General features: G+C 41.6%; 4 protein-coding genes and 1 non-coding gene across 5 annotated transcripts; 3 read left to right on the top strand and 2 right to left on the bottom strand.

Moving 5' to 3' along the window:
- The first annotated feature begins 1181 nt into the window (after positions 1–1181).
- On the top strand, positions 1182–2671 carry SNRPF (small nuclear ribonucleoprotein polypeptide F). Its single transcript, XM_050323690.1, has 4 exons — positions 1182–1318; positions 1399–1524; positions 1916–1980; positions 2557–2671. The coding sequence occupies exons 1-4, from the start codon at positions 1316–1318 to the stop codon at positions 2621–2623; spliced, it is 261 nt and encodes an 86-aa protein (XP_050179647.1). The 5' UTR covers positions 1182–1315; the 3' UTR covers positions 2624–2671.
- Positions 2672–8951: 6280 nt separating this feature from the next.
- On the top strand, positions 8952–18477 carry AMDHD1 (amidohydrolase domain containing 1). Its single transcript, XM_050323689.1, has 9 exons — positions 8952–9117; positions 9763–9869; positions 11369–11433; positions 12033–12310; positions 15047–15272; positions 16245–16369; positions 17177–17270; positions 17654–17814; positions 18215–18477. Exons 1-9 carry the CDS (start codon positions 8975–8977, stop codon positions 18327–18329), a joined length of 1314 nt encoding a protein of 437 aa, XP_050179646.1. The 5' UTR covers positions 8952–8974; the 3' UTR covers positions 18330–18477.
- A 3072-nt stretch (positions 18478–21549) lies between these two features.
- Positions 21550–35093, bottom strand: HAL (histidine ammonia-lyase). Its single transcript, XM_050323687.1, has 20 exons — positions 34741–35093; positions 34290–34350; positions 34093–34120; positions 33721–33795; positions 33550–33622; positions 33401–33467; positions 33179–33216; positions 32973–33098; positions 31463–31602; positions 30018–30065; positions 29288–29435; positions 29108–29203; positions 28934–28992; positions 28082–28162; positions 27147–27212; positions 26882–27047; positions 24681–24815; positions 23585–23693; positions 23414–23483; positions 21550–22370 (listed from the first exon to the last, which is right to left on the bottom strand). Exons 1-20 carry the CDS (start codon positions 34985–34987, stop codon positions 22221–22223), a joined length of 1983 nt encoding a protein of 660 aa, XP_050179644.1. The 5' UTR covers positions 34988–35093; the 3' UTR covers positions 21550–22220.
- A 2878-nt stretch (positions 35094–37971) lies between these two features.
- Positions 37972–54043, bottom strand: LTA4H (leukotriene A4 hydrolase). Its single transcript, XM_050324817.1, has 19 exons — positions 53874–54043; positions 52796–52926; positions 50198–50318; positions 49646–49714; positions 48846–48950; positions 46516–46568; positions 45817–45889; positions 45366–45506; positions 45138–45161; positions 44198–44268; positions 43999–44110; positions 42956–43097; positions 42771–42874; positions 42296–42366; positions 41695–41749; positions 40762–40857; positions 40169–40251; positions 38812–38916; positions 37972–38499 (listed from the first exon to the last, which is right to left on the bottom strand). Exons 1-19 carry the CDS (start codon positions 54018–54020, stop codon positions 38379–38381), a joined length of 1824 nt encoding a protein of 607 aa, XP_050180774.1. The 5' UTR covers positions 54021–54043; the 3' UTR covers positions 37972–38378.
- A 10646-nt stretch (positions 54044–64689) lies between these two features.
- On the top strand, positions 64690–64761 carry TRNAM-CAU (transfer RNA methionine (anticodon CAU)). Its single transcript has one exon. It is a non-coding gene; the product is annotated as a tRNA-Met (tRNA).
- The last annotated feature ends 5792 nt before the right edge of the window (positions 64762–70553 follow it).

The raw sequence follows: 70553 nt of genomic DNA on the forward strand, positions 1-70553 counted from the left end.
TCTCCTGCTCCAGAGACATTCAAAACCCACCTCGACATGTTCCTGTGTCATCTGCTCCAAGTGACTCTGCCTTGGCAGGGGTGTTGGACTGGATGATCTCCAGAGGTCCCTTCCAAAACCCTAGCAATTCTGTGATTCTGTGAGTGCACTTTTGTTATGTGCTAGTTAACAGGAATTACAATTCCAGCTGTTTCACTTCTACTCATCCACAAGACATATGTGGTGCCACTATGCACGACCGCCTGGACCTGGGACAGATAGGCTGTTGAGTCAACAGCTTTAAACGTGCAGATTTAAGTAGATGATGATGGCTTTGGTTTCAACAGTGGTGCACTAGACCTTTGGAAGGTAAAACGCACAAAAAACTTAGTAGTTTTGTTACAGAAAGATTAGTTTCTCATTCAGCAACAAATACATTAAAGACTAAGGGAATAGGAATATTCCTGCTGTATGCAGGAATAGACATTGTGGCATTTGATGAATTTAGACACAGAGTAGCAGAAAACATTACTGTGGATGAGACAAATTAGTAAGCGGCATAGACGTTGGTTCAACGTGTTTGCCTGTCAAAAGTTAAGAGTCGCAAATTTTGCTAGTACAGGACTGGCGTTTCACGGGCGTGAACAGGCGTGATGACCTCCACAGCCAAGAAAAGCTATGGCAACCTCTTCGCCTGAGAGTGAAATTACACTGACAGAGGACTCTGGGTCTTATGTGCGTCTTATAAACCTCCGAGGGTTTCTATCCACGCGTGTGGAGTCACGCACACGTGCTGGTCCGCAGCTTCGCTCTCACACACGGGCGGACGCCACGACATTCCAGGGCACGCGGGTACCGCGGCAGGGTCTGTCAGAGCCCCCCGGCTGCGCCGCCGCCACCCCGTGGGGATCAGCCTGCGCAGAGCAGCAAGGGGGCTGGCTAAGCCCGCTGTGCCGAGGAGCCCCCGCCGAGCGGGACAGGGACACACACGGACGGGCAGACGGACACACACGGACGGACACACGCACCGAGGGCGGGCGCTGCCCCCTCACACACGGCGCCCGGCGTCTCGCGCCAAAGGCGATTGGCTGGGGCCGGGGGTAGCGCGGCGCCCTGACCAATGAGAGAGCCCCGCGGCAGCGCCGAGCCAATGGGCAGCGCCGCCTTTGCCTCGGCCCGTGCGAGGTCGGGGGAGGGAGAGCGGCGCCCCCGGAACTGGAAGCGGGCGCGGAGCTGCTTCCCTTCCCGTCCCTTCCTTTCCCATCCTATCGCATCCCCGGCCGTTCTCCCGCGGCGCGCACGAGGGGCTCCCGCGTGGGCCTGCGCTTCTCCCGCCATGGTAAGGGCCCGGGGGGGCGCGCGGCAGGGCGGCGGGAGGGGCGGGAGCCGGGAGGCGCTGACCGTGTGCTCCCCCTGCAGAGCCTGCCCCTGAACCCCAAGCCGTTCCTGAACGGGCTGACGGGAAAGCCGGTGATGGTGAAGCTGAAGTGGGGGATGGAGTACAAGGGCTACCTGGTCTCCGTGGACGGCTACATGAACATGCAGGTGAGCGCCGGGGGGTCCCCGGTGAGGTGCGTGGGGCGGGGGTGGCGCCGGGGCTCGGCTCTGGGGCGGCGAAGTGGGGCCAGCCAGAACAGGGTGCCCGGAGAAGTTGTGGATACCCCGTCCCTGGAAGTGGTTGGACGGGGCTTTGAGCAGCGCGGTCTAGTGAGAGGTGCCCGTGCCGCGGCAGGGCAGTGAACGCCGCGATCTCTGGGGTCCCCTCTCGCCCAGACGGCTCTGCGGTGCCGGGTCCGGCGGTGCCTCGGCGGGACTGCGGGGCCGCTCGGCTGCCCCGGCCGCTGTAGCGAGCACTGGGCTGGGGCAGGGCCCATGTGTGCTTTGTGAAACTGCGTTTAGTACGGTCGCTCTGATTTTTGCTCGTTTCCCTCTCAAGCTCGCAAACACAGAGGAATACATAGACGGCGCGTTGTCTGGACACCTGGGTGAAGTTTTGATAAGGTAATTGGGGTGGAGGCAGGCTCTTTCTAAATCTTCTTACCACTTGCATTAAAACTTGTACGGGTGGGTGTTGTATTTCTTGTGAACTAAGAGGCTAAGTGTAGGTCTTACAGGAGGGCTATGAATGTGTATCTTTTCTGTTGAGATCCCTTCTGAGGAGAGGGAAAATGGAACTTTTGAATATACTTCAAGAAGTATTCATTATCCCTTTTTGGGGGGTAAATGATTTAGTTTTCTATGTTATTGTGTATCTGTTAATCCTTCGGCCTTGTACGCTAGTGCATTGCACCTGAAAACATTTCACAGGCTTGGAAGTTGAACTTGACCATAACTGCTAACCCAGAAGTAAAGATTTTTTTTGTACAGCATTGTCAACCAGTTACAACTTTTATAAAGGTTCACATTTGTAATGAACTTTGTGGAAAAGCTGTACAAGGTCAACAGCAGCAATTTGTTATGCAGAATTTGGCTGCTGCCAGGCTACACACAAGCAGAAAAATGCTTAAAGCATCTTATGTGAGGAAAATTATAACATTTACAGCCAAGAACTAATAGAACTCTTGGTTCTATTTACAGGTGCAATAATGTTTTGTACATCAGAGGTGTGGAAGAAGAGGAAGAAGATGGAGAAATGAGAGAATAGATGTTTTGTATTTCTGGAAATAAACTTTTTTTCTTTCTGTTTTTCATACTTTTGTAATAAGGTGTTTACTTTTTTCCCCCTGTGTTTTAATATGGGGGAAGTTAACCCTTTAAAAGGTCTTAAGTCTTCTATTGGTGTTTGAAAAGCAAATGCTGGAGGAGCAACAGGTAATTATTTCAGTTTAAAGCTGAAAATATTAAAGTGAAAATCGAGTGTTTAAAAAAATACCAGTTATCTTCCATCTGAAACACAGGTAAACATGGAAGTTCCTATATTTTACAGTAAGTATGCAGTGACTGTTTAAATACACTTAATCTTTAAACCTGTTTATAAACCATTTGGAAATAGCTGGAAAGACTTCACTGCAGGTGAGATGTGGAGATCTGTTGTACCCCAGTGTCTCTCAGAAATATTCTGTTGCCTTGAATCACAAAGCTTGAAGTGTGGCTGTACAGTCATTAAGGAAGGACAAATTTGTATCAACTTAGTAGCCAGCAGCCACACAAACAAAACTCTTGGCAGCTTTAAAGGTCAATAGACTTCAAATTAATAGAGTTAAGACAACAGACTGCAAAACGGGAATGTTCTTTGTGAGTCTCTGCTGAAAAATGGAGGTGATACTGTCATCCCGGGGGGTTCTGAAGTAAGAGAAAACATTCTGTGTAAAAGCTACCCAGGTTGTAGAGAAGCTGCATGTGGAGTGCAGATCTCCAGGCCTGCCTACTGGAATTGCACATCCTTTGAGAGACAGCTGGAGGGAACAGTGCTGGATGCTTTGGGCTGCATTAGGGTATAATACTGGTTATGTGAACTGGGGGAAAAACACCAGCCTGTCAGGATAGATCCTGCAGAGAAATACTTCCCTGTTTATTTCTCATGTTGGAAGTCATTCCTTGTAGCTATGCACGTGTTCCTTTAATATTTACGTCTCTAAGTTGCCATAAAGAGTGAAAAATCATTTTGGATGTACTTGTGAAGGTCTTTCATTACATAAATCAGGCCCTTCTTTTTGGCAGCTTGAAGGCTTACTTCCCAGCTCTGCTGAAGTACCCTACAATAAGAGCTATTTAACTTAACATCAGTACCATCACAAGGCTAGATAAGTACTTTTAAACTGGCAATGAGCAACAACTAAATGTGTTCTTGGAACAGTTTTGGTGGCAGGAATGAGAGCCGAAAAAGTGTCATGTCTGATTTGTGATACAGCACATCCTGTTAATGACTGCGTGATGCAGAATAGTGTCCTTCCCGTGCTGCCATCGATAGTTACAGTGGTATCGGTATTGGAGGAGAAAAAGCTGTGACTGTTGTCTTAGTATGTAATCAGTTCCTTGTCAGGAATGGGCCGGCACTGACCTGAAAGCTACTCCTCCACATGAGGTGGAAGTGGGGCTGGAGGTGAGTTTGACATGTATGATCTTCGCACTGCATCAGCAGGAAGCACCATCACTGTGACAACTTACCAAGTGTTTTAGTCTTTCAGCTTTTCAGAATAACTGGGAAGGCTTAGCTCATGCTGAACCACTTCTGTGTGTGTAGATGAATGTGACTGGTTCCTCAGCAGAACAGAGGCATACCTGTAGAAAGGTGTCTGGAGTTGTGCTGTACAGCCAGAATGCTTAACTCCTGTCATGAGGGTAAAGAAAATGGTTTTGCCTTGCAGAGAGCTGAAGTTCTCCTGTGATTCATAGCACTGATTCCCTTCCTCTGGGGTGGGAATTCTTCAACTGCTGCTTGTTGGAGAAATGCTGGTTTTTGTGCTAGGAAAAATCTTCACACAAGGAAGGTCCAGTAGCAGTTTAAATGGGTAGAAACCTTTTTTAAAAACTGGCAGCACAAAAGGAAGAAAGGGAGCATTTTGTGCATGTCCTTAATGTGGCAGATACTTCCTAACTTAAAAACAGATTGCTGATATTCCAGGATGGACCTATACCCATCATCTGGAAAGTAGCCACATCTTTTCTCTTTGTTTTTGTGAGGGACTGTTGAGAAATGCATTAAAGTACTGAGACATTTATTATGACCTTTCAAAAGACATACCTGATGTATACTATATCTAGATGAAACCATGATCTAGAAGAAAAAAAGGTGAAAATCTACGTTAAGATTATTAAGAGGAAAGAAAAGACAAGTCAACTTACCTTTTGCAAAAGCAAGAACCCACTCAGAACTAAGAAAAAGACATATGTCTCCTGTAGTCTCTCTCCCTCTTTTAAAGACTGAGATCAGCTGCTTTATAGCCTTGAGTTTTCATTCTCAGTGAAACCATGCTCTTTTCCTGTAGTTTCAGATTCTTTGGGGATTTTTTGTTATGCATGTTTTTCTGATAGGTACATTCTTTAGACTTCAGACTCAGAAAGACCACTTTATTTTTGGTCCTAAATGGTGTGGAATGAATTTCAGTGCAGGTGAAGATAAGGGACTCTGAATATATTGAAGCAATTAAAGCTGGTCGTTAGTTGGTATGAAGTAAGCCCCACAAATACAAAACGTTTTTTCATTTCTTCTGGAGCAAGTCCAAAAGGGAAAAGAGTTGCAAACATTCACTTCTGTGTATATTAAAGACACAAATAAAAGAGCTTATGATTTTACTTTTTAAAAATAAGGTACCTAGAGTAACTGGAAAAAAAAATGCTTTCATGTGATTAAGTTGTTCAAATTGTTTATAAGATAAAAAAAGTTGGAGACAAAGTAGCAGGACACTCCATCAGCAAAAAATTATACCCTGCAAAACCACTTACTAGATATGTTAAAAAGTTACTTAATCAAAAAGAACCTAGAAAGACTTACAGTAAGATGGGACACCACATGTACTTTTGAGCTTATTTTTTGCGTTAATCATTTGAGTATAGGTTGCTTGCTGTTTATTTTTTTACTTGGAAACTTTCCCATTCCTAGGAGTACCCGAAAGGAGTACAAAACCTAGCAGAGAAGACCCTAGATCCTTATCATTGCTAAGAGACAAAATGCTGTGAACTCCAGTTGTGCAGGTCACTGACTGCAAAGAATGACAAGCTTTGGCCATAAGGCAAGATGCTGGAGTGGTACCAGTTCCTGTGTCTGTGACAGGACACAGGTGCACACAAGCTCTCCTTCCCTTAACTGCAGTCGTTGTGAAAAGGAAACCTAGGCACGTAAGCTGGCAAGGTTACACTGCTCAGGGAAAACCAAATTGGGTCCTCTGGGGCAGATTGCGGTGTTCCCCAAAAAGGTTGACCCTGTGTCACCAGGGGGTTATGGAATTTGCCAAAGACAGAATCTGGGAAGAGAGGGAAGATTCAGGAAGCTCATCTGGGCAAATGCAATGTTTCTATGGTTTGAGAGATGCAAGGTTTTTCTGCATAGAAAAAAATGAAATGCAGAGTTCACTTTTGCAAAACTGTGCAAAAAATATTTGTAAATGTGATGTTAAACTCAATCTGATATGAGGGAAGCCAAGTGTGCAGAACGAATTTGCAATTTAGTTTGGATCTATTCCACATTTACAAGTCAGTTTCATTCATGTGATGCAATTTCTCTGTTTGATCCTGAGAGTCTAATAACCTCTGCTGCTTCTGTAAACAGGGAAATAGCATTCAGTAAATTTCACTAGCAATAAACTTTGTTAAGGCATGCACAGTGTCTCCTTTCAGGACATTTCATGATACTATGTGTGTTATTGTAAAGGACTATTTAGCAGAAGAAAAAACTATCACAAATTTAAGGAAAATTTAGCTAATATTTGGTCTAAGACTCATATTTAACTTTGGCCCTTTTTAAAATTACATGTTGTTTACAAGAATAAACATTCTAATGTAACTGACAATGTATTTGAAAAGGTGTTCTTAAGGAATAAGTGCATCATACCATCACATAAAGCACCAGAGAGAAGAGATGAAATCTCTTAATAACCTGATGCTGAACTTTTTTATTTATCTCTGCTTCCACCAGGGTTTTTTACTTTCACTGGAACATTCAGGTGATTTAAAAGCTCTAAGTTTAGAAATTTAAGCAGGGTTCCTCTAGCACACTGCAGTCCTCTGTATACATCCAATGAATTCTGCCAACATTAAAAATATACAGCCCGGTACTTAGAATCTGTACTTCTTGAATAAAACGAGAATTTCCTGAGGATGCAACCTAGAAACCTCTCCTGCACTAACTTCTCTGAGCAATGCTCTTAAAAATAGATCAGGCACAGCATGTCAGAAAACACTGGTTGCAGTGGATTAACCTTTTTCTTCATAGGCTGATCTATAGCAGAGAAAAATCTTCACCAGAAAAGAAGCAGGGCATATAGAACTACACAAACCCAGCTGTAAGTTTTCTGCAAGCAGAATTTAAGTCTTAAAATGAAATACACTCCTATGTTACTAAGCATAAAATCTTCACCTATTCTAAGGATTTAAATTAGATCTACCCTTGGTTCTTGGAAAAGCCTAGAGCACAAAACTGAATTTTATCTTTAGAAGTGTAACAATACAGGCAGGTATAAAGCTTTACACAGAACTGATATTTCCTTTTTTCCCCTTTCACCAGAACTAGTGTTATGAGTGACTGGAGTCTGAGATTGGATCACCAGAAATAGAGCTGTGGATGTCACCTTTGCTCTTTGAAATTCTCTCTGGAACTGCTGAAAGAGACAAAAGGCAAAAAACATGTAGATGTGAGAAGCTTAAATTTAAGGAGCATTCAGGCTAGTTTCTGTTTGACTTGCAGCCCTTGCTCACAGAAGCACTGGATGGCCAGGCATGCAATTAAACATGGAGATGTGCATGTGGGAATTTAATGTTCACTGCCAGTCCTCAAGGGCAGGAAGAGCAGCTCATTGCATATCTACCCTCACATATTTGTAAATACAGGGAAGATGATTTTGCAGTAGACTGCCATAAGACAGTGCTACATCGTAAAGACCTTCGTTCTAGACCTCTGTTTTTGCCTGCCATCCCACTGTGCACAGAGCAGTGAGCTGCATGCAGGTGGGGAGTGCTTGCTTCTGCTCCAGCTGAATCATCTTCTCCCCACTGCTTTTGTTGTCAGAACTGATTCAGCAAGTACCAGGCTCCACCGCAGCATGTTGTTTCATTCCTGACACAACAGATCTCATCCCACCACTCCTGCTTAAGCACCCCCACCACCACCAATGAAGTGTCCTTTTGCCCTTGCTGTCATGCTATTGCAAGGTTCCTCTTTAATTTCTGCTTTCAAACATATTGTGGAACTGCTGGGGAAAATCAGCTGGAACTCCTGGAAGCCGTAAAGCACCCTCTACCAGCTCTGCTGTCAATCTTCTGCATGCCCAGTGAGAGTTTAGGAGGAAGACAAGGGTTGTGGTGCAGTATTGAGCTGGTGGAGAACCATCACAAGGTAACACCCAACACGAATGTAGTTTTACTCACTTTTCAGGTTTGATATTAAATACAAATTACTGTGCTTTAGCTGCATTTCTTGCCTCATTTGCGAGCAAGACTTCACCAGAAAGGTTCATTCAAAGAGCTAACATATACACCTTTTTTTCTGCTGGACAGAATGTATATGCACATAGATGTGTTACAAGCATTTTAAATCGATCCTCTTTCTAAAAGAAAAGAAGGTTTCTAAACAAGATTCCATCACCAGAAGGGTGTTTGAGGGACCACTTGTTTAGAAAGACACTTCACTTACCAGCTGGGAATTACTGGAGCCCTATAGACTCTATAAATATTTGAAGAGAGAAGAAAACAAAAAAAAAATCCATCTTGAGAGTAAATATTTGCTCCACGATTCTTCCATCCCTCATTCTGCAGGGGGCAGCAGAATCGCACAAGCCTTTTGATCTTGGAATCGGATAAAATAATAGATACCTGGATAAATTAATGTCTGCCTGAACATCTGGCATGGTGGGAGGTGTTATGGTTCCTCAGGAGCTGTTGCTGGAATGCAGGGAAGGTGGTGGGCGCTGGAAAGATGACGGATGCTGATGAGATGATGGATTCCGGGTAAGGAGCATGTGGGCAAACAAACGGTCCCAAATCAGAAGCTCCTATTTTTTTTTGCAAAGGGAAATCTCCGGGTGGTACTGTGAGAACTGAGAGCTCTGGGAGGCCCCAGCTGAAAAACCAGGTGCTTCGGAGCTGATCATGAACCAGAGCGATGCACGGATGTTGTCCCGTTATCCTGGACCGAATCAAGCAAGCATCCCTCCCTCGCCTGGAGCTGGCTGCTGCAGAGCTGGGACAGACCACGCCAGGCGGGGCCAAGGCCAGGTCCGGAGCCGGGGTCGGGCTGAGCGCGGCCCGAGGCGGGACAGGGCGGGGGGCAGGAGGGGCTCTGTCCCGCCCGCCCCGGCGGACTTTGAGCCGAGCGGCGGCCCCGCCAGTCGGTGCCTTGGCCATGGCGGGCCGGGGTCGGCAGCGGCTCCTGCTGGAGAACGCCGAGCAGCTGGTGCTGGTGTGCGGCCGCGGGGAGCGGTGCCTGAGGCGGGACGGCGCCGCCGGCCTGGCCGTGCTGCGGGGCGCCAGCCTGGTGGTGGGGCCGTGAGTGCGGGGCCGGGGCGGGGGCGGCAGGGGAGCTGCGGGAAGGGGTCAGTGCGAGCTGCCCTCGCCCCCAGCGCCGGCTGCTGCCCGGCTGTCGGCTCAGCCCTCCGCTGTGCGTGAGGAGAAGCTCCGTGCAAGGGTGGAAGGGATCCCCCAGGTGCGGCTCAGAGTTCTCGGTACCATCCTAAAACTCCACCAGCAGAACGTTGCTATTCAATCAAATATCAACCCCGAAGAGGCTGATGCCTATGGCTTCTCAGGGCACAGGGCACGATCCAGGTCTAGGTGATGACAGTTTGATTTCCGTGAGAGGAAGAGTACCCTGCAGATAGATACCTACTGGAGGAATGCTGTATGTTCGCTGACCCACAGGAGAAAACCAGTGTTATCTATCTGGAATTAGAGGAATAACAAGGTGTTGCCCAGAGGAATCTAAGCAGAGGACGTGACAAGCACTATGGCAAACAGCTTGGAACACATGGTGTTACCTCATTGTTTTCTATGCATCTGTAAAATGAGCAAACCATCTCCCCATGTGCATCTTCAGTCCTGCTGAAGGTCCTGTCCCTGTTGTTCCAGGAGCTCTGTCACTGAGCACTTGACTTTTCAACAGGCTCATACATTCTTTGTTGTCTCTGCTTGCAGGGATGGTTGTATCAAAGCTGTGGGCCAGGCAGATGTAATTCGCAATCAGTTTTCAGAAGCAACATTTGAAAGGATAATTGACTGCTCTGGGAAGTGCGTGTTACCAGGTAGGTGTATTTGCTCATAATGATACTAGGGAAGAGCACTGCCAGCAGGTCGAGGGAGGTGATCCTCCCCCTCCACTCACCCCTGGTGAGGCCACATCTGGAGTGCTGTGTCCAGTTCTGGGCTCTTCAGGACAAGAGAGACATGGAGCTTCTGGAGTGGATCCAGTGGAGGGCAACAAAGATGACTAAGGGACTGGAGCATCTCTCTTATGAGAAAAGGCTGAGGAAGCTGGGCCTGTTCAGCATCGAGAAGAGATGATTGAGAGGGGACCTCATCAATGCATATGAATATTGAAGTAAGGTTGTCAAAAAGATAGAGCAAGGCTCTCCTTGGTGATGCCGAGCAATAGGACAAAAGGCAACAGACAGAAACTGAAACATAGGAAATTCCACCTGAATATGAAGAAAAACCTCTTTACTGTGCAGGTGACTGTGCATTAGAACAGGTTGCCCAGAGAGGTTGTGGAGTCTCCTGTGGAGATGTTCAAGAACCATCTGTATGCAATCCTCTGCCATGTGCTCTAGGATGACCCTGATCGAGTGGGGTGTTTGGACCAGATGAGCTACTGTGGCCCCTTGCAACTTTACCCATTCTGTGATTCTATGAATGCCATGTGGTGACAAGTGCTTAGAGACAAAGTACATGTATGTTAAATGTTATTCCATCCTTTTTTCTTCTATATTCATAATGATAGAATCTTGTTCTTGGGACAGAATATCACAGTGTTCCCATCAGATGTGCTGTAAGGAGAAGATTGTGGCACTAGAGATGGTTCTTTTGAGTTTTGTGGTGGAGCTCTGATTCTCTTTTCCATCTTTACATGTCTTCCTCTGTATCATAGACCACAATAGTAACATAGCTGGCCCACCAAGTGATTCTTCAGATTAATCTCTCTTTTCTACCCATCAGCAATTCAGCCACAAAACTCAGTTTCTCCATCCTGCCCAGTGCCAGTTGGAGGCAAAAGGGATTTTAAGGCACATACTCTGCAACTTTACCTGATAAAAAAACCCCAAACCCTGGGCAAGCCTATTGCATGTTAAACTATGCAAGTGGTGTTAGCACATGAGCTGTTAGACCTCTGGGCACTCTGCAGCAACAGCTTCACAGCATGTAGAAAAAGCTCCCTCTGGAGTAAGTGGACTGTTGCTAGAGGAAGTGCTAGTGTGCTAAACACAGGCTAAGCAGTTTGCTTTTTTTAAAGAGCAAAGGCTTGAAGTTTGAAAATGTCATCAAAATAATATGAAAAACTCAGCAACTGATGCATTTACCTGGAGACATTTTGCATAAGGTGTTAGACCTAAAAAAAAATTGAAAGAAAATTAATAGCCTCTTAAGAAAGTCCTAGATATTTGGCTGGCTGGATTTTTATTTTGCTCTAACCAATAGAGACATTGTAGGGGAGCTTCTGCTGTCCATTCACTTTTCTTTCATGTTCATAATCCTTTTTCTTACACATTGAAGTAACTCAAGTGCACATTTACTTTGTTTTCTTTAGGCCTGGTAGATGCACATACACATCCAGTCTGGGCTGGTGATAGGGTTCATGAGTTTGCAATGAAGGTAATGGCATAAAATTACACTGCTGGATTTTTCTTTCTCCACTTTTTTTTTTTTTTTTTAATGTACAGCTATTTCTACTTTCTAATGACTCCCATCTTTCCATTATAAAAAAATAAATAATTTCTGTCATATAATCTGAGGGAGGAGAGATGATTTTGAATAGTGGTAGGCTGATAGAGGAGTGTGACTGCATCCTTTGCAGCCAGCTTTGGGGTTTTTTTTTTGCGTTAATTGGAGCAATATAAAAGTGCTGCCTTCTATTACCATCTAAATATTGGGCTTTTTTCACCTTCTTTTCCACATAAGTGAGTTTTGAGCTGGGGACTGGTTTTCCCCTTGGACTCAGGGGGAAGCAAATCTTCAGAGTAATTCTCTTTGTGTCACTTCTTACTTCATTTCTTCACTTCGATGGAAGGGAGAGAGAAGAGGAGGAAAAGGGAGGAAGAATTAATGGGGCTTTTTTCCTCCCCTCTTTGTCCCTCTCACTGCAAAGATATCTCAAGGCCCTTTCCAAAATCTCTTGGATAGAAAATGCACAATTCATAGCTAATTGTATGGGGGGGGTGTGTTGTTTTTTCTTTTCCTTTTTCATCCCTAAGCTGGCAGGTGCATCCTATATGGAGATCCACCAGGCTGGGGGAGGAATCCATTTTACTGTGGAACACACCCGGAAAGCCACGGAAGAAGAGCTGTTCAGTACTTTCAAACACCGTCTGGAACGCATGCTCAGAGCAGGATCCACACTGGTTGAGTGCAAGAGTGGTTATGGCTTGAACTTGGAAACAGAGCTCAAAATGCTCAGGGTGATTGAACGTGCTAAGAGGTCCATGGATATTGGCATTTCTTCAACGTACTGTGGAGCTCATTCTGTGCCGAAGTAATGGGATTGATTTTCCTTGCTCTTGTTAAGTATTACTGCTTTGCATTGAAAATTGGCTGTTGTTTTCAGAAAGGTTTCTTCTGCCCCACTCCTAAAATGCAACATACTTGAAACAATAGTCAGTATTTACAGAAGGCTGTCCTAAGTCTTAATTTGAAGGAAGATGGGGGAACATTATTTAATAACTCCTAAATATGAACATAAGCTTAGCACAGAACCCCTGCCTCCAGCTGATGCTCACACTGGATGTAACACAGATTAATGGGTTTCCTGTACAGAAAGTTCTTCTTCTTGCATTTGCTGCTATCCTTCAAGCTTAATCTCTGCCATGAGATTTTATTTTCACCAGCTAACAACAAAAAATACTGTATTTAATCCTTATATACCTTGCATACATCTTATAGCTATGAGATGAGTAGAAAACTAAACTAAATGCGTTTAATCACAATTATTTTGATGGCTCAAGTAGACATATCATAAAAAGCCTTTTTCACTTTGACATTTTTTCCCCCTGTGAAATAATGTCTTCAGGTTACCAGATTTCAGTGTATGAAAAAATATGGAGTTTTAGATATGTAGGTGTATGTGAAACATATATATTTTGACATATATATATATATATTGACATACTAAGTGGTAGGCTGCTGCAAGACAAGGCATGTGAGATGGAGGCAGGTCTGTTATGTGGCAATATTTAGGAGATGTTCATTAAAAGAAAAAAAATAGCACAAAAAACCCCCTACCTCTCCCCATTCAAGAAAACATGACCTAGACAATTTTTTTAAACAATCTAATTATTGTGTATGTGGGGCAGGATGGGAAATTATCTTTTGTTAATTTAATTGCTGAAAATGAATCCTGTATCATCTTCAATAACTGGAAGATGGTTAAGAATACAGCAACTAAAATCAGTGGAAAGCATCAGCTACTTCTTTCAAGAAGTTCTGCTAAAATTTGGAGGACTTAATGGGAAAAAAACCTGATGTTTTACCCAAAACTATACATATTTCTTAGTCCTTCATTTCTTCCTCCCCTAAAAAACCTTGGGAAGATCTCAGTCAAAATTGTGAGAAAAAAGTCCTTCCCACCAGAATACTTTAAGCATTTCTAGAAACTAATGGAATAAATAAATTCCGGTGTTTTTACAAGCATATCAACATGTGAGAAAGACAGATGAACCTTCTCGCTCTCTGCATGCGTCTGTCCCCACTGATGCACATCAAGCATAACAAAATATAGGTAGAAAGGATACTGAATTTAAATAGGAGAAAAGGCAGTTGCGGATTTGAGGAAATTTCCTGAAGGAAATATTGAATTATCTGTATTTTCCGTTTTTTTTTTTTTGTTTTTTTTTTAAATCCTCTTCTCTTTTCGATCAAATGTTTGCATCTAGAATATTTTGTTTGAATTTTATTCTATCCCTCAATTTTTTTCTCTGGCCTTGGGTTTTTATTTTGACCAGGAGGAATTCTGCAATTCTTTCCTGACCCCTCTAGTCATTGTATTGAATCAAATTAATGATTTTGGGAATGTCTGATTTTTTTTTTATTGTTTTCTTCAGTTGGCAAGGGTTTGTTGGGCCCTTTTCACCTTTAGCAAGACATTTCAAAGTGGTTGCCTGAGTAGAAGTCTCGTGCATTAAGACACCAGCAGTTTTGGTTTGCATTTTACATCTTTATACCTCTTAAAGAGTGAAACCAAGACTTATTGGTTCCCTCTGGTTTATCTTGGCTCTGGCCCTAATCTTTGAGACAGAATTCTTCCAAAGGCTTCTGAGTAAAGGAAGAAAAAGGAGAAGGCTTGGCATGGCCAAAACCTGAGCAACCCCAATGACTGTGTCAGTGAGGGGTGAACAAAAGAAGGGCCAGAAGCACAGTTCTGCTCTGATTTATAACTGCACATCCTTGTTTATAAATTCAAGCAGAATTTGGCTTCTTGAATTTACTACCATTGCATAACTCCCAGTTCAGTCCTGTGTGGCACTCTACAGGGCCAATCTCTGCATGTCTTATAGTGCCTGAAAGGAGAACTGAGGTGTCTCAGACATTTAAGTGCTGTACATCTCTTATCTTTGGATATTAAAATTGCAAAATACTAACTCAAATTAATGTTTTGGGATTATTTGCTCTTTCAAAGACATTCACTGATCACTCCTGGGTTATCTTTGTGTAATAGAGGATTCATAAATGGTTCTGACATTCACAATTCAAATCTTGGGAGGCCCCTCTGATTTAGAAACAGTTATCTATCCATCACTCTGAATGATATAAAAGGAGGAGAGGTAAATTAAAAATGATTACTAATACTGCACATTCCCTTTGAGCTTTGATACTTGCATAAAAATATTGCATGAATATAATCTAACATATTTAAATACTCATTTACATATTTTAAATAGTTATGGTTTAGGATACAGTATAGGGAGTTCAGAATATATGAATAGGAAAGCAGAAGAATTTGTTTTAAAATATTCCATTTCTTAGTTACAATCCAAGATGCCAACCTTATAACAAATATACAGTAATACAGTCTAATATTCTTTGAATGGATAGTAACTCATGTTTGAGAGTACATGAATTACAGTGAGTTTATATTTTTTAGTCTGAAGTTTTTTTGAGTGATTCATATTTATATCATTTCCTAAGTAATCTAGTAAGTACATGTATGGCTTGAACGTGTGCCAGACTTCAAAGGTGTTACTCACATAGCTCTGTAACATTTTCTTTTCATTAGAGGGAAAACTGCTACTGAAGCCACAGATGACATTATCAATAACCATCTCCCTAAACTGAAAGAACTCCAACTAAGTGGTGAAATACATGTTAACAATATAGATGTGTTCTGTGAGAAGGGAGTCTTTGATCTGGAGTCTACTAGGAGAATTCTTCAAGCTGGAAAAGATATAGGGTTACAGATTAACTTCCATGGTGATGAACTCCATCCGATGAAATCTGCTGAGGTACGTCTTTCTGACCATTCAGCTAAACTGTTTTTCCTCTTATGAGAGCTGAATCTGTGAAAGAATTGCAGCTTTCAAAACTGAGGTTTTCTTTTCTAAGACTTTATAAAATAGACCATTCATAGACATCTATTTCTATCAGATGATAGGAAGTGCAGTCCTTGTGTAGCTTTGGAGTTAAGGACATGGGAGGAAACCTTGACCTCTGGGACTAATGTGCATTGGCTCTCCAAACATTGACTTTGCTTATCTCCCACATGGGATGCAGATGGGGAAGGTGGATATCCATGAACCCAAGAATGACAAAAACATGGTTTCTATGCAATTTGAGAAATATTTTTTCATTAAATGTCCCATTAGCAGTGACAAGTCAAGCGTGCACTGAGCACACTCAGCGGTCTTATTACTCAGAACAGTATGTCTGAGCACACTCAGGGATAGTTTAGTCAAGACTACGTTCCCAAATATCTTGATAAAGAAAGTCACTTTCAGATCACGTTTTACCATTGTTTAAACACTGCTTCCTTCCTGCTGTATTTAAAAAAACCCAAAACCTAAACAAAAACTTGATTGATCATAAGAGCCTTCTTGGCTTCCCTGTTGAAGGCAGCAGTTGGACTTTTAGTTCTGTAACTGGTATCAGTTTTGTGAACCATTTTCTAATGTATCCTTTATGAACAGGAGTTGATAATGGTTTCATCCATGGCTCTCCCATAGTTTGCATGCTAGGCTGTTAAAAACACCACTGAAGGTAGGTATGCTTTTGCTCTGTGGATGGCTAAAGCTTTTCCTGCAGTAAATTAACAAATATTTTGTTTCTGTATTCTGTATGTTCTTTCAAGCATTCTTTATTATGTCTCTTCTAGTAAATTTTACGTTAATAGTGAATCTTCTCCTCTAGTTGTTTGGAAACAGCTTTATTTTACTGAATTGATTGAGAATAGTGAGTAATACTCTTGAAAATTTGCTTAGCTTGGAGCTGAACTGGGAGCCCTGGCTATCAGCCACCTGGAAGAAGTTAGTGATGAAGGTATCACAGCCATGGCAAGAGCTAATTGTGCTGCTGTCCTTTTACCAACAACTGCCTACATGCTGAGGTAAGGCCACTAGATAGAAGGAATTCTTTCATAACAGCAAACCCATGTTTGTGATTTAGGGTCTTTTAATGCAAAAGAGTAAGTGTGTATTCATGCCTTCAGGATCAGTCTGGACCAGTGAAGACAATCACAAGTATATAGAGCTGAATGAGCTTATGTCTTATTTCTGGTGGAAATCCTCAAAAATCTGAGAAGTCTCACAGATTTAGAATGGCTTTTCAGTGACTATGGCTAAAACTTCCGAGTGAGTGTATTTCCTAGTGCCCACCCTTGCAAACACCTACCCAGATTAATTGAGTGGCCAAAAATTTTGAAATGTTTATTCCAGATATTGAAGTTATTGAGAAGATCTTCTGCATTATAATTGCTAAGTGAGAAGATCCTCTAATGTATGCAGATTAAATTCAGAGACTCAATAACCAGGAAGGGACTATTGCATTGTATGTGCCACTGCTCATATTTGGGAGCCTGTCTTTGAAGCTGTAAGCACTAGAAAATTAGGGTTTTTTGAGAAATGAAGATTTTCACCTTGTAAACTCCAGCTGAGATCTGAATAAATACCAGAATTTCAGTGTCCTGGAGTCTGATGGTTGATCCTGGCTGCTGCCACATGCTGTTACTGCAAAAGCAGTGGATCCTACTTCCCATTTATGTTGTACATGGGGTGATAGCTAGGAATGCAAGAGGACAATTTGGGCTTTCATCTCCAAAACCAAAGGTACCCAAACCTAGTGATGACTTTTGGTTTTGTAAATCATTATATAATAACCAATCAAATTGTACTGACAAGTGTCTTTTTCCCGCTAGACTGAAGCAACCTCAAGCTCGAAAAATGTTGGAAGAAGGAGTTATAGTTGCTCTTGGCAGTGATTTTAATCCTAATGCATACTGTTTTTCAATGGTAAGCTACTCTTAATACTTATGACACCGCGAAATTATGAAATTCTTACAACTTGTGTATAGATCTTGGACACTAATAACAGTCTTCATATTCATGAAGAGAGCTGTATGCCCCACATAGGCAGCTGCTCATGCTTGTTTTTGTGTGTTGGAAGTTTTAGCTAGAAACTCTTGAAACTGGAATGGGTTCTATTCTTTATATGCACTGATAGGCTCATAAAACAAGTTCTGATTTTAGAGTTCTCATTTCGGAGTTGGCAAGATTTACCTTATGCGGAACAACTCCCTCTGTTGCACAAGGAAGAAGGAGAGTGCTTAGGGATTTGAAGCATAAACAGCTTTGTGTTACTGGTAACTCCCATTTTCCCCTTACTTGCCTACTAGCCTATGGTGATGCATCTGGCCTGTGTAAACATGAAGATGTCAATGAATGAAGCACTGGCAGCTGCCACCATTAATGCAGCTTACGCTCTGGGGAAATCGGACACACATGGCTCCTTAGAGGTCGGCAAGCAGGGGGATCTTGTTATCATAAATTCATCGAGGTTTGTTCTTCCACTGCCATTTCAGATGTGCTTTAACATTTGGGACTTTGTTTTTCACCATGTTTGGATAGCGGAGAAGTTACCGATGCTAGCATTTCAGACCCATTTTCACTCTCCTTAATCACTCCAGTGGAAAATAAAGCCTAAGATTTTTGAGACTGTTATTACAAATAATCCATGCCTAATTACAAATTATCTAATAATGCCTGTTTATTTGGTGGAAGAAATTCTCCACTGATCTGTACATCAACTAACTGCATTCATGCCACAAGAGTCAACATGTACACATGGCATAGTATTTTCTTGTTTTCAAGCAAATCTTTTAAAATTTCCAGGTATAATGGGTATGTGACCTGCTTTTATGCAAGCTTATATATTCTTAAACTCTGTGTCTTTTTAGGTGGGAGCACTTGATTTACCAGTTTGGGGGACATGAAGCATTGATCAACTACGTCATAGTTAAAGGAAAAGTTGTCTATCAAAATGAGATGTGTGAGACAATGAGCAGTTACTGAGAGAAGACAGTAATTTACTAAGCTACTACAATCAAATTAGAACGGAGTATTTCAAAGCAACAGACAAATCAGATTTGTGTTTACCAGTAAATTGTTTGCCAGCTCACATTACTCTTATTCAAATAAACTTTACCAAGCATTACCCCAATGGTGCATCTTCATGTCCCTTGTCCTTCTCTCTATGGCAATCATTTCTAATTTGTATCTATCTGAAATAAGACTGTTCCCAAAAATGGTTTCCTATACAATGAATCTATAAAATTATTGTATTAGAAAATAACCCAAACAAACCAGCAATCAGTAAATGAGGTTTGGGTCCAGGTAAGATTTATTGGCAAGTGTGATGTTAAGTGGGTAGAGCCCTTTCAAATCTTCGTTCGCGAAGCCTAGCCATGATGATGATGATGATGTTAAGTAATCTGTGACAGAGGGATGAGGGGCTCAGGCATGCACATTTGGTATTACCTTTGGCCATGCTGGAAGGCCACAGCATGCCAAGGCAATGTTCATAGCTCCTGGGTCTACTCAGTCTTGAACTCAGCAGATACCAGGAACGACAGTTATGGTGGGAAACACAGTCTCTCTTACCTCTCCAAATACCAAGCCTTCATTCTGCTGCTCTGCAACATCTTCCTTTGCTGAAAATCTTACAGCTCCTTTGAGGCTTTAGGGGCACAAGAAGGAGGAGAGGAAAAGGCAGTCAGGTACACTACTATTTGGGCTGCTGAAAGCACGGGTGCATTATAAGTTAGAGGTTGAGCCAGGCCTGCTGTTGGAAATTAGCGATGCCGAAAACCTTCAAGGCAGTTGGCCCAGTGAGTACTCTGATGAGTACAGCCAACCTCTCAAATTTTCAATTACCTTGAAACTTAAAAGAAGATCACATCTAGTGTCATGCAGATGTTAATTTATTCTAGGTTGAATCAGAAATAACATGAAACATATTTGCTTGAGGAAGTTTGAATGTGATGCTGATAGGTTAAGTATGGCAACTCCTACTCAGAGCCACATCAAAATTTAAGAGCCTGATTTTTCAAAGCTATCTTTCTTTTTTCTTTCAGCTACTACTTTTTTTCCCAGAGTTTTAACCATCATTTGGGGATGCAGTATGTAGAAAAAAGGATGATACAACTCTAGAGAGTTTAAACTTTTGCAGTATTTAAGCAGAGGGTCTGGGGTAGGGAGGGTCTATGAATACACATGGACTGCATCTTTTCTTCAAATTTTCAAATGGATGGTGGCTGCAGAAACAAAAGGGATTTGCTTTCTGAAGGTGAAGTAATAAAACTACACCTGACAAACATGAAGAACTTCACATCAAAAAAAATTATTGATATAAGCAGGTAACATAACCTGTGATACAGAGCAGAGTGTTTTAGTGAACTAGACCCTAAGGGAAGGACAACAGTGTCAGTCTGATTAAGAGATATCTGAAAGTCATCACAAACATATATGAGCTTTATTATGATCTTCTGATCTCCCTAAGCCTTAGGCACATCTGTTAACACCCAAAATATATAAGCCATCCCACATAATATCTTTGTTCATCCTTTATTTGAGCCAGGCTAGCCAACTAAATCAGTTTTTAAAACAACGTAATGGCATTCCTGCCACCTGACGTGTTTTCCTGCAAGCAGATGTTGCACCAGATGTGGGTGTGGACCTTTGTTTTTATAAAGCTTGAAAGAGTATCTCAAGTATGCAATCACACAGTCCATTCTGCCTAAGACAGCCCTCATAAATAATATTTATCCAGGGATTTGGTAAGGCTATCACGGAAGGAGCACAGGCATTTCTGAAATGCAGTGTGGTGCCGGAGCAGTGCCTCTCAGCTCCGCACAGGCACGGTGCAAAGCTAAGGCCACCATGCTGCAGTGTGTGCTGGTGGTTCCTCAGTGCTAGGCAGCCAAAAGCAGAGGTGAGCGGGAAGTAAGGTCCAGAACCTCCTTCCTGAAGTACCTAAGGCGTTTGGGGCTCAAGATTGCATAAGGAAAACCTCAAATATTTTCTTTCTGGACAGGAACAGGCATTCATGGCCTAAAACTACTGAAGTGAGAGGATTCTGCTCTCATGCACAAGCTCTGATGGGAACCTCAAACCACATGCTTGCTCGACCAGCTCAGCTGAATCCACTAGCCACTTGGGAGTGTGCCCCAGGGCTGTAATTAGTGGCAGTTTGCAATTAGGGTGTGGGGTTATCCCTCAGTGGCACAGCTGGCTTGAGTGTTCCTGACAGCCAGCTACGTGGTCCTGCAGTTTACAGCACTGGTACCACCGTGGCTGTGCAGCTGCCAGGGAAGGCACACCCCTCTGGAGTGCAGGAAGTCTTTTTGCTTCTAATGTGGCTCACTTCAGTGATGAGATCCACAGTGGCTGGGAGCGAGATGTAGGTAACATGGATGTAGGAACTTCTGCCAGCTTTGCTGCTGAAGGAACTGTCAGCCTTAACAAAAAGCTAAGGGCAAGTGGTTGATCCTACAAGATATAATAAGCTTGGCAGTTTGTTCTCAGTCTTGTTTTTAATTAATACCTCATTTTATACAAAATGGAACAGCTTCAGGAGGACACTGAGATATGCCTGCTATAGAGAGCCTCAAGCTGAAAGGGTAGGGACTTTCTTGGCAGATGAGGGAGAGACAGGATGGAGATGCTGCACATCAGGTGCAGAAGGAAGGAGCTGAACTGGGAGCTCATGTACCATGGGTGCCCTATTTCCCAGGTCTTCTGGCCAGCTTAGGTGTCTCCCAGGTAGCTTGCCAACAGGCATGAGCCCTGTCCTCAGGGCACATTTAACATGGCAGGTCTCAGACCCTCAAAGGTCTGGCCACGCTAGTGCTTTGGCCACCCCTTGCAGCACAGCCAGTAGCCTGGGAAGATTTCCAGCTCATGCTGAATGCCCCACAGCCAGTTCAGCAGTGCCATGTCATCACTGCACCATGATGTGAAATCAGTGTCCTGACTCTTCCCTTGCAAAATAAAGCCTGTGCCAGAGGTCAGTGTTGTAACACAGAGAATACCATGGTCATGAGCCCTTGGCAGCCAGGCAGATACATGGTGAGCCATGGGAGTGTAGTTCTTGGTACAATTGCCTCAGCACTTATTCACATCCACCATGCCTACACCTCCTCCTCCCCCTTTCCTGACCCCTGTTTCACCTGTCCTCCCCATTTCCAAATTAAGCTCTTGCTTTACATTTTCATCATCACACATGACAGGAAAATGGATTGCTACAGCCTTACGTGAAGCCTCAGTTTATTGATTGCAGGTGTGAGCACATAGCTCTTGGAAAGCTGCATTAAGTACAGTCCATCACCAGAATATTTGTTCTGGAGCAATGATCTCCGTAGCACATTCTTATGCGCTCAGCTTTTCTGATTTGTGAAGCACCTGCTTTAAAAATGCTCCTGTTATACAAGAACCTGTACTTTACACATGATCTGCAAAAGAAAGAAGAATTAAATGCAAAGATAATTTTTCTTGTGGCAGAATGAAGGGGACCACAACAGTTACCCAAAGGGGAAAAAAAAGTGAAAATACCAAACAGGCTGTTTGGTATCATTGGCACAGATGAAGAGAAAACAGGTAAAGAGCTGACAAAAAAAAAAAAAAATACAGGAGGCCCTGCATAAAATATCCACAGGCTTCAGCAGGAGTCTGAATGATTTGTGTTCAGAAGTTCAGGAAATTCAGCCAAAATCACACTATCAGGACAAAGTTGTCTTTCACATGCCAGGAAAGCAGTGAACCATTTCTTCAGTATCTGTTTGTACTCCTGAGCTAGACAGTCAAGTCCTCTGGGCCACCTGGAGAAACCACATTGAGTTTGAGTAGAACAGCTACCCTGAGGCAAGGTCTGGCATGGATCTGCTCTGTACCAGAGGATTATAGCTCTTAAAGGTCATTCTGATGACCATGGTCATGACCACCATCAGCACTCATTCTCAGCGATCCCAGAGAGAAAGCTGTAGGTGAAATGGGTCTTGATTCAGGGATGTGTTCCCTCCTGTACTTTTCAATGTAAGGTTTAGCCACTTCCCACACCTATGAAACAAGAAAGTGAAACAGCAGAGTCAGAGGCAAAACAAAAGGTCAGCTAAGACATCAACTCACAAGTTCAGGAAACCCTGTAGAAAAATTACTGGGCTTGAGGTAGATATTGGTAGGAGGCAGACCTATGTAAATACACTGTATGTGATCAACAGAACCAGAGAGGCAGACAGAGCAAGGTTTAGGGAAGAGCATGTGGATGGACTTGACAGGGGATGGGAAAAGATACAGCTCCAAGGGGACAAGGTGAAAGGATTCAAGGCAAAACCACTTTGTCTTGTCTTGTTACCAGGTTAATGCTCTGTGTGCAATAGTTGAGAGAGAATCGCTGTCACTTACAACAAAACCACTTGATCATGGAGGGGTTAGGGAAGCAAAATAGCAGCTGGTATGGACAAAGAAAACGGGGAGGAATGGTTGCTGGGGTTCAAGGCAGAAAAGGAAAATGTTCTACAGTTCCCTTTGTCTCTCCTCCTGTAATGCAAGCAAAAAAAGAGGGAAGATTTTCTTCTCCCATTTGCTTACTTTCCTCAATTCTTTTGTTATTTTTATTTTACAAAAAAATAGAATAGATAGATACCACAGGTGTACTCTTAGCCCAGGTTAACACATATCACCACTGCTATTCCCTCCACCATGTCCCCTTATTGCTTTGAGACCATGCACATGGGCCTTCAGGCAAGAGAACAATCACTGCCCCAGAAATGAGGATCACTGTCTGGAGAGACTGTTGATACCTCTGGACATCTGTGGGGTTATAGGAACCTGACTCAAACAATTCAAAGTTGGACCTATGTCGGGATAGATTTAGAAGTGTAAGCTACTTACTACACAGGGCAGGTTTAGGAACTGATTTCTAAACCCATCCTGCCAAAACTAATAAAAAACAAATCTCAAAAATCTGGTGGGATTGCCCCAGGCAGAGAAGTGCTTTTAGTGAGGCCATGCAGGGCATGAATGAAGGAGCGTTTCCAGAACAGAGCTGCAGCTTGCTCCTTGGGACAAGCCTAATGCACATGCCAGAAGCCAACACTCGCCTTCTGCTCCACAAGCAGCCTGTGAGCTGCTTCGATGTCTGGGGCCATGAAGCGATCCTTCATCCAAGGCCTGTAAACGAGACACATTGCGAACATTGGCCAAACATTAACCACCACCACCAGCAGCTGCTCCCCAGGCAACCTCTGGGGGAGGCCTTTATCTGATCTTACCTCACCACAGAGCGCACAAGGTCGTAGACCTTCTCCAATGGGGTTGTCGTCCTCAGAGGGCGTAGGAATTCAATGCCCTGGCAGGCGGCAAGAAGCTCAATAGCCAGAACTAGGAAAACAGAACAGTGAAAGGGATGTTTGACAGGCACAGCTCAAGGGGAGGTTTCCTGTATAAAGCTACCCCTGGCCTTTGTTCTGGCTAATATGATATGGTTTCAGGCAATGTGAAAAACCAGTGGATCCATACACACCAGAGAGCCACCCCAGCAACAGGATTGTTTCATGGATGGTGCTGGGGGCAGTATCCAGCAGCTCAGCAAGCAGATTTTGCATCCCTGCTGTACAGGTCTTTGAACCAGGAACTTCTGGTCACCAGAGTCTTAAAAGCCTGGGAATCTCTTCCAGGGTATCTTGAATACTCAAATTAATGTCCATCATAAATCAGAAACCCTCTTTAGTACTGAGAGAGGCCTGAGTGTCATGGGTTTGCTCTACAAAGCTTGCAAGAGCCCACATGAAAACACCAATAAAATTACAGCATTTTGGAAGAGAGTCTTCTGTCTGGAGAAGTTTGCACTGTATCTGCCTACCTCACACCCAATCATTATCAGTAATAGCTCCTCATTTTCATGAGCCAGTTCACCCAAGGAACTGAGTGAACCAACTGGATCTAGGACACTCGGTTCCTCAGCATGCTGTTGAAACACCTGGCATCCTAAAATCATTTCTTTGCTCCTGAAAAATGTGTTTCTGTAGAAGTAAGTCTTCAGAGCACTCAAGTGTATAAAATGGGCAAGTGAGTTCAGCATTTGTGCACAGCGTATTCTCTGTTCTCCTACTAACAGCTGACATCTGTATCTCTGCACACCATCTGGCAAATGAATAAATAAATCCAAAGCAAGAGAGCTTTTACCTTATTTCCATTAGAAAGATCTAAATGCTTTTACTTAATATGTACTTATCATAGTATTTTTAGATAGCTCTTTTAGATGCACTAACTCCCTTTTCCTTAAAATATATCTAGAATGAATGACACTAATATGTTCATCTGGTTACATATCAGAGGTCTGTCCGGAAATCAGCATTTTAATTTTACCTTGTTCCACGTGTTCAACAACTCTCAAAGCTTTTCTTGCGGCCCATCCTCCCATGGACACATGATCCTCTGTAGCAGCACTGGTTGAGAGGGAATCCACAGAAGAGGGGTGGCATAAGGCTTTGTTCTCAGAAACTGCAAAAAAATCCAGCACAATGAGTGTAGGAGAGAATGGACGGGAGACAGAAGAAGCAATGGCCAACCTGTCAGCAAAAAGTCTGTCTGCCACTTCAGGTCAAACTATTGCTCCTCTTTCAAGGATGTATCCGTATTTTACCTGGACTGAGTAATTTGTAATAACCACCTTGATAACCTTAATACCATTGCCTCTATATTGCAACCAACATCAGTCTTCAGATGCAAATATTAACCAAATATAGAAAGACTGCTCACTCTTCCCTCCCCCATCTTCAGGCTTGAGTTGCTCTGGCTCAAAGGCCGGATGGAAACTCAAGAAAAAGAGCAGACAGCACAACTGAAACACAAGCCTGGTCTTGCCTGTTGCTCCAAGGCCACTCTCTGTAAAGATCACTGGTTCCTTCTTTTTTTTAGGGTCACAGATCTCATCCCTCCCCTGCTTTCAAGAAGATAGCTAGAGATCAGCATCTGGTCTTCTCATTGGAGCTGAGGCACTTGCAGAACTTCCTCTAGAAAGATGCAGGAGTTTGGTACGAATCCTCTCTCACCTCACCTCACCTCACAAGACTGCTCACGTCCCCAGGAGTGACAGCATTGCTGCTTTGAAAGCCAGGTGTGAGCCCTGGAGTAAGTCTCTCAAGCTGCACCTCAAAGCAAGGGGAATTTGGCTGAAGGAAGGGCTTTGGGCACTGTTTGATGACAATTTGAGGTTGAGAGTTGCTCTTTAGAAGAGAAAAAAGAAGTCTGCATTCACAGAGCTCTGGCTGCACTCAGGCCTTTTCTTTTGAAGCCCAGCGGGATGCTGTGTAATGCCCTTGCCAAATTAGTGGCTTCAGAAAAGCAACAAGAGCAACAGAGAGGTGGTGACACAATTGCAAATAGGCTGGAGTGACACAGTCCAGGACCAGAGCCCAACTGGCACATTCAAACAGGCGACAGCAGGTCGTAGAGAGGCTGCATGTGGCCACTGCAAACAGCTCAGTCCAGCAGCATAGAGATCTCAGAGAGGGGGCAGAGAGACACATCCAGTAGCATTGCAAAACATCTGCAAAGTTTTTGCAGCTTTATCTATTAATCCTGGCAGTGAACAAGATTAGCTGGTACACAAACACCCTAGAAACTGGCAGAGTGATTTAAAAAATATTAGTAGTACCTTGTTAAAAAAAAAAAAAAAAAAAGCAACTCAAGCTTCAGTTTAGATAAAATCCTGTCTATTTTGACCTGGAAAGGAAGGTTTTGACCCCTGGACTCCTGGTGTCAGCAGAGACCACAAACATCCCAGAATCAGTCACTCCAGGTTGCAGAAGTGTGCTGTGAAGCCTGAAGCCAAGGAACAGCTGAGGCCTGGAGCCACCCTAAACTCTACCCAGCCAAAAGGTATTTTTCCAGCCCTCAAACAAGGGGATGAGCACTTCAGCTCCTTTTCCAGACCCACTTCCCAAAATAGCCTCCAGGCTATTTAGTACCTCAATGTAGTTACTTCACTTTTTTCAGCAGGATATTTATCTACTAATTTATCTGACATCCTCTATTCCTTTGTCTGTTTGCATCTTTTAAAATTTACTCTCATCTCAGAGTATGTTTATCTTTATATTGGCTCATGCTTTCCTGAACTGTAACATCCCAGCAGCCAGCAGGCTTTTTGTTGCCTTAGTCATGAGTGCTAGAGTTAAAAATGAACTAGTGCTTAATTTCAGTGTGCTCCTCTGATAACTAGCCCTATGAACTCCAGTCTTCTGAGGACTGTGGGGTGTGATGCTGATGTACAGACCTGGCCATCAAATGGGATACCCTGAGTACTGAGGGCCTTCCCACCCAAGTTCACTTTTGGGGCTGCTCAGAGCACTTAACCAGCTCAAGTGTCAGTGAACAACAGGGAAGAAACCTGAGCAGAAATAATTGCAGCTGCACTCAATGCTCAGATTTTGCACCCAAACAGCACAAAACATGTGGAGGAGACTGAAAACAAGAGTGAGATATCTTTGTGTCTACTATTAGATTACGTCTGCCCTGATAGAATTTGGTCTGTCTTGCTCTCTCAATGAGACTGCTCAAGCACTCACCCAGGGCAGCTGCTGTGCAGTGTGCAATCATGAAGCCTGAGTTCAGACCTCCTTCAGTGACTAAAAATGCAGGCAGTTCACTGAGTGAGGGGTTGCAGAGCCTCTCAATTCTTCTTTCACTAATTGCAGCGAGTTCATGCACACCAATTGCCAAATAGTCCAGAGCCTACAAAAGAAGACCTCATTAGACTGAATGACAGAAACAAACAAACCAATCAAAACAGAATCTAAATTTTTTTTTTCCTTTCTCCAAATGCTTAATTACCTTTGCAGGATATTCACCATGAAAATTTCCTCCAGATATGGTCTCTGCTCTTTCAGCAAACACCATCTTTAAGGAGAAGTTAAGGCACACATGAGTGAAATACAGTTTACATGAAAGATTTCTGCCAGTAATTGGAATATCTTAACTGAAGAAATGTTTGTGCCAATAGACTTTTATTTGCAAGCACATTATTTATATATTACTTCTGCACTTTTACTTTTCAGGAAATGAAAACCCAATCTCAGTTCTCTAGACTTGAAGTTTCAATTTTGACATGTATTTTTTTCAAATAAACTTCATAAAATGAGTTCGTTAATCTAGGGTGGGAAGGGGTGCAAAGAAACACGTCTGTTCAGATCCTAGAGTAGTTTTTCAGTTCCCTGACAGAGTCTTCATAGATGATGTTATGCACAGCATCATTATACTGCTGACAGAAATCCAGCCTTGTTCAGTGCCAGTACAAGAACTGTGCACAGGGTTTACCAGGCTGAGCCACCATGGTGCTTACCAACCACACATCTGTCTGTCTTCCATGATCAAGTGCAAATCTTGCTCCGTAGTTCAGGTTTCACTCATTTCACTCATGCTGCACCAGCAGATGCTTCATACACTAAGTCACCATCCATCTACTCCCATTTAGTTGCCAAGTCCCACCTATCCTACATATTCAATAGAAGTGTATGGACTCTCATCTATGAAACATTTAATGTGCACCAAAGCGTATGCACACATGGTTTCCTTGCCCCAACACACACTAGCATACCTCCAATGCAGTCATGGGGAAAGGAAGACGGGCTGCTGTTGCAGCCAATGGCAGTTATTGACCAAAGCCAGTTATGACTTTTTTTGCCTCCTGTGCAGTTATTTATACAGAAGAAAAGGACTAAAAAGGCCAAGTAGATTTTTACATAGTGCTAAAGTTATCAAAAAGATACAGGGTTGTCCGTGGCACTATTGATTTCAGTCGTCATTATGTCCTTCACAAAAGCAATTGTATCATTTACAACTCCATGGACCTAAAACAAAAGACATTATACCTGAGCTTAGTATCTACAATTAGTTAATCTTCAGAATGCTAACTGAGCTGCAGGGACCCTCTTTCCCATCATCCCACTATACATCCACACATGAAGACAGTCTTGGATTTGCATCCCTCTGGAACACTGCCTATCCTGGACATTTCAAAGACTGTATTTACTATTATTATGGCAGTTTTGCCAAAAGAGTAATCTGAATATGACATTCTTTACTTGTTTGGGTTGGTTTGCCCTAAATGGAAGACAAGATTTATTCAGAGGCAGAAGTGTTATTAGGGTAAGAAGTAGCCTTACAAGGACCCCACAGAAAACAAAATCTCTCATTAATTAATTAATTTCCATTAATTCCACTGATTTAATAGCTTTGCTCCTGTTAAAACTCACAGGATTGAGTTCTTCCGACATGCCTGAGAAACTACTGTTTCTGCTTTTTGGACCCAGTTCATGGTCTTAACACCAATGCAGAAGAAATTTCCAACAAAACCTGCAAGCATGGAAACAAGTACTTTCCCTCTGCTTCTGACACCTGGCCTCCTCCAGCTCTGAACACAGCTTAGTCAGACACTGCCTGATGCATGCATGCATGGGATCAACAAATTATATGTCTCCATTAATACTAACTTTGAAGTGAAGAAGAAACAAAAAAACCCACTTCCTCTAACAGAGTCAGACAGTACATAACTGACAGTATTTCTGAGGTGGAAACTTCACTGTCTGTTGTTGGGAAAGGAAATAAAAGCCAGTTTTTACCTGAGGGCAGCAGCGCATTGTGTATGCATCCTGAACTCGGTCACAGAATCGATGGCTCTCTGGAAGGAACAAGGGAAGCAAAAGACAAATATGCCTTACACAAAAGCATTGTGTCCTGTTGAAGGACCCAGACTGTCCTGGTAACCTGAGAGGGTGAAGGCTAAGGTTGTTCACCTGCTATTTCTGATGGATGATGGTCAGAATCTAGAAGGGACCTGAACCGAAAGGCCACCTCAGCCTGCCCTCGATGTGGGCGCACTGCATGGATGTCTAGTAAAACAAGTCAGACTGTTAGGTTTTGCCTCTCTTGTCGAGAGCTGTTAAGCAAACAGACAGGGAAGTGCCAGTACCCACCAGTGTCAAAGGCCCTTGTTGTACCCTTCAAGACTTCGAGTGTAAGGGCAGCGATTATGTCAGCCTGCCTCGCTATAGCCGCGGCTCTTTCAACTGCCTCACATCCCAGTGAGGTGATCATTTGTGTCCCATTGATGAGGGCCAGGCCCTTCAAAAAGAGAGCAGATGTTAAGCAAGTTCACTGCAGTTATTTCACACGCTGTGACAATTCCCCATCTCTGTGATCATTCTCATTTGAATGAGTGAAAGACCTTTGCTCAGCTTCCTGGACCATCCTGAAATCATAAATGCACAGCCTGATGGTGTATCTTTGCTGCATAAACTGTCAGTGCTCACGATGCTACTAAGTCACAGTAAGCACTTTTGGAACTCCAGCCATTCCAAACAAGTCAGATACGTGGTTCAGGTTAGTCAAAAGGCCAAAGGGCGGATAGGTGCCTTGAAGGTGCTTCTTAGGCAGCTGTTTCAGGGTGATATAAAGTGCTTTCTGAAGAGGCCCGTCTTTCTCCACTGACCACAGAGACAATCTAAACACCAAGCTTGGATCTGACATTTCAAGTCAAGTAGGGTGACACTAAGAGAGGTGAATCCCACTCCTGACAACACTTCATTAATAGCCTACTGAAGTTTGAATTAAATACATTATTAATTAATTTAATCCTGTTATTGTATGAATAAAGCAACTAACGATTGACTATGTTTGTTTTCCATCAGTTGGCATCATTATTACCTCTTTTGGTTTTAAGGTAATTGGTTTCAGTCCATGGGCTTCCAGGACCTGTCAAGGAGTTTAATGACAAGGTAATTAATGAAAAATACTTTTCAGTAATTTGATCACTAAAACTTTTAAATATGAAATGTTTCCCTGAACAGAAATATTAACAAAATCTTTAAGTGGTGGGGGAAAAAGAGCTTTATATCATGAACATTTAACATATTTTTTTCTGCTGGGCTAAATAAAGACAGCATTTTTGGGCTTCCAAACTAGCACCTCATTTCCTAGTGCTAGTAAAAGAAGGTAGTAGGAGCATCGAAATGAGATACTCTCACAGCCCATTAACATCTTCTGTATTTTAGATGAAGGAAGAGGGTAATAGGAAAGAAGACTGGAAACCTCTTGGGTCATCTTATAGAATAAACTGAGTCATCCTACTCAGTTTATTCTATACGTGACTATTCTATAGGGCAATTGCTCTTGTGGGAAATTCAGAAACAGCATAATCTTGTTTCCAAGTAGAATCCTCTCAACCTTTCCAACTGAAGAGGTAATGCATCTCAGGGGTGTACAACTGTAACTTCTGGTCCTGAAGGTCCATGACACACTGGTCTGCTTCATACCTATGCCTCTGCTTCAGTAGTCTTCAATACTTCTCCAGTCTGTACAGTGATGTACAGCTATCAATCCGTGAATAAGTCTAGTAATCAAATATTCATGGATAGGAGCAATAGGTGTAGTGGCACAAACTACCATGCAAGACTTTGGAGGGGCCTGTCTTTGAGATACGCAACAGAAGATCAATCTATTGATGTATTAGTGAGAAAAAACCAATTGATTAAAAACTAATTCCATTATAACACTTTTGTCTTGTGAAGGAGGATGATATAAAGGCTCCTTGTAACCCTAGCTAGTTTATCAAAAATGAAATATCCAAACCCGTGTATTTACTTAGAGCAATTATAAAATCAGTAGAAGTTCTACTGTTAAGTTCCTGCCTCCAATAAATCTCCAGGTACTCTTAGCATCTGATGTTTTGAATTTGAGAAGTGATCTTGGATTTGTTAGAAAAGCATTGATGTTCATGGAGCTGAAGATGCACTAATAGTTCTTTCATAATTGGTATCATATCCTGTCCCTCTCTCCAGCTCACAAGTGATGTCACTGTGGTATTTTGTATTGCAATATTATGGCATTATATTTCTTGGGACTAATTAACATGCTGCTTATTTTATATCTGCTCCAGTGACATGTGAGTCAGTTATTATATTCTCATGGGTCTACCTTCCTCAAGGCAGAGGATGAGTTGCCAAAGCAACTCAAAGTTGCAAAGTCCCAATTCAAACTGGTACATGTTATTAATGCTGAGCAAAAGCTCTCTTTCTCTCAAAGCTACATGCAATTTGGAAAATCAGTCACCAAGCAGAAAAAACCCAAACAATCAGCTGCACGAAACTTACGTATTTAGCATCAGCCCAGCCACTCTTTGGGGACCACATCTTTCCTTCTCCAATTAATCCCAGAGCAAGATGAGAGAGGGGGGCCAAGTCTCCACTGGCTCCAACTGTCCCTTTCTCTGGGATATAAGGAAGGCAGGATGCTAGAAAGAAAACAAAAATTACTTCTACTAGAGCTTCCCCTTGATACACTCTCTGGAAAACAGAGAAGCCAGCTCGTAAGTGTGATCACAGTAACATCCTGCAATCATGGACAATGGTACCAACAGGACTGCTACTCTTGTTGCAGTCTGGGGGACCACAGCCCAGGGTGATTGCATCTACAGCCACATAGCCAGGCAACTACAACATCACTCCTCTCAGCTCTCCATCACAGGGTGACCACCTGGTGTGGACAAACCTATCTCTTAATTTCTGACTCCACTAAACACTGGGTTACTCTTACAAACTATCTTTGAGCTCTCTTCCCCCCATCCTAACCCTCGGGGAATGGAAATGTGTGAGAATGAAAAAAACAGAGCCTGGGAAACTGCACAAAAAGGTGGGAAGGGACCAGTCTGTTCCTCTTCTTTTGCAGAGCTAAACACAGAATTGCAGCTCCTACAAGAGGAGGAGGAGGAGGGTAAAACAGAGGGCAGCACAAAGACTGTGTTCTTTGGGGCTCACATAATGAACATGGCTCTTCTTTCATACATATGGTCTACAGTCTCAGAACAATCTTCCAATCTACAGTTTAGGAAAAGCACAGAAGTAGAGTTGAACCTAACACTGACTATAAGGAAGGCACTCTTTGCTCGTCACCACCAATACAGTCATGCCTCACCAGAGGGACCATCAGTGGTCATCAGATAATGAATAGCACAGCCACCCCTCTGGTTTTCTTGCCATAGAATGGGGCAAGGGAGGGAAGGTCACCCAGCTGGAACTGCTGTGACAGTTGTGGCCATGTGAGCTGCTGACTAGCCATGTGCTTCTGTGTGGCTGCCTTGTGGCTCTTGCTTACAAACAGCTCTGTAGGTCCCAGGGGGTCTACTCACAAAAAGAGGTGCTGTTTAAGCTGCTCTGCTTGACACATGCATTTTTCTATATGGTAATAGCCCACTCCCCCCGAAAAACCAGTATCCCTAAAGATGATGTCACACACATTAGCACCTGACAGGACAGAAGCTAAAGACCTGAGGCTTTGTAAAAGTGCTTGCTTATGTTCTGAGTCAAGCTTAGTCTTGAACTAATTATTGTCTGACCTCTCAGAGGCTCTTTTTCCAAACTTCTGTCTGTTACATCCCTTTCTTTCAGCCTTACCTGTCAATTCATCTCATGCTCCACATCCTTAAACAGAGGAATGGTCTCCAGTTGCAAGCTTGTACAGTCAAGCTCTGGTCCTGATCTCTCAGAACCACCACATATAAAAGACCATCATCTGCAGCTTGACCCATTGAGTTACACCATTTAACATAACAGCTTAAAGGAAAAAAAATGGGAAAGTAGGATTTTCTTTAAACATCTTTTTTACCATTAAATGCTTCAATAACTTGCTCGAGGGTTTCTAGGGATATTCCACTGTATCCTTTGGCCAGGACATTGATTCTCAGTGCCAACAGCATGCGAGATCTCTCTGGGGTCAAAGGTTTCCCCACACCTGAAACAGGAACCTTCTCAGTTACTAACCTGCTACCAACAGAGGCAGGAAAGGGAAACATCAAGCCAGTCTCTCATTACCTGCAGAATGCGAACGAACCAAGTTCACTTGAAGCTCCCTACAGAAAAATAACATACGTTAAATTCCCCAAAAGTCTCATCAGGTTTTATTTTGCACAAAACAGAAGGAAATACTGAAGCAGCTCTCTCATTTAACAGCACAGTATAAAAGTATAGGGTTAAACTGCTCCCTCTTCCTTTCCTGAGAAGAAAGGACAGAGAAAGCTGCACGACACAACTTACCTGAGCTTACTGTTTGGGATGACAGTCCTGGCAAACTTTCCAAACCCCGTGGTGATTCCGTAAACAACTACAAAAAACGTACTGCTAGTTAAGAAGGGAACCTGATGAATTTTTCTAAACAATTAATAGTTAGAGGTACAAATATTTACCTGTCTGTTCCTTTACAATGCTTTCAATCACTTCTCGTGATTGTTTGACTTTAGCTTCAGCTTCAGGTGTGAGCTAAAACATAAGTAGTTTAAATATCAGTTTATTTATCATTATTTAGTTGTAGAAAAATAAGCATGTAATTTTTAGCTGTGTTTGTTCAGAATCTTTACCTTTATCTTGTAGAGCCCCTTTCCTAAATTGACCAAGTCCTCTGTTGTTAAGCTGTTGCCATCTAAAGAAATATACTACACCAAAAAAACCCTTTTAGTTTGGGATATAGATATATATAAAGTTGCTTAATAATCAGAATAAATAAAAAATACAGTCAAAACTCAGCAATGACAGGAAGCTTCTGCATGCTCATTCATAAGACAGGAACTCGGTAACAAAAACATAATAAACATATCACAATTTAGTTTGCTAGACCCAGCCAATCTAGCAGCCAATCTGCTCTTCTAAATGCTGCAATGGCTCAGCTCTCAGCATGGTCTGGTAAGTAGCAGAATTTGTTACTGAGTTATAAAATTATTGGTGATTCCTACCTGCTCTGGTTCTCGGTATTTGCTGTATCTGAAAGTTCTGTAAAGGAAAAAGGGCAGACAAGATTTCATGGGTAGTAACCACTTGATTACAGCTGGAAATATGTTTTAAGAACAAAGGAACTACAAAAAAATGAGGAATCTAGAGAATGATAAATCTGGAATTATAAAAAGTTCACAAAGCACTCAAAAAAGGATACAAATGAACTCCTTCTGGCTGAGATGGTATGAAATCTGGAGACATTATATCTCCTTCTATAACTAGAAGAAATATGCAGAATAAACACAAACAGGATTAAATTGCATTCTTTATATAAGTTGTTATTAATTACAATATACAGTAGTAAGAATTCTAATTTGCAGTTATCAGCCCCAAACATATTTGTATGTATTTATTTAAGGTATTCCAAAGGCAAAAGCAGAACAGCTTATACTATATATGACAGCATATACAGATGACGTATATAGAATACTGTACCTTCTAAACCTTATATAGGTCCGTTCCTAAAAACTAAATATTCTTAAGTGATTGGGCATTTTTCCATAAAACTGTAGACAATATCTCAGGCACAATTTTAGATGAATAAAGCCAGTTTGCTGACTCAGATGCCAATGGTCACCCTGCAATGCGTTCCTTAAGTTTTTGCTTACCAACTTCAACAAATTCATTGTCCTCTAGAGCATCTCCCACTGTATCATCGAGATCCAACAAGCCAAGTCCCTTGCACCTTCGAATGTAAAACTTCACTTCTTCCACTGAGGCAAACCCCCCGTTGTCAGGTTTGTTTTTCATGTATCGCCTCACAGCTTCCTTTCCCAGCCACTCAATGGTGTTCGTGGAGCTCAGGCACGGCACTGCCAGCCATTCTCCTCGGACATGCACTGTGTATCTCGGCATGCTTTCTCTCCAAAAATTATTCCTTGACCAAGAAGGGCTGCAGTGTGGAGCAGCCTCACATTGACCACGCGATGGCCTGAAATGCCTGTCTGGAGCCCAGTGTTGCAATCGGACAGAGGCAAAAATCCACCCTCAAAATCCCCACCTTTGTAAATAAGCGAGATCGATGTATTTGGCTGACTTCATCCAATCAAACAAAACCCAGGCAACACACCCTTCTCACAGAAAGGCACAACCCCCTTTTTTTTCCAAAGATCACATCAGGAATATAGAAATGAAAATCCAGGAGCTGGAGCTATGTACCAGGATTAGATAAATTGGACTAAGATGCAGTGCAATTGTTCTAAAAACGTAAGGGTTTAACAAGAGTTAACAGTAAACACCTGGCAGTAAATCACACTAACAAAAACCTCCATGAGGGACAGGGCTGCAAGAGAGTCACCCAAGATTATGGGTTGCTCATGACTGCTAGGATTGAAAGTAGGTTGGATTATACTTTTACATCTCTATCCAGGGCAGGATAAAAGCAGGCAGCAGAGGAAGCAAGCCTGCTTTGCTCGGTCCCAAGAGCAAGTTTGAAAACACAATTTTTTATTGTAGGTGAGGAAAAAATCAATTAATTTCCATTGCCGTTTCCCTTTTGTTCTAGAAGGAGTTACTAGAACAGGTAGCAACAAATACTAGGCCACAGCTGCACACTATCAAGCCCAGTGCTGCCATGTCACGCTGCCTTTGCAGGCAGATGCAAAGAGGAAAAGATGTGGAGGTACCTGTTACAACGGTGCCAAAATAAAGTTTAGCAATAACCATGTCTGCACAGAAGCTGAAAATACATTTGTCTTTAAAGGCAAAATGGTACCACCACTTATAGTCCATGCTACCTATACTAGTGTTCCCAGACAAAGGGACTACTCAGGGCTTAATTATTGTAGGGAATATTAACTTGGGACACATGGGTGGGAATCTCTATGTGGGAGACACTGCCCCAGCAGCGTAGGGTAATGAGAACAGTGAAAGCCATGACACAATTTTCTTTTTTTCTGGCTCTGACAGTAAGAAATCAGGATTATCTGGCAGCATGAACTCCAATTGCCAAAGCACTATATATGATACAGAGGCTTTTATAACAAAATGTAAGTTACCCCAAAACTAGTGACATAAAGCTTTTATAAAACAAAGGACAGTTTTCATTACAATCTGATAGCTCAAACCTGAGCCTGCTAACACTCAGCTACCCCCTCCTCTGACTAGAGCTTTGCCCAAAAGGATCTCCATTCATTCACTAAGGTGATGCTGTAGCAGAAGCCTACTCAGATTTTGGGAGCAAATGAAAGGAACTGCACAAAGTTCTAAGCTGAAATATAGAAAAATTCTTCTCAGTGAGGTTCTCCAGTAGAAGTTACCACTCATTCAGGGGAGCAGCAAGAGAGCGAATGGCTCATTACATCCTTAGCACAAGAAAGTCTGTAAGTTCTACACGCATGAGGAAATTACATTAATTTTGTTCCCCAAGGCCAGTATTCTATTGTGTTTAATAAAAGTTGAGTCTCACAACATTCATAGAAAGATTTTAAGCTGATCTTTGAGCCTCAATAACCTATGAGTTAAGTTTTCTATAATTTTTATTTAAACTGCATAGACATACGTGGGATAAAGTTGAAGTACTCAGCATGCCTTAAATGAAAAGAAGCCAGCAAGGTACATTCACACTATAATTTATATTAGAGCTGCCTCCACAAAACAATTAATCTCCTGATGAAGTACACTTCGTCTATTTGCGTGCTGGTTTTGGTTGGGGTAGAGTCAATTTTCTTTGGAGTAGCTGGTATGGAGCTCTGTTTTGGATTTGTGCTGGAACAGTGTTGATAACACAAGGATGTTTTTGTTATTGCTGGGAAGTGCTCACATAGAACCAAGGCCTTTTCTGCTTCTCATTCCCCACCCCCCTCACCAGTGAGGAGGCTGGAGGTGCACATGGAGCTGGGAGGGGACACAGCTGGGACAGCTCACCCCACTGACCAAAGGGACATTCCATTCCTACGGCATCATGCTCAGCATATAAAGCTGAGGGGGGAGGAAGCAGAGAGGAGAAGTGTTCAGAATGATGGTGTTTATCTTCCCAAGTCACTGTTATGTGTGATGGAGCCCCACTTTTCGAGATGGCTGAACACCTGCCTGCCTGAGGGAAACAGTGAATGAATTCCTTGTTTGGCTGCTTGCGTGTGCAGCTTTTACCTAATAAACTGTCTTTATCTCAACCCATGAGTTTTCTCACTTTTACTCTTCCAGTTCTCTCCCCCATCGCACTGGGGGGAGCGAGTGAGTGGCTGCCTGGGAATTAGTTGCTGGGTGGGGTTAAACTGTGACAGGTTGAAAGCCTGTAAGGATCAAAACTCAGAACACAAATGAATCAATTGTCAGGCTCTCCCCTCTTAAGTGCTATTATTAAATCCAAGCCTTTTGTCATGACCTATACTTGGTATCCTCCTCCCCCAAACCAACACTTTTTGGTTTTGTTTGTTGCTCCTTTGCATGGGGGTTATCCCAATGTCAACAGATTAAATTTATATGAACATATCTCCAGGGAAACCAGTCCTTACCAAACTCACTGCAAAACTCAGCCTAGAGATGGCAGCATTCCCCGCAACATCACCTAGGCCACCACCCTGAACTGCTGCACTGTAACAAATACAGGAAAAACAGCTCTCCCATTGTTTTTGAACTTACCTCTAAGTTGTTATGTTAGCATAAGGGGTAGTGCCCAGAACCAGCTAAAAAATGCAAATATTAAAAATATCAAACTGGGTAAGGAAAGACTTAGACTTTAGCCCTGCCACAATAATAAGTTTTGAAAATATATAGTGAGCGGGTTGAAAACTGTCTTCATAGTCTTTTTGGACTCAAAAATTTCTCCCACAACAAAACAATAAATAAAACAAAAGTATTAAATGAAAACTTTTTGCAAAGATCAATACATAGGCAAGTAGGGAATGAAAGGATTTATTTTGTAGTCTTTAGATACTTGAAGTTTCAACCACCGTGCTATGGAAAAGAATGCTGTGTACAAAGAGTCATACCATCCACCAATTAATTTTTCGTGTTTTTCAATTCAACACGACAACAATTTTCAATTCAACACCGACAAATGACTGACATCTCAGAACAGTGTGTGTGTGTTCTAAAAATTGCTTGTAACAAAAACATCCTTCCAATTCCAGAGATGTAGAAATTTTGCTGCTTTACTTGGAAATGCAAAATAGAAAGTACTGAATTTGATTTGGAAAATTAATTTTAAGCTACATCAATACCAGAGCAGTAGAGCATTTAATGGCATAATCAATCACACATATCAACAATTTGGGCAGTCTCTTCTTTCAGCAACAAGAAAATTTCACTGGTCCTGCTTCAAGTCTTTGCCCACAAGCATTGAAGTGACCGGGTGCATAGAGGGTCTATGCTCTAGAAATGTCTTGACAGCCAGATCTCGACTCTTGTCAAAACTGTAAAGGTCCCTGTAAAAGAAGGAGGAGGGAGGGGAAGTACCATTACAAAAATCTAGAAAAATAGTACAACAGGGATTTCCTCAAGGTTTTACTTTTTCCTTGAAAGCCTTGCCTTAAGGTGCATACTGGGACTAAGCTTTCTTCTATGAAAAAGAGTCAGCAAGTGGAAAGCGCCTCAGAAGAGAAGCTTGGTCACAGTGTATACAGAGAGTTCTCTATTATATCACTTAAATGTGTACCATAAATGCATTTCTATTATACATTCCATTATACTGGAAATGCCAACAGCATGAGCTCCTGCCATTTGGAGATTACTTTTACCTGAACAAGGGCCGAGTAAACTTCATCCTGCCCTGATCTGTTGCCATTTTTAGAGCCAGAGGAATAGCTTCTTCCCACTTGGACCTGATACAGAGACGCAGCCATCTGGAGATGGGGGGCAAAGAAAAAATTTGCACTTTTATTTTATTTTCATTTGTGGTGGTTGGTTATATTACAAGTCTGTTGCCATAAACACTTTGAGCACTGCTCTGTCATCACGGGAGTGAGATTCTAGCTAAGTTCAACATAAAATTTTTAGTGTTTAGCTAGCACATTAGAAAGGTGAACTTTTCCGTAAAACAGGAAAATATTGCAGCCAAGTCCCTCCAAAATGGTCTGATTATTTTCAGAAGTTATGTAATTTTTTATATTACAATAGTGTCTAGTTGCATTACGCAGAATTAGAGCTGAATTATACAGCCCTTGTCATATTTGACCAAGTGATTACAAAAACCCTGAAAAACAAACCAGCAAAAAGCCCAAACAAAATGTCACAAGCTACTGGCATGTGCTTGTTTTGTTTAAAAAAAGAGAAGAAATTCATCTTGTTACAGGAAGTTGGAACTATACTGTATGTTTAAAATATTTAGTTTTTTAAATAAGAAACAAAGAACCTCCCCCAGTTAAGGCAGAACAGTGGTGACTATTTTAAATGTACCCAAGTAGGTAACAGTAGCAAAATATGCAATACTTCAAGTTACCTTTTGAGATTACTTATCTCCCAATTGGGTACCTTTTTCCAACAAGTGACGTGGAAACATAATTTGTAAATACAAAACAGAAGAAATTAGGACGGCACAAGAATCAATTTAGCCAGAAGTAGTTACTGCTTGTTTAGGAATTTCCCCTTTGATATTTACTTTTTTTAATGAGACAAATTCTTTTTAATAGTAAGCAATAAAATGTGACCAAAAAAAATTCAAGTTGTGTTGAAAAACACACTGGTACATCACCAGAAAAACTGACTAGGTTAAGTCCTGAAGACCAGGTGCTGACTATATATTGGACAGACTGTTCACAGAGAGGCTCATCATTGTTTTATTCAATGTCACCCCCAAAATAAGTTACCAGGTCTTCAGGTTCCTTTGCTAGTGTGACAGATTAAAATAAAGCACAGCTAATCCACTGTCCACTTTGAATTCTTCTACCAGACTGTATTTGCCCAGTTCATAGTAACAGAACACCACTCTGGTAAATATGTTCGCATATGTACTTGAAAAAAAAGCCACAACAACAACAAAACCAAATCGAAAACCTGCACTAGTTCTGTACAAAGGATGTCTCAGACCAGTTATGAAGCAGGACACCGTTTCATGAAAGCATTTAATATTAGAAAAGTGCCCACACTAGAACCAACCTGAATCTTATTTCAGAATTGTGTATAGCATTGAAGTCATATACTTCCTGCATGCGTTTGACATGTGACAATGGAAGAGGTGCCTGAAAAAGAAATTGCACAGTCAGAATAAGCCAGAGGAACACTTCAAGCCAGATACTTCAAAAATAAACAGAGTAATCAAGAAAACTGATGCTATAAAGAAACTGAAATCAAACAAATATTTGTTCCTTTCACCTTTCCACAGTATTAGGGAACAGGCAAGGAATAAATGTCAGCTAATTCCCACATCCAGTACTATGGCAACATTCAAAACAAAGTATTTCTATTCCGTTTGATTTATAGCTTATTTGCTATACCATCAAATACAGACAAATTCAAGCACCTCATAGTTTTCTTTTTACCTTTCAATCCAAAATACTCTATATGTTGCTTGTTAACTGAAGAGCCAGACATAAATCAGTGAGGCAAGGCTGAAGGTTTTAATAACCATGTATGCTGAGAGCAGATTAATTTAGCAAAACTTAGAAGAACAACTTAATTCCAAAGCACAGTAGGGCTTCTGTGTCTGCTTTTGTGATACCAGAATCAAGTCACCCCAGGTGCACATTCACCTCCAGAAGCAACAGTGCCAGGAACTCAATTAACTGATGAGATGACATTTCCTTCAGGTCTGCTGAGTTGAATGACCCCAAGTCACTTTCTTTTGCCTAAAAGAGAATGATTACTTAATTTTTAATAGGTATGTAAAAAGTACAATAAGGTGCAATTTTCTGTTTAGACATCCGCACTGTCGAGCCATATCACATAAAGAAGATACTGATTTGTATCTGTGCAGGATGTTACAATAAGGGGAAAGGAGGGATTTAAGCTGCTGTCTGATGTTTGTATTCTTCAGTTATTTTCTCTCCACTGATCTTTTTATCTCCACTGTCTTTCTGTTAGTTAAGCGAAAAATCAAATACTTTTTTAATAAAAAGTAACATTAAGAAGAAGAAAGTTAAAAGATAGCATTCAAGTACATTGAAAAGCCACAGAGTTAACAAAAGGAAGGTATGCTGAATTCTCTATTAGTTGTATGTTTTTAATGGTTAAAATTAGGAGAAAATTATGTGGTATTAGTTACTTATTATAACTTATGTATTTCAGTTTTTGATGCGACATGCATAACTCCATTATAATGTAGCAGAACTACTGCTGATACAGTATAATCAGTGATGCAGAGATACTTTGGCATTTGTTTTTAAATTAAGCCATAATACCAGGGTCTCAAAAAGAATATTTTCAGTTCAGTTACTATGTATGTTTAACAAGAAGCTGGCTATGTGCCTTGTTAAAACATGTACCTTACTTCACCAACATAAGTCATAGCTAATCCACAAACTCTGAAGAAAGCCTAGTCTAGGAAATGCAAAATCTCTGGAAGCCAAACTGTCACCACAAATACATACTCTCTCAGCAAACAGTAGATTTCAAAAAAGAAGTGTTCACTTTGTACAACAAAGCTTTACAAGATACAGACACCTCAGCATTCTTTAACTACTCACTTCAATCCATCTTTGGCTCAAGGCAACACAAGCATTTGCTAGTGTCATATCATACCTGTCAAATATTAAAAACAAAGGATCACACTTTGGAAACACAAAAGGCTCCTGTAATATTTTTTACAAGAACGATTAGAAATTATTCTCCAGTGGCTCCACATTTGTTCATTGTATGCTCTGACTCAATACTGCAACACAATTTACAAAAGATACCACAAAATATATTTCAGTTTTAATTAGAAGCACTTTGTGCATAGATGACACTATCTCTTGATCCCACAGACTCCTAAAATGATTAATACTTCTCAGCATATATGCTCATGCATATATTATAGCTTAAAGCTGAAAAGAGAACACTGTTGTAACGAAGTGCCAGAAAAAACAATCTTTCCTGGCAACTTTCAAAGCAAAATGAATTTCCACCGGAATAAAAGACTGAAAATGTTAAGTGACATTTTTTTCTCCTACATAGTAGTAGGGCATTCTCTAATAACATGTTTGTAAGAAGACTTTCACTCTGTTCACAAGCTGTTTCATGACTAATTGGAAAAATCACATGTAATCTGAAGAAGGAAAAGATGAACTTTAGAAGAATGCAGCTTACGTAGGCTTCACTGGTGGCATTCCTGGAGCATGAAACCATGCATTCCAATCAACTTTATCAAGAACATCTACCTACAAAGCAACACAAAATCTTATTAAATTTTAAATGTGATTACGGGTTTTGTTGTTGTTCTTTTCTGTTTGGTTGGTTTTTTGTTTGATTGCAATTGTTTTTTGAGAAAAGTATACCCTATGAAATCTAGTTTCAACCCTTTTTTTTGCTTTGTTAACACTGCTCCATTTACCATGGAGAATCCCATACAGATTACTTCAAAACAAAATATTCCCTTCTATGGTAAGAAAAAAAAAAAAAGGGCATCATAATGCAAACCTATTTTTACAAGGTTCCAGATTACATCGTACTAAGATCTTGAAATAAAGAAAGATAAAGACTGATCTTTAAAGATGATAAATCATGAGCTATACCATTATTTACATAATTAAAAGGTTTCAAGTGATTTTAAATACTACTCAACCTTATCCTTGAAGTAGGAGTACAAGAACTTCTTCCAGTCCTCCGTTACTATGCTCTTATAAGCAAACTGCTGAACGTAAGCCTTCAAGAAGCCCATGAAGACATCTAACAGTTAAAAAACAAATTGTTCCAGTATTTGAAATTAAAATGGAAAACAATAATATATAAGGTCTGACTAACACTTACCTGCTCCTCCAAGAAGTTGTTCAAGGTAAAAAAGCAAAGCAAAGCCTTTCTCATATGGAACAGATGAAAAGGCAACATCAGGATCTACATCCAGATCAAGGACAAGGTTTGTTACAGGATTTTTATCTCCAAGAGTATTTATCTGTGTCAAAAAAACACAAGAAAAGATATTCATCTAGGAAAACTAGCACTCTTCCAAATCACTACTAATTCTCTCCATGAAGCATAAACCATCCAAAACTAAGACAAAGCATTCTCTCTCATTATTGTTCCTGAAGTTCTGAATATGCACAAAACATAGTTTACTAAAATTTTTCTCATTTATCAGTGCCTGATCGTGTAATGAACAGAAAGATGTTAAGATCAATCACCTTGTGCTCCAGCTGTCATAACCATGAGCACCTATTAAACTACCTATATGTATCCCTTTATTAATACACTATTTAACCACCTGATTTAAATGGTTGATATGAAGAAAAAATACGAGGAGAAAATATTGATCATAAACCAGGTAAATCACCAAACAGAATGAGAGGGCTGGAAATACCACAGACTGAAAACCTGAAAACTAAGGTTTGACTATGCTATCTAAACACAAAACTACACAACCCTTTTAGACAGTAAGAGATTCGGAATATGCTCAATTTTAATGCAGTACATGGGGAAAAAAAATCAGTTACTTGCATGAGGCATTGGAAATTTGGATGGTCATGCACGCAGATGATTTTGACAAGCATTCAGCTGCCTGCCAGTATGGCAACCGGTAACACTGCAACTTAGCCATACCCAGAATAAGGAGAGTCTGTAAAGATGTTAATTCTTACAGAACAGCTTAAAACAGTTTAAAAAGCTTCATCTAATCTGTGTATATTAAGCTTGGGAAGCAATCACACACCTTGGAATCAAAGTTGTTTATCATCTAATAAGAAAGTTTTAGGAAAGCTGACTCAATGAATTTTATTTGTGGGAAATACATGAAAACAGCTTTTTTAATTTAGACATAGGCTTAAGCATAAAGTTATGATAACTTTAAAAATATTTACCGTATTCTGCAGTTCTCTCCAACCTCCCAGGGCTTGAAAGTGCCTGAACTGCTCACCAAACAACCGACCACTAATCCTGCGTTCCAAGTATACAGTATGACCCTCATTCAGCCTAGAAATACATTGATAAAGTCAGCACCGGTAGGAGGGCAAAATGAATTTGGTCAGTCTCTTTACAGAGACTGAACATCATACCTACCAAAAATGCTGCCATGTTTTGTTGGTTACCAAGTTTCCTGTCCAGCTATGAGAGATTTCATGAGCAATAACCTAAAACACAGAAAACAGATCTACCATTTAGACTCCTCTGGAAAAGGATAATCAAATCCCAGCAGAAAGAATAAAATCCTAATGGGATCTTCTTTACTACATTACATTCCCAAAGCCAGCCACCATTCACAGTTCTGTAGACCTATCCATATAAATTTTAAGTAGAGGACTAACTCCCCTAACAAACCCTCTACAGAAATAATTTTTAATGCCCAGCCTGCAAGTCACAGAGCCACACTGATCAACAAAAATCCTTTGGTAGCTTGGTGTAGGTAACTTGTTTATGAAATCACATTTCAGAATACAGAATACCAAGTGATGGACTAGTATTACTTTCCCACCTAAGCAACTTCTGCAGTGCTGGGATTTTCCAAAGTATCAAACTGGAAGTCACCCCTGGAAGGCTGATGATGCACAATACATTAAAAAGTACCAACGGCAAATATTTCAGTATTCCTGGTATAAGACAATTTTTTTTTTCTTTAGCAGTACCTCAGTCTAGTAGAAAGACATATGAAATAAAACAATACTCAGAGCTCTCGATTTTCAAAAAGAAAAAATTGCTCAAATTGCACTCACTATTTGCACTTTAAAGAAAATTTTACATAATATGAGTTGTAGTTCATAGACACACACACAGACGAAGTTCCCTACAAACAATTTCAATGAGGCCAATTCAGCTGTGGTTTTTAAACATATCTAAACACAGGTGTTGTGGTTTAACAGGACAGGAAAACAGCTACAGAGCAGCTAACCTCAGTCAACCCCCTATGCATACAGACACCATCTGTCCATTATATGAAATACATACATCTCCAGTTTTCTGGAATTTACTTAGAACAAAAACCATGAAACTATTTTGGACTTACATTTGACAGAGAGCGATCACCTGCCTAAAAAAAGGAAAAGAAAAAGACAAGTTATTTGTCAGTTCAAGTAAACCTCACTTAATGCAGTTTCTTGTATGATTCCTAACTCCAAAGGAGGTAGGAACAGGTCTGTCTAAGAAAATTAACATGATTTGTACATTAATATCCATCACTTGATGGATAAAAGTCAACTTATCCTTAGGGCTTGCTTATCACTGTTATACTTACCAATAGTGTTGGAGTTACAAAAGTAAGACAAGGATTCTCCATACCACCATAAGGAAAAGAAGGTGGTAAGACTAACAAATCATACTGTCCCCATACATAAGGTCCTGCTAAATCTTCTGCTATTTTCAGCATTGCTTCAGTCTGAAACAAGAATCCACATTAGTTTCTAAGATGATTTCTGACTACAAACACTGAATAAATAATAAGCAATTATTATTATTATTATCTTTCATATTCTGTCACCATGGTGAGGCCCACATGCAAAATGAGTACAAGACTGTATCAATATGCACTTTCAGTAATAATTTTGTGCTGCAAATATTTTTGGGAGTGGGAAGTAGAGAAACAAGAGCTACAGGTGAATAAAATGGCTAACCCCAGTCCGTTCCTTTTCCAATACTATGTGAAATAGTTTACAAAACTTTTGTTGTGGCTGTTGTTGATTACCTACCTCAGAAAATTCATAGGCTGATTTGTCCACTAGCTCCTTTTCAGCCCACACCAGTGTCCTTGGGCCAATCTTTCTGTTGAAAGTAAACACCAATAAGACACTAGGAACCAGAAATAATTCTATGGGAAACTAATACAGAAAGCATATGTTTAACTTTGCTCGAGTAACTCATGTTGCAGAAGAAACTTATTAGTCTTAGTTTTTTTCTCTCCACTGCTGAAGTAAATCCTTAGCAAACAAAACAAACAATATGCATCCACTGTTCAGCACAAAAGAATAGGAAAACCACTTACAGATTTTTAAATGCTGTAAAGCCCTAATCTAAATGCATTATTACGGCCTAGATCAACACAACCTTGTGCAGATGAGAAATGAAGCTGAAGCTGTACTTATCTGCCTTTTGTACACGGTAAGGCTTATCTGCTGCCCGAGAAAGAAGATCTATTTCCTGTGCTAAATTGTAAACCCCTGAGGGCTTTTTCACTTCCAAACACTTCAGGCAATTTCTCTAACTTACAGCAAAAGTAAAAGGATTATGCAAGAGCAAATCAAGATACCTGCAGTTTGATATAAACAGGCTAACCAAACCTTTAAACCTTTTAAAACTAGAAGAAAGACCGAGAAACAAATTTTTTAAAAAGTTAACTCTGAAGATTTATTATGGTTTTTAATATTTATACATTGTGCAGATTCACTCACCTGCTTTCTAAAGCTCCAACCACTAAAGCAAACAAGTAGCAAGGTATGGGAATCTATTAAAGAACATGAGGAAAAAAAAGAAATCTTATTTGTGATGTGATTTATCAAGACCACTGATTCAGAGAAAAACAAAGATACGTAAATGAAGAAATTTTCCTCTACAGTTTCCTAACTTAAAGGCAGGTATTGTTTTTTTAAAGGCACTCCCCTAATTTTTTACTCCCCAAATGATAGTCTATAGGATGTACTTGCTTCAAAGATGCTTCATGGAAAAGCCACAAAGTTGTAAGTATCGTCTCTGTTTGAAAAAATATGAATACAAAAATGCTGCTGGTTTGGTATCTGTTCAAAAGAAAGTCAGTTTCCCATATTCATTTCCATTCAATTAAATTGTATGGAAGGAGAAGCTAAGAGACACTGTTTGGATAATGGGCAGTTTTATCACACAGAAAGGTGCAGGAAGACCTTTAATGAAACAAACAAGAATATTTAGGGATACAAAGAATTCTGGAAAAATCAAAATTTATGTGTTTGATTTCCATGTCTGTAATTAAGATAAACTCTGAGTATTTGTTATTTTTATGAAATAACTCCAGACTGGACTATCTTCAGAGAAATGTTTTCTCCAAGTGCTCTGGAAAGAAAAGGGGATAATACAGTCATCCCTGTAAGAGTTCCACTTTATCTGATTAACACTGTTAAATAAGTAATACTTTACACCATAATTAGTTGGAGACAACATTACAGAAAAATTTTTCCACCGTTATCCCTAAACCATTTAAATATAATTTATTAAAATACCTGTATCATCATGTGTTTTAATTTTACCTATTAACCCACAGAACATATTCTTGAAAGGAACTAAAGTCCACTGATTTACAGAACAGACAAGTTATTAAAAACTGTCAATATATCCCTATATTTTCATGTCCAATTTGCTATTCTGACATTTTGAAATTCAAATGTCAATGGCTCTTGCGTTGTAAACTCATTTTTACAGAGGTTGGTCTCCACTACACTTCTCACCAGCCTGCCCTTGCAAGAGCAAAAAAAGTAGTTTTAGGTAAGCTCAGCCCACATACATATCTGAGAGCTTGATGCATTTGCCTCTTTCATCTCAGGAAACACACTTGTCTTTTTTCATTTATATATTTTGTGCTTAATGCAATTTTTTGTTAAAAGAAAAACATGTCTTTTCTAGAAAATAATCGTTTTCTAGATTAGAAAGCATTATACATTTTCAATCAGACTAAATGTTATTCCTTGTACAGGTTCACCAAACTTATCAACAATGTATCTCTAGACAATATAGAGCTCTGGATAACACACAACATAGAAACCTTAAGTACTAGACTGTGAGTGGCAAATGTTTTGGCTCCACAGAGAAGGCAAAGCACTGCATATTAATGAGTTCTCAGATAACATAATTATTTTTCCCTCTCTGCCTTCTTGCCTCCCTCGGGTTTCATTTGGTTGCACTGTGAAATCTAAGAGCTGTTGCCGTTCAGAGAAAGTTCCCCTCCTCTCCTCTAATCACAGAATTCCATCCCTCCTTGCAGTCATTAAGTCTCTGAACAGCCCAGATCTTCTATAAAAACAATTTATATTTCAAACTTAGGTTAATTTTATCTGCTTGTTCAGCAAAATGAACTAGGATCACCAAGAGATCCCATAAACATCAGAACTGTAACCCAAAAACCTGTGAGAACAAAAATGCCAGAAGAGTAAATTGAGTAAATTATGAGCAGTGGAATCATTAAAGTAGCTGCACCACTTAACAGCATTTCATCCAGAGAACAGTAATATTTAATTCCCTGAAGATACTTTCCATAGAAGCCAAAGTTTTCACAGTAAAAAAAAAATTTGCCTAACTTTAAGCTAAAAATTGGTTCCAATGCTGAGCTTCACTGCTAAGATCTTGGTGAGCTTAAAATTTGCAGTATAAGTTTTCCAAAACTTGCTCCGATGTTATTTGCATCTGCATTATTTTCCAAGAATCAGCGCAGGCAGAAAGGGTTTTGACAAGACTATCTTTGAGCACACCAAATATTTTCAAAACCCAAATTTGGCTTTTCTGGGAATGCAAAAAAGACCAGTAAACACCGCCAGCACTTATTGGTTGTCTTCTCAGAACAAGATCTGAGGTATCTGAAATACGAGGTATTATGGATCCCCAGATCCATAATACCTCCTATTTCTAGAATAGCAAAGACCCACCATGAGTAGTCACATGATTTCTGATGACATCAAAACCATCTCTGAAGTGATTGTGAATTGCATGAGCCAGGAATAAGACCTTGGGCATCCATGTACTCTCCTGGAGCACTTACATTCTGACTGAAACGGTATATCTTCCGACTGCTGTCCTCTGGGTCAGGCATCTCTCCATCACGATTAGCGCTCATGAGAGCCACCAGCTCTTTCGGAACGGATATCTGAAAGGTTACCCAACTATAAGCAGTGCAGGTGGTACACAGGGTTACACAACAGACTAGAAGCAGTGCTAACAAAGTGATAACAAAGAGTAGCCCGGATTGTTCTGTTGGTAAGTCACCTCCGTCAAGTAGAATGTAAGGCATGTGGAAAATTTTGTCTTGAAGTCTGGTAGTATTTAATTAAGCCGAAGGATTATCTCCACCAGAAGTTAAAAGTCTCACTTTCTTCAGACAACAGAATTATAATGTCATATTGCACATCTTGCTTTTTGATTCCTTAAAACAATCAAACTATTGAACTGCAAAGATCCCCTAACTATGTAGCAGAATATATTACTTAAAGGACTACATAAGAGTAATTTCAAGTATTTTTATGCTACAGCACTCTTTGTTGTCTTACTGTCCATTCTTCTTAATTTTAGGACTTGTTTCTTTCTTCCTACTGCACTTTTTTCTTTTGGAAACAGATATGTGTGAATGAAAAGAGTTTTTATATATATATCAGAAAACAGAAAAGCTAGAGAACTACTACAGGGAAGATAAACATTTCTTGGCTCTTACATTAAGCTAAAAGTCAACATTCTCTGTTTTTATTTTAGGCCACATGCTGGCAGCTACAAAAAGTCCCCAATATAAATTCACCCATTGTTGCAGTTGTCTTTAGTTAAGACACACATTGACTTGGGTTCATCTACCTCCGCATAGTAGGTTAGCTTCACGGCAGGTGTGTCTTGGCATGGAAAGATGGCTCTGCAGTGGGTAGACTAGAGAGGGAGAAAAGAAAAAAGTTAAAACATAACAGCCTTTCTAATGCAGAGGACTAGAAATAAATCAACTAATGTTATCGTGGAAATCTATCCAGCTCCTCCAGAGAATTCATTCTCTACAAACCAATACTTCTGTCACTTATAGCTGACAGTAGTTTTCATAGTTAAGGCTTTTGTAAAAGAAATAATGGTAGGCAAGACAGATCAGTAGCCACACATATCGATTACAAAATACTGTATGTTCTTCATCAGTATACTGGAGAGGATAAAGCACTTACAGAATTATTAAACTGCAAACGTAATAAAAATCTCATCAGTAACCTGGCAATAAGTGCTTCCCTTTAGGACCTTTGACATGCACAATTAGAAGTTATGGGCTACTGAACTTTCCCTTAGCAGACTTCCTCTCTAGCTCTGTAGAAATCAGAGGAAAATTATAGTGGCATGCAAACAAGCTTAAAAAAGAAAACAAAACTCAACCTGACACTGGCTGAAGAGAAATGGGTGTTTCTTTCCAGAAGTTTGCTCTGGAGTAAACCACTGGAGAGCGGAAGACTTTGGAGAGCTTTCAAAAGAGATTTCAACAATTGCTTCCTGTCCCCTGTGTAATAAAGAACATAGACTGTTTTGACACAAATCCTGATCACACTGAAATACCTCTACAAAGACTTCTGGAAAATAGGTCTGCAGCACTGTCTCAAAAGCATTAAAAATGAGAACACGTAGCATACTAAGAAACACTTTCTCTTTCAATTATCATAGTAAAGATTAGACAGTTTATTTCAATTTTTATGTCAAAACACTTCTATTATTGTTTTTACTAACCATAAATTTTTCCTTTCCTCTCTTTAAGGAGAACAAGGACTTTTTCTTTAAACAATTTGGGCCAGCTACATATGTATAGTTCTGTCACAACTATCTAACATTGCACATAAACATATAAAAAACCCACTACAATGCTCAAACAAAAAAGTGCAAAACCCTATGTAAGAAAATACAAGATTAACACAATGTGTATTCTGTAAATAAAAATAATTTAGACTTTGCTACTGATGCTAATGTTCTGTAAGTATGATCCTTAAGCAGAAAAAAAAAAAACCTGAAAATTTTCAGTAATGACTGAAAATCCCTACTAACAGTAGGGTTAACAAGAAAAATAAAAATGTTCAAATTTTATTCAGGGTTTCAGAATTGGTGTAAAGTAAAAACTAACAGTTCTGTGAAAGACAGGTATCACCTTGCTAACAAGAGAACACACGCAAACCTGACACATTCATACTCACTCATACATTTATTTATTAAAACCATATCTTAACCACCACTGACACCAAAAGCACACAGAAGTAATTGCTTCTGTTCTCAGAAAGTTCCAGGTTATACACACAACTTTCTGGAATAAACAATCCAACCATAAACCAGAACAAACTTCAGCTAATCAGAGGAGTTGGACATTACATAAGCTGACCAAGTACACATACCTGGTTTATAACCAGCATTCCAAAGTACATATTCAAAAAGAAAAGAGAAAATACTTTGTATTACCATAAAGACACATTGCTTTCTGAACAGTCAGACTGTCAGTTGTAACTCCTACCCTTTCCTATCGCCATTTTATTGATACTTACATGGGGGACTATATCTCATACAAAATTATAAATTCTTACAGTCACAACTCATAACTCTAACTCCCCTTTTTTTCTTACAAGGAAATTTAGCACTAAAAAGAAAAAAAAGGCATCTGAAAGTCAAACAAAAGAAACAGGCCTACATTTTTGTGTGGACTGTTTGTTCAAGTACGTAATTTGTACAGTTTCCTATTAGATCATAAGTGTTTCCCAGAAGGGACAGCTATTGTACAACATTCCTTTCTCTTTCACATTATGTGTGTTTCCAAATTGCATTAATTCAAAGCATAACATGAACAAAAAAATTAGAGACCAGACAAGAGTTTTTAGAGGTAGTAACTAGTTCTGAAACCCAAACAGTAAGAAGCTACTTAGTACGTAACTGTATTCAAACAAGGAAACTTCCTCATACAATCACAGCTTTGGCACCATAGAGGGGTAAGATAACACGGAGTCACAATATATAAAGCAAACTACCAAAAAGCATCTTGTAATTTGGCAACAACCTTTAAATTCATGGAATTTAAGAGGCAGACTATGGTTAGTTCATTCTCCATCATGCTGCAAAAACTCAAGTCCCAGTTTTCAGGGACGTGCTCTATGGGGAACTTGATGCAAGAGAGGAGCCCCGAAGAGGAGCTACAAGGACTGCCTGAAACAATCCCTCATCCTTGGCCATATTGATCACCACCATTGGTCTACCCTGGCCTCCAATCGGGAGGCCTGGAGACACACCATCTATAACGCTGCTGCTGCTTTTGAGAACACACGCAGGATCACTCTCGAGGAGAAAAGACAACGCAGAAAGAATCGCGTCTTGTCGATATCACCTGGGGAGTCTTTCTGCTGTGCCTTCTGCAACCGGACTTGTCTATCTCGCATTGGCCTTTTTAGCCATCAGCGCGCTTGTCGCAAGCATGGGTAGAGCCCTTCTCAAATCTTCGTTCGCGAAGCCTAGCCATGATGATGATGAGTGTAGTCAACACAATAAAACTTTTATTATTTGAAAACATGCTTCTATCTAATCATAGTGGTAACCCGAAGTTCTACAGAAATGCAGAGTCAGCCCTTGTGTAAAAGAATGGCAAACTCTGTAACTCTGGGCTGTAACTCTATAGGTACTACACTGTAGCAACTCTGAAAAGACAGAATTCAGGTGGTTGAAGCCTGATGAGAAGCACTGCAAAAATTCTGATACATTACACATTATTTTGCTACTCGGTTTAGCAAGTAATTTTGTACATGATGTATGACCTGGGAGTAGGTAAAAAGACTCCCAAAGTTTTGGCTAACGAAAGCCAAATATCAAATTAATCTACAAGATCATACCAAATGTATGCAACACACTAATTTTAGTCCCTCTGCAAGCTCTACACAACAACCCTACAGGCAGACAAGCAGCTTATACAGTGCATTTTGGAAACCACCTAAAGGAACAGATAAAGGTGTGTACCTTCTTAGTTCCTTAGGAAACGTGATTTCCAGGGGGCTCCCCTTGAAACTGTGCTTTTCCCCAAAAGCAAATTGTGCATCCTGTCCATTTATGGTCACTTTAAATACCTGTACATCTCTTGTATCCAAAACCTGCAATGAAGAAAACAATACGTACCTGTAAAATAGTGTACTAATAAATGCCGTGTTTATGAAATCTTGAACACAAGTCTCTCCGAAGGAAAAAGTATTTACTAATAAAACCAGAAAAACTGCCTAATTGGGAACCAGCATTTTAAGAGAGCAGCACTGAACTGGGAAAACTGGAGGAGAAAGAGGAAAAAACCCAGCTTCTGATGATGGAAGCAGAGACAGGAGTTTACTAAGTGAACTATGAAGGTAGCGGGCTTCACAGTACTGCAATCAAGTGCAAAACGATATAAAAGCCCCTGCCAAGGCTTCCATCCTGGAACAAGACACCGTGAATCCAGGCTTTCACTCAACAGAAGATGAATTAAATAGTGCAGCAGTCCCATTTGTAGCTCGAGGGAAGTGTTACTTTTTATTACTTACAAAATTGGGCTTTTTTCTTAAAAACTAAGTGCCGACTGCATAAGAATTTTATGGAGTCAGCATGAGAAAAAGCCCATAAATCCCAAACTTCACATATAAAGAGGAGCTAAAGAGGCTGATACGCTTATTTGCACAGATAACCGAGAAAGCAGCTGGCATAACGAAACACACACGTGAAAAAGCCCTAAGTGCAGTTTTCCAGTAATTTATTCCCATCTTTTCGGCAACACCCTCTTCGTCGTTTCAACGGGAAGAGACACATTTCTGCCCTTCCTCTGCCCACCGCGCCGGCTCCGGGGGGGCAGGCGGGAACCGGCGGGCTGCCAGGCGCTGTCAGCCGCCGAGCGCGGGGGTCCGGGGAGGGCCAAGCGGCGGGAGGGAAGGCAGGCGAGCAGGAAGGACCGGGAGACGCCGGCCGTGGGAGGGGAAGGACGCGGGAGACAGGTGGGGGAAGGCGATAGCGGCGGGGGCTCCGCGGGGGTCTCCCCTCACCCCTCACCCTCAGCCCCCTCCCCCCCCGCCGTTACCAGGCAGCGCAGCGCCTCGCGCTCGGCGCGCGCGGTGAGAGCGACCGTGCCCCGCAGCGCCCGCGCGCCGAAGTCGGCGCGGCAGCGCAGGTGGAGGTGCCGCGTGAGGCAGCACGCGGGCGACGAGAACGAGCTCGAGTCCGCCATCGCTCGCGCGCCGTCTGCCCGCCCCGCGCCCGACCGCCCGCCGCGGGAGGAGCGGGGCCGGCCCGCGCGCCGGGCCCTGGGAGCTGTAGTGCCGCCCGGGGGGCACCGCGCCGGGAACTACAGCTACCGGCGTGCAGCGCGGAGGGGCGGGGCGGGCTTACCGCGCAGCATGGTTGGCCCGGAGGGACGGGGTTGGCCCACCGTTGGGCCGTGAGCCACCAACACAATGTGAGCATTGCTGCGGCAGCCTGGGTTGTACAGTTCCTCGTTAGTATAGTGGTAAGTATCCCCGCCTGTCACGCGGGAGACCGGGGTTCGATTCCCCGACGGGGAGGTACAAGCGTTTTTTGCTCACTGCATGCACTCCCCACGCAGGAATAGATTTTTGGAGAATCAAAGACGTTCTCACACTGCTGTTAGAAGAGCACCGCAACTCTAAAACCAGAAGAACAGAGCAAAAGGCATGGGACATGGCTGCCCACCTCCCATACTGCAGTGTCTCACAAGCTCAGCTGCAGAGCTGGGAGCAAACCCAGGGAAAGTATTTCCATATTTAAATGGCTCAATCAGCTGAGCAGGATGGTCAAGCCTTTCAAAAACATTCACCCTTTTTCTTAAACCAGAATGGAAAAAAACCAAACCCAGCCTCACCTGACGTAGAAATAATGGGAAGAGGGACAGGTCAAATGGGCACAGCAGAAGAGGGAATGTGGATAGGCCAGAGGCATCATGACTGCAGCCCATCATTTTAACTCTCAAAACAAGAACTTTGGTGACCAGAAAGCCCCAAGGCTACACCAGACTCTGACCTGAGCCTGTACATCCAGCTAGCAGGCCGGTGCCATCTGCTGCACTAGCCAAGACTACATTGCAGAACAGCTGTGAGGCTCCAGCATCCCTGCTTGCCTTTGCTTAATATCACTGAAAATGCTTTCTTAGGCACCCCCTTTTTTATGATCGTTTTACCAAAAGGCTTTATTTTATTTGTTTGTTTGTTTGTTTGTTTATTCATAGTTCAACACAAGAATACTAAAAGAGATCTCCCTGTTTGTGGGAGGTCAGCAGATACCAAGCCGTAAATGTGATCACCCAAAATTTCTCTTTTTCCAAGTCAGGAAGGAGCACCATATCTGACTGCACATAAAAGAGATGAGGAATTAGGACCTGAGAGAGGAGGCCAGGACACCCAGCTGCAAGGGGTACAGGCTGTGTGTGCCTGGTGTTCAGAGCAGGAGGCTGGTGAACCCTGCTCTGGCCCTGGGTTTGTGCACTCAGACAGTTTCAATAAAACTAATTTGATGCCCTGAGTCAGACATTGAAAGCAAATTTTTCTGTGCTGTGGGTGACCTTGTGTCAGCCATACAAACAAAGCAGCAAGCACTCAAGTGAGGACATACACAAGAAAAATTTTCTCTGTGTAGTAAGAGCCAAGAGCCAATTTGACAGCAAAGTTTGGCAACAAAGAATGATTACTCTTGACAAAAAACATTGCTGCAAACCATGGGCATGTAATGGCGAATGCAGAGCCTGACCTTTGCCACCCTTAGAAATCGTTTCCTGAAACAGCATGTCTTCAGTCTTGCAGGCACAGCCATGGGAGCAGCGCACCAGGAGCTGTGGGTAGCTGCAGGCACAGGAGAGATGCAAGGCTTGAGGTATAGCGCAAGACCAAGGGGTGCTTTCTGTAGGCTCACCAGCTGATGGCAAAGCCCATGGGTCTCCCGAGAGCATCCCACTGCTCTGCCATCTGGATGTGAATCTGAGATGGGAGTGTGAGAAGCGCTTGAAAAAGAGGGAATGTGACATGGAGCATCATCTGCAGTGACACCCTAGAGCTTTTTATAAACTGGCAAGACTATAGCCACATGCAGACAAGTCCAGATAAACTACGTCAGGAGAGGAAAGCTGTTTCAGTGGGTCTACTGTTGTGTGTATTACAGAAAGAAGAAAAAATAACCACAACATATTTCCTTTCGTGATTTCTGAATTTACTGCCAAGCCCACTTCCCTTTCTCAAAATTCACATATATATGTCATCAGAAAACCAACGAAACTTATTTTCTTTAATAGGCAGTTTATTTCAAAGCAGAGGTCAGACCATAAAATAAGATGCAAGAACCATTCAGTAGTTCATACATATTAGCGTCCAGTCAGGCAATTTCAGCTGTCATAAAACAATTAGAGATTAGAAAAGCAATTAATTCAAAACAGAAATACGCTGACAGTGTTTTGTAGTCATAAAAACAACGTCTTGCAGGCAATTCTATACCTGCTTAGTTGTGATTCTTGTTTTCAGATTTAGCTTTCATAGTGCACAGGCAACTACCCAAGAGGCAAAGTTTTGCCATAGATGTACAGTTTCTAAAGTCCTAGGAAGCCATTCTCATTTGTGCCTGGGCAAAGGTGAAAGAATGAAGAACAAGGAGTTCAGGGCATTAAGCAGAGTTTTACAAGGTCAGCCTTCCTCCACCTGCACAGTACTTTGTTCTCACCTAAGTCTCATCCAGGTCAGCTCAACCCAACCTCTTTCCCCTCTCCCACAGCACCAAATCCTTCCCACACATACTTAGGGTGCTGTCACGCCCCCCCGGCAATGTGGAGCCAGCACAGCTGGAATGCCAGCAAGCCCAGACACAGCTGCCTGCACCACTTCAGACCTCCCTGAGAATTCTGGTGTGGTCCAGGATGGCTTCCGCATGGATAAAGTCCACAGGAAGCACAAGGTGAGGGATCGCTGTCAGCAGGCTTCCTGCAGCCTTTGCAGAAAAGAAGTTTGAATGAGAGCCGGCACTAATGAAATCTGGAGGAGCAAACACTTCTGTATTGATAGCAGAAATCTTACCCTGATTTCTTCTTCAAATGCCTATTAAATTATTCAAACACAGCTTTAATGTGCATCTCTTTCAATGATTCTAGTCCTTCCACTTGGCTTGCTGTCATGTGTGATTTGTCATCCTCAACTTATCATAAGCTCAGGGACAGCCAGTATCATGGCTGGGAGAGAAAGCTGTGGCCAAACCAGCAAGATAAGATTAGGCTGGAAAGTAAATTACCAGTTGCAGCCTTGCTGAATGCATGGGGTGATAGCAAAGCAGTGCTGGGGGAGGTGTGGGCTGGAGGGTTGGCCTGAGCATGTTAATGGCATCTTGCTAAAGCATCTGTTTTAAGCATGTTCAAGCCCTGGGGACTGTGTAACTCCGTATATTCTGTCCTCGGTGTGTTGTATTCTTAAGCGTGTTTTATATATGCTTAACTCTGCCAAGCATTTTAATTAAGCTTTACCAAGGAGATTTTTGGAAAGCAAAATATTGCTTGCAAATGTTAGAAACTGCTTTATGTCTTTAGTAATGATGAAACACAAACTTAGGAGAACTGAGTAGCTTGGAAGTTTTATATTGGTGGTTACTCTAAGGGCAAGGAAAAGAAGAGAGGCCTCCCCTTCTCAAACTTAAAACTGTAGCAATCAATTCATGTTTTAAGGCTAGTTAAAAATAAGTTTTCAGCAATTTTTTAGGCAGTTTCAATGGGGAAACTGAAAAAGAGCCAGATACTGAAAATTTGCTAATTGTGTTCTCACTTGGAAGTAAACTAATCAATAAGTAGGGAGATCAGGTAGAGCAGATTAAAAAATGTCACTATAAATGCTCATCAGTAGCAGGAATAGATAATGGCAAATTGTTCATAAGCTTTCTTGCACGTCAAGGCATCCAATGTAAGCATGATGAACTGGCAATTTAGGAGGATACAAGCCCTTCACTCCACCTTGATTATTTTACAGAGACTCCCAGTCATAAACCTTTTGGCTCATAAGAGAAGAGGGGAATGTGTTTGTCCCTCAGAAGATGCTGAAGCAATTTACACTAATAGCTGCTGCTGTATGCTTCTGATCCCTACACATGGTGAACCAGCTGATCATATAAATTAAAAAGCACCTTAAAAGAGTTTAATCTTTATTTGAGAAGTTTTAGCTTGTCATCGTTACTATCTAACTGTTGGACCCAAGGACCCCAACGAGTTCTGCAGTCTTCCCACTCCACTGGGGAGTCTGCCAGCGACCCTAACCAGCTCTGTGATGGTGCCAGCCTTGGATCAGCTCCTGAGAAAAGAGCTGCATGAGGACAACAGCTGGACCATGGCTGTCCCCAGTCGCTGCCACCATCCCTGCCTTGCTCTCCATGTGCAGGTGCTGCGGGGCTGTGCCCTTGTTGGTGGCAGCATGGCTCCACTGCCCCTGAGGAGCCCCAGTGCTGCAGCTCTCTGGCACACCAGCTGTGGCAGAGCGGGATGTGGGTCTGTGAATACAGCGTGCCTCCAAGGAGCTGGCAAATGAATCCTTTAATTGAAAATTTCCAATATCTTTACACAGGTCTGAGTCTTCCGGTGCTGCACATTACTGCAGCTCCACTGGGGTCAGTGAAACAACACTAATATAAACCAGATGGGACGTGACCTACCCGCCAATTAGAAAATACTCAGGCCACCATCAGGCATTTGATCCCAATCCATGCTGTGGTTTTATGACTCCTCCAGACTAGCCTGGCATCTGTCCACATTAGCTTATAATAAGGGTAAATTAGATGTCCACTTTTTCTCCAGTAGCTCTTAACATCTTAATACTTCAGCATAATGATTTACAAGGAACTGCTCAGTTTTGTACATGAAAGACCATTAGTGGATCCGGTTTCCTGGGACATATAGGGTGGAAAATATTTTAAAACAATATCTTATCAGTAGTTTATCCTGCATTTATTTTTTAGCAACTTTAGATTATCTCTTTCTTTCTTTTTCTGAGCAAGACAGCTCCTCAGTCCTGTCTTCTCTGTAGGAGCCAACAAGCACTTCATACAGTTGTATTTCTATCTGTCAGATGGTCTGTTAAATATAATTTGCATCATCCTTCTTTTCATCTGGAGGGAGCTTGCTTTGTATTTTTTTCAGTTTCCCCTTTCTTCTGATTGTCAAAACACTTTTGCACAGGCAGTCTTCCTTTTCTTTTTTTAACTTCTGTGTTGCTACACATGCACACAGCTTGCACCACCAGAGCAATTAGCCTCAGCTTTTAGGTTATGTTTTTTAGGCTGTGTTTAAGGTATTATAGACAGCTGGTATTTTGAGTCACTCATATTATTTCAAAAATAAAGCACCCAAAACTCATGATACACATATGAAAATGTTAACTTGCAGCTTAAGTAACTAACTTCAAAATTGCCACTTGAATGGGCCATATTTATATTTCTACACAGTTATGACACAAGTCCTTTTTGTCATTTCTAGGTGTGCAGTGTTATTTCTTCTCCAGAGGATATTATTTAACTGTACTCAGAGATCTGGCAGCATCAGGGTGTCATCATGACGGGCTCAGGTAAAGATAATTCCTGCCTCAAAAACAAAACCCTAGATGATGCACAGTTAACTCCTCTGATAATTTGATGCTGAATATTTATTACACCACTTACCCTAGCCAGCATTTTGCTTTTCCTCAGATTTTTATTTTGTATTTGTTCTGAGATCCCTGGATGACAACAATTCCTTTTTTGGTGCTGTTACTCTCATTTAGTGTGTTGCAGCACACTCCTCCATCTGAGAACCCTAGTGCACACAAAACTTCTTATATAGACAGAATTGTTGCATATGAAGAAATCACCTATGTTTTCTACGTACATATGGCTATTATTAGCTTCATAATCTTCTCAGTCATCAGTTTTAAAAACATCTGCTTCTGGGTGGTTGGGTCCTTTTTCCATGAGGTACCAAATGAACAAGTTCATATTAACCTTTAAGCATCCAAGAATTAACACTGAAACAAAAGAGATAGTATATATGTTTCCCAGAAAGCATGTTCATAAGTACTGCACTTGAATAGGGTGCAGATGCTCATCTTCTTTCAGAATAAAGAATAAACTCCATGATTACAAAAGGGATGTTTGTTTCTGTTGTTTGATATCGAAAGGTTTTCAGGATGAGATTTCATGTTTGTTTTCATAGGATTCAACTTTTAAGAGATTTTTCACTGGAGATCAATACAAATTGGCCTCTGGATAAACTCAGGGTATTGTTTTAGGAATAGAAATGTTGAGAGACTAGTTGTTGATAATTTTCTTAGTAATTTTACTAGTGGCTGGTTAAGTGCTGTGTTTTGTCTTTAGTATGAGAAGAATATTGATAACATCCTGATGTTTTGGTTGTTGCTAAGTAATGTTTATCCTAAGTGTACGGCTCTTTTGGTTTCCCATGGTCTACCAGTGAGCAGGTGCACCACAAGTGCAAAGCAGAAGATAAGGAGGCTACAGCTGTCAGCAGAAGCTGCAACTTGACAGGGTAAGAGTGGTGAATGGCCTGCCTGCATGGACACAGAGAAAGAATCCAATAAGGAGTTAGAAGATCCCAGGCCAAAAATCACCATTAGCCCAAGAAGGACATGTGACAAGCTTATGAGGAGTGGAAGTGCAAGTCATACAGATATAATTGCCAAGGGATTTATTTGTTACGGGTCCCTCTCTGAAGTCATCCAGCTCAAACCTGGTGCTGTACCACTCTATTGTCATTTATTTTATAAATCTGATGGCTGAAACTCTTCTATGAGAAACCTATGGTCAAGCTTGAAGGAGGAGGAAGTGCACATGAGAGTGAGTGTGTGTGTGAGCGAGGAGTCAAAGGGCAGTCATTGGCTCACTGTGAAGGGTCTCCAGTCCCAGCAGTGAAGTCTCAGGTGGTGTGTGCGACTCCTTGAATGGTGCAAGGATGCTGGGGCAGCAGCTCCTCATTTAACAGGAGTGCTATTAAATTGGACCTGGATCTGGTGGTGACTTTCATCAACAGATGCAGAGAAAGACATCCATCACCTACTGTTTCCACTCCAGGCCATGGCTTCTGGTCAGTTTAGTATGCAGTAATTTGCCTGCTTTTAAGCTCTTTGACAGGCATACATCTGTAGATCAGTTGGTTGGACTTCCCTTAGCTAGCCTTGGGGTTTTTTGCACTTAGATTGGCTTGTTGGAGGGAGATGGTGCAGTGCTTTTGCAGGTAATTGTCCGGATATTTGTCCCTCACATCCAAATTCAGAGCAGGAATGCAAACCAGAACACAAGTAGAAACAAAAGAGCTGTGCAGAAGAATACTATATTACACAAAGACTTCATCAAAAATCAGGAGTCTCATACATCTCAACTACAAATGTCTTTACTCAACAATGGGAGCAGAGGAGAATTATTTACTAAACAGCAAAAGCTTCTATTACAATTTTGGAAGAAAAACTTAGTCATGTGCTTTCCTCTTCTCAGTAAACATGATAGTATCTGTAATTTTTGAGATTGCAGAAGCATTACTTATTTCTTCTGCCCGGTGTACTGCAGTCACATCATGTGCAGCATTCTGTGGTTAATACAGCACCAGCCAATGGAAATTTTTGCAAACCATTTGACATTATGTTTCTACCCCCTCTTATGCATAGACTTGGAGTGTGATCTGAAGACTACTCATCAGAGCAATGTTTATATTACTATGCATGCTTATGTGATGTTGCCAGTCTCTCCAAATTTCAAAGACATTGTGCCTGGCACATAAGAATCTCACATTTTTAAGTCTGGATTTGCCTCTGTGACTCTTCTGCTAGGTTTTGTCTGGCAGCAGCATTGGCTTCAACTTGTAGAGACTGAGCTGGGAAAATGGAGTTATTCTATGCCACTGCTTAACACACTCGGCTTTTTCACAATAGGTAATAAAAGAGGTTTAATCAAACAATATCGTAGAGGAGAAGAAAAAAAGAGAGAAAGGAAGCAAAAGCATTATCAAAAGAATCAATGAAAAACATTTTCTCAAAAATCACCAAATGATAACATGAGTCTTCATCACTCCTCAGTGAAGCGATGTAAGGGTGAAGAGAAACTGCTTGTTTGCAGTTTGTTGTCCTCTTTATTTCTCAGACCCAGGTGTGTCTTTCCTTATCCTCATTTAAGCTACTGGTCAACAAGTCCCACTGCTTGCAGTGATGAGCTGCTCCCTGAAATGCTCTTTCATTAGTTGTCTCTGCAATTCCTTTGCCCAAGAGATCTCAGAGCCTTTGCAGGAATACCCACAAAGCCTGCAGTGTTCTGGCCATGAAGGGAAGACTTACAAAATAGATGTACTAGCACACTTCCCCTTGTCTGTAATGGAGATGCTGCAAGTCTGAGAACAACTGTAGACGCTTACCACAGGCATAGCCAGCTTTTCACAACACAGGCAGTGATTTCCTTACTTCTTGTGTAGCTGTTTTCTGTCATGGATATTTCATAGGACAGAAGAGTCTTCACACCTCCCCCCAACTTATTGCATAACGTGCAACATAACACTTGAACTGGTTAAATATGCTATCCAGGTGGCAGTCTCTTCACAAAAAACCTATGGAACATCCCACCCATCCAGGTTTCCACACATGTAGAGTTCTCAGTGGAGGCATTGATCTCCTCTTGGCCCACCATGCATAACCTCAGCCTGATGTTGCTACAGCCTGTAGACCAGAATTGAAAACTTCAGCTGAACAAAAATAGCCTTGGGTACAGGCAGGGCATGTTAAGAAATACTGCTTGAAACTGTTGGGACTCCTCTGAGAAATAGGATTTTCTTGTCTTGAGCGTGCATCAGGATACTTGGGCAGACACTGCACAGCCTGGACTGAAGAAATAGCATACGTGGCTCTCTTTAGCAAAAGTTGATGTCATTTTGGCTCAAGTATTCTCACTAAGAGGAAATACTAAGTCTGAAAGACCTCTTCAGAAGACATGCTCAAATATGTTTATTTGCAAGTGCCTGACCTCTGGCTGAAGTCCCAGGGAGCCCATTTAGCTGTCTGGGATCTGGTTTGAGGCACTTCAGGGTGGCCAAGGGGTCTGCATCCTCTTTGTAGCTCTGAGAATTGGGATGTGCCAGGACCAGTGGCAAGACCTTCCTTCACTCATGCCCTCTGTGAGCCAGGAGAGCAGTCAGCAGTGAATGATTTGTGGTTTTGGGAGGAATACAGCATGCACTCCAGCTCCCCAGACTGGCACCTTTCACCCATTAGCAGCCCCATTAGCAAGGGCTGGGCTGCAGGGAGCACCGTGTGGGGCTGGCAAGGGATAACCCAAGGAGCTCACAGACCCACTGAGCACTGGCCATCTCCAACCGAGGTGATTCTCTGAAGCACTGCAGACAGACTACAGCTGGTCTTGTGCAGGTATAAGAGCTTAAATCTTTCCCAGTATCCCTTCTGTCCTGCTTTTTAGAAAGCACAGCACAAAGCCTTCTCAATATCATTCAACCCCCAGAATATAAAAAGCACCATTTCTACTGGGAATCAACAGGTTTCTCTTTTTAGTGGTGGGGGTTTTTGGTTGATTGGTTTTGGTTTGGTTGGTTGGGTTTTTTCCCCGATTCCCCTCATTAACTTATCAGCACCCCCTGTCAGGGAAAATTTTACCAGTCTATGGGCTACCAGAAGGAGGACAAAAGTCTGCCTAGCACCTCAAAGAAATGAACAAATAGTAAGCACAGATGTGCTGGGCAGCCTCTGTTTCCTCAGGGGCAGTAAAGTCTGATATGGAGCAGAGGGGAGGAGAGGGCAGGGGAGTGGAGGGGAGAGGAGGGAAGAACTCAGCTTTCATTTAATGTATAATTTCACCAAATGCCTATTCCCAGCTGGCAGCAAACCTCAGTCATGCAAATCCCTGTGCACACAAGGAGGTGGTGGAGGTTAAATCACCCACTGGGGACTCATGCCCACCAATGGCTGGAAAATCTCACCTGTACATGTTGGTACAGGTGACATTTTCCAGCCATCAGTCCAGCTCATAGGTAATGCGTGCTTGACCTTCTTCCACTGCCAATATCTAGCAGGATTCCCCCCACCTTCCCAGTTTTCCTCCAGTTAATCTCTGGAGTACCCTTGAGACGGTCCATTGAAGGAAGTCTTGCTTTTAAATAAATACTTCCCACAAAACCCTAAAAAGGAGGAAGCAAGATTTCCAGAAAAATACACAAAGTGATGCAAGAGACTCAGCTGGACATATTTACTTTCATTGCTCAAATGTGTAGCTGGACAATAGCCATGGCAGGCTTCAACCCAAGTAATATAACAGGTTGTATATCTCTGTGAAGACATTGATGAAAGCTCAGGGAATGTATTTTTAAACATTTTTAAAAAGAAATTTCTATAAATTCACAAGTGGTCTGGAGAAGATGGACTGAGAACGGTTATTTATTGCTCCTCATAAAAGGAGAGCTTGGAGGCACACATAAAATTTTTGACAAACAGGCACGAAAAAGAAAGGAGTTTTTCATGCAGATGAGTTAAATGCAGCCATTTAAACTATGAGATTCATTGTCACAGGGTGTCATGGACACTGGGACTATAAACATACTCGAAAGAGTTAAACAATTGTGAAGATTACAGTGACTTTAAAACATTTTTGAGTGGATGCAGCTTCCAGCTCCTGAAATCTACAAAGTCCAGATTTCCATGACCTAGGAGGTTATACTAGGGGAAAAAAATCGCTCCATACTTCGTCTTTCGCTGTTCCCTTAAACAGGGAGGAGGTAGTGAGTGAAGCAGGCCCTTGGCTTGGCCTGCTTCTGGAGTCTCTTAAGTGATTGTATTCCTGTGTAGGAATACAATCAATTGTATGTTTGTGTCCCTGTTATCCCACAAGGTAGGAGCAGAGTGGCGCAGCGGGAGCGTGCTGGGCCCATAACCCAGAGGTCGATGGATCGAAACCATCCTCTGCTAAGGCCTTTTGCACCGCTGCTGCCTCACCCAACAACTTTAGGAGCCCCTGGTGGTCTAGTGGTTAAGGGCGCGGCGCTGTCACCGCCGAGGCCCTGGTTCAATTCCCGGTCAGGGACCTCGCTGCCACCGTCCAAGCTCGTTTGGCCCCGGCAGATGAACCTTAGGATTAAAGGGTGGGCTCAGTTCCGCGCACACTGTGTCTCACCTGAAAAAAAAATCCAATGCGCAGGCTGGAAGGTGTAAAGACCTTTCCTGGATCTTCGCTCGCGAAGACTGGCAATTATTTATTTACATTATCCCACGAGGTGCTCCTTCAGTCTCAAGTGAAGCATCTGGCTGGAAGGACACAGGTGTGCAAAGTGTGGATCTTATTGCAGACACTGACTGGGAAGAGGACAGCGTGCACATCTGGGCTCTGCCACAGGCTCTCTGTGTGACTCATTTTGAAAGTTTTGCCAAATGAGAGTAATTTCTCGTATGTCTATCTTGTGATTTTGACTACAAAGCTTTGTGGAGAAGGCATATGGACTACAGTCAGGACCTCTGCAACCTCTTTGGATACAACCAATTTGAGAGGCAGGAGAACACGAAAAGGAAAGAAACCCTTCTAGCTTCCTCCCCTGATGGGAGGAGGGTGAAAGGTGGCAAGAGAAGACTATTACCATGGGGCCCTCACACTTTGCTAAGTCAGCATTGTTCTCCCAACTGTACAGGAGAGGTTGTCACATCTGAGAAACGAGTGTGCAGAGTCTCAGGCTAAAATGAACTTGTCAGCAGCAGTTAGTATGACAGAGCACTCATCCATCAGCAGAAATTACAAATATTTTTAATTCCACATAGTGAGTCACATTTTCTCCTCCCATGACTTGTTTGTGTTGCTAAGTACATATGAGTTATAGGAGGAAGATTTAACCTTGAATTTCCAAAGAATTCTCGTGTTTTTGAGGCTATTGAATTAATTGGCAAGGCATTGCTGGTTGCAGTCTGACAATTCATGCCCCTGCCCTGGCCACTCTGCTTAGGAACCTGGAGTTCTCCCAGTCTTTGGGGAGTGGGGTCAGGCAGTGACTGCAGGAACCAAAAACTTCCTGGTTTTGCTTTAGGTTTTGTTAGGAAGCCAAGCTTGCACAGACCTAAACTGGTTGATCTAGATATTTCAGCCATTGTTTCCAGTTTCTGATGAAAACTCCTGTGTAAAAAGTTATTTAGCTCCATGAAAACTGCAGTGAAGATTGCTGTCCAGTCTGTAATGGTGACCAGTTAACAAATAATTGCCATAATTCCCAAAATCTGTTTTGTCAAGCAGATGATACTTGTGTGTCCCAGGAGAAGTGTTTAATCCACTGTGTAGTAGTTTCCTCTCAGGGAGAAGCTGTTGAGCATTATGGCACATGAGAGAAAAGAGGGAATACATTTCCAGCTGTGTTTTACTCATGAAACAAAATCTGCCATGTTAACCCCATCACCATTTTGGCCCTGTGAACCCAGAGACAGTGGTCTGTCGGACAAGCACGGATGATATGAAGCCAAGCTGCACCATGTGCAGGTGCAGTGGCAAAGACACTGTCCCAGTGTGTCCCAGCCAAGACAAGTCTTTGGCTCATTGTCCACTAACAACAGGCCAAGGAGCAAGGCAAGCAAGGCACTCTGAAGGCCAGGTTGAAGCCTTGCTTTGCAGAGTTGAGTCTGAACCTACACAGAAGTTGAACCTCAATATTTAGAGCCTGAAACCAAATCATTCCAGCTATGCCAGGGCTTTTGGGATCTGCTCAGTCTCATCCAGTGCCACTCCTGCTGTCTGCTGCAGTAGCTTAGCTTGCTACCCCGGAAAATCCTTTGTAGGAGTAGACTGGGAACCCTTAAGAAAGACAGACTGAATTTACCATATTAGACAAGAGTTTCTAGATTTACATCCTTAAAAATCTACTGCTGTGGAGTGGTGACACCTAATGGTAGGGACACAGTGCAAGACATGAACACACCAGGGGTGCAAATGAGATAAAAGAACTGTGCTCACTCTTCATGAATAGGAAGTCAATGTCAGGATATTTTATGCAATTTACACTCACAACTGTGCATAATTTTGATGCAATATCTCCTTTTCAGCCTTGGTTACCTCAGTATGATGTATTTTTAAGATCTGCTCATGGAGACTGCATTTCAAGTTCTGATATTATGCTAGCCCTTTCCCCTCCTGTGTTATCCTCTGCTCTGCTGACCCTTTTTATTAAATCCTGCAATTTGTAGCTTGTCTCAGAGCAGCTTGTTCAGATTAGACTTGCCTAGGGGCTAGTTTAAATTGCTCACGTGACTTCTCATAAGAAACATTACACACATGTTAAATTCATGAGCCAAAGGCGGTTTGTGTGAGGGATACTCTCCATTTCCCTTTGCCCTTTCCAGGTGCTTTTTTTCTCATCTTTCCACACCTTTCCCACATTCTCCTTTGCCTTCCTCCACTGTCCTTCCACACCTTTGTATGGAAACAAAGAGAATCTTGATACATCAATCCAGTCTGAGTACATAAATATTCAGGATTGGAATATAAAATCCATCTGTAGATAATTGTAATACAATAGGCAAACATACCTGAAATGTGGGAAGAGAGCAGAGGAAACCATCTGCATATCCAGTGCCTTAATAAAAGAAGGAGGCATTTTAGCCTCTGGTTCTGGAAAGCACAAAACAAGAATGGTTGTTCCTACTTAAATTTTGTATTGCTCTCAATGCAGAAAATAGCAGTTTCCTGCAGCCTTACTCTCAGTATGGATCTTCCAGAGCTGAGAGTAGTACTTTGGTTAGTTGGATACCTTTCCTGCAAGGAGCATCCCTGGAGGGTCACAAACACCCTCTTAGAGATCTGTTACTCTGCTATATCAGGAATACAGCCTTCTTCTAATTTTGACTTCTTCTAGCTCACTGATGGGAGGTTAGGAGGTGGTCAGTATGCTGGCGCAGGCAGACAGGTTTATTTGGTTTGGAGTGAGCACCTATAAAATGAAACCACTCTCAGTGTGCCTGAGAATAGTCACAAGCAACTACACTTACCACAGCTACAATGAGATGAAGAAATGATGCTCAGTATAATTAAATGAAAATAAGTAACTAGGAAGGGAAGAAAAATCCTACTAGTGCCTTTACTGAGGGGAAAAAGTGCTTTTACTAAAGGAGGGTAGCTTAACGTTTTCAAAGAAGACAGTTTGATTTTAGGCTGATACAATTTTAATTAAAAACAAACAAACCATGTTTACCTGAAATGAGATAAAATTTATTAATGAATAAGAGTAAACAAAAGTTTAATGCAGATAGGCCAGTAGAAGACATGCTCTCCTGACATACTTGGTTGTAAAAGCAAAATGGTACGTTGTGTTGCAATGTGCTCTGAAATGCCTTTATTATTTATTGTTTATTAGTGAATCTTTCTTTGCTACTACACAAAACTATACAGAGAATAACAAATTCTATGCTAATATAAATCGTGTTAGAACAGATAATTTCCATCTCCTGACACCCTGACCAGTCCAACCTCAACCAAGACTTCCTGATGATAGTCAAATTATGTAGATGTGGTACCTCCTGGCTATATTTAGTGTTAGATAATTGAATATTTAATAGAAAAAAGTGATTGAATTTGCAAGTGACAGAAAGAATGTTTTAAGAATTTAGGTTTCCAGGTTATATGCAAAAGCTGTCTGAGAATTCATGAATGCAGTTGGTATCTATGTGGAACAATGACAGTATTCAGTGAGCCATACATCCTGTACTGAAATACAGGCACAAATATTCTTAACATTTTTACAGTGCTATTATTAGATGCTCCTTCAATTCATGTTCATGAATATGTGCAAGTTATTTTACTTAGATTTTTATCTACTACATGTCCATTGCACAAATTACAGACATAGCCCCTGACACACACACACACACACACACACACACACACACACACACACACACGCTCTTTTCCTCGTGGACATCTCTCTGGGGAGACACACTATTAAAATTTCCAATGCAGTACATACTGTTGTGTACATCCAAAAGATTTATGTTCTAGTCACATTTTTGTTGGTTGTACTGACTTATTTGATGCTGTGTTCTGTATTTTTAAAAGTATTTTACATTTTGATGTCCTGATGGTGGCAGTAAGAGATTTTACAACAGAGTTTTCAGGAAAGAATGATCCAGAAGTAAACAGGTTCATTATGCCTTCAAGAGAAAAGCTGCCTAACACATCATACCATCACTTACTTTGTTCTCTCAATTTGAATGCAACTCAAGTGGCACATTCTCATTTACACAAATCAGATAAATAACCAGAAATCATGAGCTCTTCAAGAAGCACTGATAGGAGTGAGCAACTGCCTCAAACACATACATTTCTCTCCATAAAGTCTTCTTAAGAGGAGAAAGGAAGAAGTGTAAAGGAAGGGGAAAGCTGCAGACAGAGAACCCCTATCCATGCCCTTCAAATAGGACAAAACACCACAGACCAACCATCTCCATGAGCATTTCATTGCCCATGGCAGAGCATCCATCCTCCTCCTCCTCCTCAGGGGATGAAAGGAGGTTTTATCCATGATGATCAGAGACTGTTGGCTACAGCAGGCAAGCTGTCACCACTCATGTTGTTTAGGAGGTAGGAGCAAACCTACTGTATTGCAGATAATACTCTCCCAGTGTTGTCACCTGCTTCACAGCTTGCTGCAGACAGGCAGGGTGAAGACAAGCCCTTTTTTCCCCTCTGTCTCTTCTTGCTGCATACGCTGTTCTCTGGCACTGTACCTAACTTTACTCACTTGATCCCCTGTCCATCAGGGTCATGAGATGGCTGGAACAGCCATAGCCTGGACTGGGTCAATCCCAGCACCCAGACTAGGTATTCCCCACATCACCAGTCCCACTCAGAGATGGGAGAGGAGACACACTGGGTCCTTCACCACCCAGAAGGGCAGGGTAACGCTGAGCTGTGCTGATGACCATGGCAGTGTGAGGAGCACAGGTAGCAAGGGGCACCACAGCTGGACTTGTCTGAGGGGCCTGGGGTCTTAACATGCCACAAGCAGAGGCGAATATTGTCTTGGTTCTGCAGACCTGTGGTGCCAATGTGTCCATGACACAAGACAAAAGAAAAAAATTCGGTGAAGAACACAAGCATGCCACAAAGGAACACAAATGGGTGGACGCGCAGTCCCTGCCTCTGCTGCCCTCTTCTGCATTAGGCTTGCAACTGACACAAACCATCCTAAACTTGGAGTGATTAATGAGAGACTTAAGCAGCTCAAAGAGCCTCACAGATTTTTTTTTGTCCTCAAAAATTAAACAATAGTAATTAAAAGTGGTGACAGGGCTTTAAGAGAGATAAAAGATAAAAGAAAAAAATCTCTTTCCACTGAACTGCCTTAAAAATTACATTACAGGAAATGAATGCCTGGTAGTGGAGCAGAATGGATATATTCACTACCCATATCACAGAGGTAGATTCTGATGCAGAGATCCTTGGGAAGAAAATTTGTAAATGCTGATAGCCTGATCCTTATCCAGAACTACCCTGGTGTAAAGGAGGAACCACTCCACAGGAAACTCAGGAAGTTAAACCCTTTTAACTCTAAAACTGATTTGCACAAGACCTGAATCATTGTGTCTTGTGGCCAGTACAGAATAGTGAGCTGAATCTGATGAAACCTGATGTGTCTCTTGTTAAAAATATGACCTCTCACAAAACTGAGATGCTACTGAAAATTAAAAAAAAAAAAAAAAGTAAAATCTTAATAACTGGGATCATGCACCAGCTG

This window comes from Myiozetetes cayanensis, unplaced genomic scaffold (assembly GCF_022539395.1).
Source record: "Myiozetetes cayanensis isolate MyiCay16 unplaced genomic scaffold, myiCay2020 scf3, whole genome shotgun sequence".
In the NCBI taxonomy this organism is placed as follows: Eukaryota; Metazoa; Chordata; class Aves; order Passeriformes; family Tyrannidae; genus Myiozetetes; species Myiozetetes cayanensis.

Excerpts from the sequence above, each read along its gene's own strand:
- SNRPF (XM_050323690.1), top strand. Across the intron at positions 1,525-1,915 it reads ACGGCTACATGAACATGCAG|CTCGCAAACACAGAGGAATA; the intron begins GTGAGCGCCGGG and ends TTCCCTCTCAAG. Across the intron at positions 1,981-2,556 it reads CTGGGTGAAGTTTTGATAAG|GTGCAATAATGTTTTGTACA; the intron begins GTAATTGGGGTG and ends TTCTATTTACAG.
- AMDHD1 (XM_050323689.1), top strand. The coding sequence starts at position 8,975 with ATGGCGGGCCGGGGTCGGCAGCGGCTCCTGCTGGAGAACGCCGAGCAG. Across the intron at positions 16,370-17,176 it reads ACAACTGCCTACATGCTGAG|ACTGAAGCAACCTCAAGCTC; the intron begins GTAAGGCCACTA and ends TTTTCCCGCTAG. Across the intron at positions 17,815-18,214 it reads GTTATCATAAATTCATCGAG|GTGGGAGCACTTGATTTACC; the intron begins GTTTGTTCTTCC and ends GTGTCTTTTTAG.
- HAL (XM_050323687.1), bottom strand. The coding sequence starts at position 34,987 with ATGCCGAGATACACAGTGCATGTCCGAGGAGAATGGCTGGCAGTGCCG. Across the intron at positions 33,217-33,400 it reads ATCCCAAACAGTAAGCTCAG|GGAGCTTCAAGTGAACTTGG; the intron begins GTAAGTTGTGTC and ends ATTTTTCTGTAG. Across the intron at positions 23,694-24,680 it reads TGTTGAACACGTGGAACAAG|TTCTGGCTATTGAGCTTCTT; the intron begins GTAAAATTAAAA and ends CTGTTTTCCTAG.
- LTA4H (XM_050324817.1), bottom strand. The coding sequence starts at position 54,020 with ATGGCGGACTCGAGCTCGTTCTCGTCGCCCGCGTGCTGCCTCACGCGG. Across the intron at positions 45,890-46,515 it reads GTTGGAGCTTTAGAAAGCAG|AAAGATTGGCCCAAGGACAC; the intron begins GTGAGTGAATCT and ends TACTTTCAACAG. Across the intron at positions 40,252-40,761 it reads TGGCACTGTTGCTTCTGGAG|GCACCTCTTCCATTGTCACA; the intron begins GTGAATGTGCAC and ends TTTCTTTTTCAG.